General features: G+C 46.0%; 9 protein-coding genes across 9 annotated transcripts; 8 read left to right on the forward strand and 1 right to left on the reverse strand.

Annotated features, from left to right (window-relative positions):
- Positions 1-5,115: 5,115 nt before the first annotated feature.
- Positions 5,116-5,765, reverse strand: LOC126877169 (uncharacterized). The gene is made up of 2 exons (XM_050639990.1): positions 5,708-5,765; positions 5,116-5,464 (listed from the first exon to the last, which is right to left on the reverse strand). The coding sequence occupies exons 1-2, from the start codon at positions 5,749-5,751 to the stop codon at positions 5,116-5,118; spliced, it is 393 nt and encodes a 130-aa protein (XP_050495947.1). The 5' UTR covers positions 5,752-5,765.
- Positions 5,766-7,462: 1,697 nt separating this feature from the next.
- On the forward strand, positions 7,463-9,296 carry LOC126877161 (uncharacterized). Its single transcript, XM_050639981.1, has 4 exons — positions 7,463-7,528; positions 8,297-8,642; positions 8,727-8,788; positions 9,225-9,296. Exons 1-4 carry the CDS (start codon positions 7,463-7,465, stop codon positions 9,294-9,296), a joined length of 546 nt encoding a protein of 181 aa, XP_050495938.1.
- A 19,680-nt stretch (positions 9,297-28,976) lies between these two features.
- LOC126877162 (uncharacterized) lies at positions 28,977-31,658 on the forward strand. Its single transcript, XM_050639982.1, has one exon. It carries the CDS (start codon positions 28,977-28,979, stop codon positions 31,656-31,658), a length of 2,682 nt encoding a protein of 893 aa, XP_050495939.1.
- Positions 31,659-31,745: 87 nt separating this feature from the next.
- LOC126877163 (uncharacterized) lies at positions 31,746-32,780 on the forward strand. The gene has a single exon (XM_050639983.1). The coding sequence runs from the start codon at positions 31,746-31,748 to the stop codon at positions 32,778-32,780; it is 1,035 nt and encodes a 344-aa protein (XP_050495940.1).
- A 12,981-nt stretch (positions 32,781-45,761) lies between these two features.
- LOC126877164 (uncharacterized) lies at positions 45,762-46,865 on the forward strand. Its single transcript, XM_050639984.1, has one exon. It carries the CDS (start codon positions 45,762-45,764, stop codon positions 46,863-46,865), a length of 1,104 nt encoding a protein of 367 aa, XP_050495941.1.
- A 297-nt stretch (positions 46,866-47,162) lies between these two features.
- On the forward strand, positions 47,163-49,844 carry LOC126877165 (uncharacterized). Its single transcript, XM_050639985.1, has one exon. It carries the CDS (start codon positions 47,163-47,165, stop codon positions 49,842-49,844), a length of 2,682 nt encoding a protein of 893 aa, XP_050495942.1.
- An 87-nt stretch (positions 49,845-49,931) lies between these two features.
- Positions 49,932-50,966, forward strand: LOC126877166 (uncharacterized). The gene has a single exon (XM_050639986.1). The coding sequence runs from the start codon at positions 49,932-49,934 to the stop codon at positions 50,964-50,966; it is 1,035 nt and encodes a 344-aa protein (XP_050495943.1).
- A 12,966-nt stretch (positions 50,967-63,932) lies between these two features.
- LOC126877167 (uncharacterized) lies at positions 63,933-68,345 on the forward strand. The gene is made up of 2 exons (XM_050639988.1): positions 63,933-65,055; positions 65,593-68,345. Exons 1-2 carry the CDS (start codon positions 63,933-63,935, stop codon positions 68,343-68,345), a joined length of 3,876 nt encoding a protein of 1,291 aa, XP_050495945.1.
- Positions 68,346-68,432: 87 nt separating this feature from the next.
- Positions 68,433-69,467, forward strand: LOC126877168 (uncharacterized). The gene has a single exon (XM_050639989.1). The coding sequence runs from the start codon at positions 68,433-68,435 to the stop codon at positions 69,465-69,467; it is 1,035 nt and encodes a 344-aa protein (XP_050495946.1).
- Positions 69,468-71,214: the final 1,747 nt, after the last annotated feature.

A 71,214-nucleotide genomic window follows, 5' to 3' on the forward strand; every position in this document is an offset into this window, starting at 1 on the left:
TTAAAGATGTCGATATAATGGGACACACGTATTAGGAATCAATCTCCAAACAGAAACTGCCTAGTAACGGCGTTTGGATCTTTCTCGATGTTTCGAAAGAGTATACAACAAACTTTTGACAGAAATTGCCTAGCAACAACGATTGGAACCTTCTCGATGTCTCCAGCGAGCATATAACAAACAAATGCATTCGTATAGCGAAAAAGATTTTCATCAGATATACATTCGTGTGATCGCCTTGGAAAGTGATACATCGAGCAATTTACCGAGTGTCTCAGCAATCGTATTTTTGTGTTTAAAAATTATTCTACGCATAGAAAAGAGTTGTCCCGTTGACCGTGGATTCGTTTGAACCCAGGAACATTGTTAATAGTGTTAATTAAATTCATTATTCGTAAAACCTATAAATTGTTAATCTCAATATTCGTTAAATTTATTATTAGTAAAACATATTATTCGTTACTCTTATTATTCGTTAAACTTATTATTCTTTAATCTAATCGTTAGTTAAACTTATCGTTTGTTAATCTTATCATTCATTAAACTCAATATTCATAATATTTTGTAAAATCTTGTATATTCGCGTAAATATAATCTCTGTTGTGTAAAACGATGACCAATTCAATCGAAGAATCGTTGTTACGCCGGGCGACTCTCTGCCTGGCCCAGGTCACACACCGCGGGTCAGACGGACACCAGATGTCCGCTCTACCGTACGGCGTACCCTCAATAGCCTTAAGCACCCGTCATACACTCGAGTCACTTGCCTGCTAAGGTCCTTCGGACCCAACAAATGTCTTTTCTAAATCAGTTTCCAAAGACTATTGTTTACTACGGCTTGACACGGGAAAGTTAGCTTTTCTCACGTACGATGCTTCCTACCAGCAACTTTCTATCGAGGGCGGTTAAGGCCCTTCCTAGTCCTCCAACCTTCGTTTGTCCAATCCGAGGCAATGTATACTGGCCTCACCTCCTGACCTAAAATGTCATGAACAAATCCGATGATCCCGTGCGCTAGACACACCCATCACTAGCTTTCCTCCGACACAGCATCGTCACTCAACTTCGCTTCTTCTACATCGTTGGAAAAGTCAACTACTAAGTAGTAACGCTAATGCCTATCGGGGCAGTCTAAGCATAACACGAGAGTCGGTCTCGGTATTGTCGAGCATACATTTCCTCTGCTAAATATCTTATAGTGCTACGTCCACTAATACATTAAATCCAATTATAAGAGCCCTGCTCTAACGTACATATCTATCTTATCTTCGTGCGATAAGTGATTATCTCTCTATCTATGCTCATCAGTGTAATCTAAGTGTTGGAAATATATAATTAATTATTCTGTGAATCATAGTGTTATACAAACTCAATCACCCCTATTATCTCAACGGAAATCAGGGGATCGATCAAGTCGTGGTGTCGATTGTTATAATCGTAACGGGAATTTACGACTCCCGTTGACGTCTCTCCTAGCGACTACGTCTCCCCGCGATTGGTCGAACAAACAATCGTTACGCTCCTTAAATTCTAATTTTAACCCGATTAAATTTCGGGTTTACATTAGAATTACAGTTAGGAGCGTGACACGAATCTTCATTTGGATTACACATTGTCGTTATGCAATAGAGAAGACATTGACTGGTGCAAATGTGATTACCATAGAACCGGACATGTAACCGTGGTAATTAGATACTCGAGAGACTAATGACAATGATCCTAGGTTCAATAACGAATCCGCGGACAACGGGACGGTAGTCGTACGCACTCGCAAAAATCTAAGTCGGATTCTGCGTTAATATTCGCTGACCGTAAGGAGTTAATCCTTTTTGTCGATGAGACCGCAAGAGAGAATGACTTCCCGCCCCGGTGATACCCCATAGGAAAACAAAGACGGGGTGTGTCTAAGGACACGAGATCATCGGATTCGTCGGGGACATCCTACGTTCGGAATGTAAGAGAAATTGACATTGCTGCTAATTGGCCAATCTCCATATCGGTAGTTAGAAAAGGATGCTAGCTGCCCTTGAGGGAGGGTTGCTAGTGGGAGACGTCGTTCGTGGAAAAATAGGTCTCTCCTGTCTTCCCGTAACTGGGACAAAGACTGTGTATCTGTTGAAGAATTTTAGGTAACTAGATATTAGTGTTTATGACGGTCCTCGGGCTAGCCGATCACGTACTGTGGAGACGCGTCGACATCTGGTAAACATCCTGCCCGGAGAATAGGATCTGCGTGTGGCAAGCTACGGGACAGAAACCGTTGGAATGTTTACTGCCAAGTGCCGCTACGAATCTTTCTTTTAAGGAGAGCTATAGGATTACTCAATGCCTTTGTTAAATGGAGAGTTCGTCCCGTTGACCGCGGCCACGTTCGCCGACTAATTGTCGAATTGAGCCCAAGCTCATTGTCACAAGACTTAAACAAATACAATTGGTTAGAATGACGGCAAATCGTTTAGTTACAACTGTAGATTTTAATTACAATGTTTCTATGGATTTTCCCGAGGTTTCAGAGGGAAGGCACCGGTGTCATCTTATCTCCGACAAGTATAATTTTATAACGTATTACGTTAGATAGAATAACGTAATAACGTATTACGTTATATAGTATAACGTTATAACGATTTACATTATATAGAGTAACGTTATAACACATGACGTTCAGCAGAATAACGTTACGACGTATTACGATATATAGAATAACGTAATAACGTATTACGTTATATGGTATAACGTTATAACGTATTACGTTATATGGTATAACATTATACCGTATTACGTTATATACTGTAACGTTATAACGTATGACGTTACATAGAATAACGTTATAACGTATTACGTTACATGGTATAACGTTATAACGTATTACGTTATATAGTAAAACGTTATACCGTATTACGTTATATAGTGTAACGTTATAACGGATGACGTTACATAGAATAACGTTCTAACGTTTTACATTGTATAGTATAACGTTATAACGTATTACGTAATATACTATAACGTTATATGCTTTAACTTTATGACGTATTACGTTTTATAGTATAAAGTTATAACGTATTACGTTATATAGTAAAACTTTATAACGTATTACGTTTTATAGTATAAAGTTATAACGTATTACGTTATATGGTATAACGTTATACCGTATTACGTTATATAGTGTAACGTTATAACGGATGACGTTACATAGAATAACGTTATAAGGTATTACGTTACATGGTATAACGTTATAACGTATTAAGTTATATAGTATAACGTTATAACGTATTACGTTATATGGTATAACGTTATACCGTATTACGTTATATAGTGTAACGTTATAACGGATGACGTTACATAGAATAACGTTATAACGTATTACGTTATATGGTATAACGTTATAACGTATTGCGTTTTATAGTATAACGTTATAACATATTACGTTATATGGTATAACGTTATACCGTATTACGTTATATAGTGTAACGTTATAACGGATGACGTTACATAGAATAACGTTCTAACTTTTTACATTGTATAGTATAACGTTATAACGTATTACGTAATATACTACAACGTTATATGCTTTAACTTTATGACGTATTACGTTTTATAGTATAAAGTTATAACGTATTACGTTATATAGTAAAACTTTATAACGTATTACGTTTTATAGTATAAAGTTATAACGTATTACGTTATATGATATAACGTTATAACGTATTACATTATATAGTGTAACGTTATAACGTATGGCGTTACATAGTATAACGTTATAACGTATTACGTTATATAGTATAACGTACTAGCGTATTACATTATATAGCGTGACGTTATAACGTATGACGTTACATAGAATAACGCTATAACGTACTACGTTATATGGCATAACGTTATAACGTATTACGTTATATAGTATAACGTTATATGGTATAACGTTATAACATATTACGTTTTATAGTGTAAAGTTATAACCCATTACGTTATATACTATAACGTTATAACGTATTACGTTATATGGTATAACGTTATAACGTATTACGTTTTAAAGTTTAAAGGTATAACGTATTACATTATATAGTATAACGTTATATGGAATAACGTTATAACATATTACGTTTTATAGTGTAAAGTTGTAACGTATTACGTTATACAGTATAACGTTATACCGTACTACGTTATATAGCATAACGTTATAATGTATTACTTTATATAGTATAACTTTATAACGTATGACGTTACTTAGAATAACGTTATAACGTATTACGTCATATGGTATAACGTTATAACGTATTGTATTTTATAGAATAACGTTATAACGTATTACATTATATGGTATAACGTTATAACGTATTACGTTATATAGTATAACGTTATGACGTATTAATTTATATGGTATAACGTTGTAACGTATTGCGTTATATGGTATAACGTTGTAACGTATTACGTGTTATAGAATAACGTTATAACGGTTTAACGTTATATAGTATAACGTTATACCGTATTACATTATATAGTGTAACGTTATATCGTATGACGTTCCACAGAATAACGTTATAACGTATTACGACATATGGTATAACTTTATAACTCATTACGTCTAAGAGAATACCGGATTACATTATATAGTGTAACGTTATAACGTATGACGTTCCACAGAATAACGTTATAACGTATTACGATATATGGTATAACGTTATAACGTATTACGTTATATAGTATAACGTGATAACGTATTCCGTTATATAGTATAACGTTATAACGTGTTACGTTAGGTAGTATAACGTTATAACGTATTACGGTATATAGAATAACGTAATGACGTATTACGTTATATAGTATAACGTTATAACGTATTCCGTTATATAGTATAACGTTATAACGAATTACGTTAGGTAGTGTAGCATTATAACGTATTACGTTATATAGTATAACTTTATAACGTATTACGTTTTATAGTATAAAGCTATAACGTATTACGTTATATAGTATAACGTAATAACGTATTACGTTATATAGCATAACTTTATGACGTATTACGTTAGATAGAATAACGTAATAACGTATTATGTTTTATGGTATGACGTTATAACGTATTACGTTATATGGTATAACGTTATAACGTATTACGTTTTATAGAATAACGTTATAACGTATTACGTTGGGTAGTTTGGACGAAAAACTTACATCCGGCGGAAGCGGTGCCGCACCGGAAACGATCTCTCTCACGCTGCTGAAATCGTAATTTGGCACCATTGGATGCTTCGCAAGACCAACTAAAACTGGAGGGACCAATGGTATATGCGTAATTCTGTATTTTTCTACGGAACTGAGTAACGTTTCTAACTCGAAATTTCCCATTATGTACACAGCTGCACCGCAACTTATTGCCGTATTCATCATTCCGAACGCATAACCGTGAAATAATGGCAAGAAAACTAGTATTCGGTCTCCACGTCGAATATCCATTGATCCTGGGGCACTTCGATTATGAACAAAATGCAATTGAATCGAATATTTATAATTTCAACTAGAATGATAAGAGTTAAGATGCACAACAATAGAGAAAATATTATATAGTTGACTTGAATAAGGAATGGTTTGTTAATCATATAAAACGAATAATATATATTTAAATTTGGCATAAATAAAAAATAAATTTCGAAATATATGTGTGGTCTGAGATCAACCGGATACATTGTGTATATTAATTTAATATATTTACCTTAGAGTTTGGATGAAAAGTAACAAATTTCGATGAGACAACATTACTCTAAGACTATTGAGGGAGGATATGCAGACATCTGGGTGCCATCCTATCCGTGGTGTGTGGCCTGGTCTCTGATGTGAATTGACGTTACACTCCCGAGGGAGCAGGAGGGTGGGGAGTGGAGAGTGGTAGAGGCGAGGAAGAAGAGACGGAAGAACAAAAATCAGAGGAAGACAGCCGTCGCCGTTGGAGGAGAGACAGCGAGGAAAGGGGCGAACGTGGCACCGCCGACGAGGATACGCCAGCAGCAATCCCAGCCCAGGACGACAGGCGCGGCGAAAGCGAGCGCCGCCGCAACAAGCAGAGGACCGTCGCAGGCACCCAAGGCGGTCACGCTCCCTCGCGCACCGCGAACATCCGCGGTGACTCTGACGCTGAACGAGGGAGCATGGATGTCGTACGCCGACGTCCTCGAGGCAGCCGGAGGTCCCGCTCTCGGAGCTCGGCGTGGAGCAGGTGGGGATGAAGAAGGCGATGACGGGCGCCATCATCATCAGATTCCCTGGAGACAGGAACAGGGAAAAGGCGACGCTGCTGGCGACGCTGCTGGCGACGCGTCTGGCCGAGGCGCTAGACGCAACTGCGGTGAGAGTCGCCACGCCTACCTGGATGGCGGAGCTTCGAGATACCGGGATAGACATCTCGGTCAAGAAGGAGGAGCTGCGGAAAGCACTGGCCTCGGCGGCAGGATGCGGCTGCGCGGAGGTTCAGGTCGGCGAGAACGGCGGCAGAGGTGGCCTAGGGTCTGCCTGGATCAAGTGCCCGGTGGCAGGAGCCCGGAAAGTATCCCAGGCAGGGAAAATAGCCCTGGGCTGGTCAACCGCGAGGATTCGAGCCATCCCGAAGCGGCCCCTGCAGTGCTTCAGGTGCTGGAGGTGGGGCACGTACGCGCAACATGCGTGTCCAGCAAGGATCGAGGGCACCTGTGTTACAGGTGCGGCGGAAGCGGACACCGCGCCAGAGGCTGTCCCGCCTCTGCTCCCAAGTGCTCCCTGTGCGAGTCGCTCGGGACGCCCGCCAATCACAGGATGGGCGGTGCGGAATGTCCCCCCCCCCCCGAAAGTCAAGAGGAGGAGATCAATCCGCGAGCCAGCAGCTGCGGAAAGGACACCAGGGAGAACCGCCAAAGCAGCAGCGGCAGATGGTCGGGAGGAGGCCATAGAGGTGACCGAGTAGTTCAAGCGCCTCCTCCAATGCAATCTCTGTAGGTCGAGAAGGGCGCAAGATCTGCTCTTCCAGACCATACGGGAGTGGAGTAATGGTGGTAGCGGTATACGACTCCCCCAACATCGACCTGGCTGCGTACAGGGGCTTCCTGGAACGGGTCGGCGAGTGCGTCGGGAGATGCCTCCCCCGCAAGGTACTCGTCCTCTGGGACTTCAATGCCCACTCTATGCAATGGGAAAATCCCAGGACCAACTCTCGGGGACGGACGCTTACCGATTGGGCAGCGGGTCTCGGGCTCCTGCTGGCAAACAGGGGCTCGGCGAGCACCTGCGTGGCGTGGAGAGGATTGTATTCGCCGTAGAGTTTATACTAGCGGGTAAGAATTGTTATTGAGTATTACTGGATGTGATGTAGCACTCGCATTGCGCGACAACGTGAGATACAAGAAATACGCGATTTTCTTTAATATCGAGACGCGCACGTGGATAGATTTGACGCCATTATTGTAATGGTAGTGGCAGGACGTACGCGTGGTGCCGAACGATGCGCAGGCGAGGTGGTTTGTCGCGTCGATGTGTGGCGTCGCCACCTTACGGGCAGCACACTAGGGTATGTACGGCCGGCTCGACTTAAGTTCCTATTACGAAGAAATAAAGTCGGGTCGACCAGAGTTCTAGTTATATATCGTTTATTTTATTTATTTTATTTATTTCGCCACTCGAGTCAAACTTCCTTGGTGAATAAATAAGAATAAATAAGTATGACGGGTGCTGCGTACGTGGAGGCTTTATTTGAGTTACGCGGCGTCGTGTGGGTTGGGGAATGCCGGTATATGCGTTTCTTATTTATATTATTTATTTACTTTACTCGTTTATTTATTTATTTATTTATTTAACTATTGGTTGATTATTTATGTATTATTTGTTTTGATATTATTTATTTATTTACTTATTTATTATTAATATTTATTATTAGTTATGTTGGTTTATTTATTATTTAGTTATTTAGTTATTATTCATTTATTTATTTATTTAGTTAGCTGGTTGTTTATTTATTTATTACTATATTATCTATTTATACATGCGGTGATCTGCGTATGTATCATCAGGCCTCTTATTGAAGCGCAGGCGTTAGCTTGATATATTTAGTTTATTTTAGCGTTATATAAATTTAGCTTGATAGATTTAGTTTATTGTAGCTGTGTAGAAATTTCTAAGATAATATTTAATTATGAGGATATAACTATGTTTTGCTCTTAGATACTTATTTATTTATTTATTCGTTATATATTTTTTATTTCTATTATACTGGCTTTTTGTTGACGACTTGGCGAGTTCTTTCGGTTATGATTGGATACATTCGAACGGTTTTGGCTAGGAGGTGGAACCCCAGGCACCCCCTTGTACAGTAACAGCGACTGGCGCAAAGGCGAATAGCAAGAGGTTGGCGGTTAGTATTGAAAACCCAAGGATAGTGTCGGACATCAGAATAAGTGACAACGTCACCATATCGGTTGCACCGAAGACTAGGGGAGACGAGGAAGGTGATCCCTTTAAGCCTAGTAGGAAAATTCAGAGGAGTCCCACGATTGGTGGTAGGCCCGATATTGAAGTAGCAGAAGAATCGGTGGTGTACCGAAACTGGATTGAAATTAGCTCAAGACAAGACGGAGGTGATTCTACTTACCGGAAATCGTATCACAAGGTCAAGGACGTCAATATGGGCAAGTACCTGTTGATGACTAAATAGAAGGTTAGGTATCTTGGGGTGCAATAGGACAATAATAGAAAATTCTCATTACATCTAGGAAAGGTGTGTGTCATGGTTGATACCCTAATAGGAGCGATTAGGATGTCGTGTAAAATTAAGGTAAAAATAAGGAACTTGTTAATTTCCGAAAAGGAGATTGTTCTTTTTATTTTTTACTCAATTTATACAATTTTTTCGGTTCGCGATGATACACTTTCGATACTTGGATTAGTTAAGAATTTTTTTATTAGACTGACTGAATGATTTTGAAGGGAGCATTTATATTCTTCCAATCGTTGGAGTGGGAGAAGGTTTTGTTTATACTTAGTGTAAAATTCGGAGAACGGCTGAAGTGATCGAATGCCACTCAGGCGGCTGAGAACGGGTGCTGACCGGACGGTCACACGCGATAAAGCGTTCGGAATTTCGGTTTGTTATATACAGTTGCTCGAATTTCGTCTGTGACATTCCCCCCTTCTTAGATTGAACTTGATCCCTCAAGTTTTCTTCAGAAGACTTTTGTGGAATCGGACTTGACGTGGCTTGAAAATTACAGCTGATTCCTCCTCTTCATCTGAGTGGTATGTGTTGGTTGGAATATAGATGTTGGGTGTTGAGCCCAGGGTGAGTGGTACTGGTGGGGCTGTCGCATTGTGGCTGTTGATTACAGTTTCATTTCGGCAGCAAAATAAATTGATACATTATTTGTTCGGTATACATTTCCTGATGCATTTGAATACCCCTATTTTGTTTAATCCATATATACCTAGTATGCCTAATGCTATGTACCCTAATATCTGGAGCGTGGTTAGTCCCCAATACTGTATATTTTTAATTCTGTGTTCGAAATTAAGAGTTTCTATCTCGTCGCCTATTTTATCGATCGTTGTTTTATAGCCTTGTAAATTATCTATTATTTTCGGTGCTCGCTGGAGTTTATCTAATAGATGAGTGAAACTATCGTTTGTTTTGAGCGCTAGGGTTTTTGTTTTGATTTCGTATATGACTTCGTTTTTTGTTTCGCCTATACGCATGTGTTCGTCTTTGTACAATAAATCGCAAGAAGTGTTAGCTCTTATGATGGAAGGCTTGTCAAGTTTTTGTAAGGTATGTTTCGTTTGGCAAATTGTGTCTATTTCTATCGGATTTGCTGGTATCGCAATGTAACAGTTGCTAGTTTTGAGCGGTATAAAGCTAATGTCTTCAATCTTAAGTACAGTTATTTGACAATGTTCAATGTGTGGTTTGAAATTTATTATTTCGCTGCGACAATCGGTTCTTGAATTTCTCTCATGGATTGGTAGTGTTTGTTTGCATATAGTGGTTCCGGCTCGATTCTTACAAAGTTTGTTGAAATACTCGATATCAGCGTTTATAAATGAAAGACCTGAAGTTAAATACATCTGATGTTCGACTACTGGAGCCAAAAATACTCCATTTCTTTTACTCGGCATAGGATATACTTGTAATATGTTCCATTCTGTGTTAGAGACTAAAGGTACTATGATTTTGAAAAATATTTTGTCATCTATTGTGAAGATTTTAAGATCACCGATGTCGAGTATGAATTGAAAATGTTCGGTTTTGGCAGAAATCGCGGTGTTGTACATCTGGCTACCTATTGCCTTGGCGTAATTTTCTATGAATTCATTGGGGTCAAGTATTTGTGGACTAATTATTCCTTGTTTGCCTAATATCATGACGTTAACTATTTCATCTAATTGGAAGTGTAAAGTTTGCATCGCGGTGCCGACTTTCATGATTATCTTAAGCATAGATCTATCGATATTTGCCTGCTGTTGTAATTTTAATATATCACTATATGATCTCTCTAAGTGGTTTAGGTTTTCTGAGTTTACAATTTTTCTAATAAGTGCTGTTTAATTAGCTATTATGGTCTTGATTTTATTATTATCATCGAATAGTTTGTCCATATTTTTGTTTATGAGCGTAAGATCATCATCGTCGAGAGTCCCGAACAGACTTTTCGATACGGAACCTATGATGTTAAGCAGACCTCGTGTGCTCCGGGTATGTGTTAACGCTTTCAAGTGTTTTGCGAGTTGTTTTAGGTTATTGATGCGATTTTGTAATCCGCCTAACTCTTCGACGTATTGTTTGCTGATTGCACGTGAGTCTATTGTTAATTTATATGATTCTATTGCGCTTATCTGTTCGTATATGTCGCTAGTGTCTAATCCTACTATTACATTGGCAGTGTCGCTGTATAAATATCCTTTTCCTATGTTTTCTACGAATACAGAGTTTCCTTCTAATGGTGTAATATTTATTTGCGCGGATACTATTCCGGCAAAGAGGAGCGTCGACCTGGAAAGTAAGGTTTTAAACGATTACCGTGTATCTTTTTGTCTTGAATCAGATAGTATGGAGTACATACCTTATCAATCGTGTACGGTCCTAACCATTCCACATCAAGTTTATGCCTTTTATGATCGTTATGTATTAAAACGGAGTCTCCTTCTTTGAAAACTGATTGAGGTTTTATAATTTTACGTTTTTGATCGCGCTGATATCGCTGTTTACTTTTGATCAATGTTTCGCGAGCGTGTCGGAGTCTAGAGTCCCATTCCTTTTTGCGGAACGTGACTTCGTCTGCGTATGTGCGTTGGGGATTCTTGGATATTGTGGAGGGAAGATTGGCTTGGTGTCCGAATGTGAGTTCGAATGGCGTGTAACCAGTAGAGTCGTGTATCATTGTGTTATATGCAAGGCATACAAAGTTAAGTTGATCGTCCCATTCTTCATCCGAATTTCGCTGCATCGATTTTAACATGTCTGTTATTACTGCGTGTGTCCGTTCTAACGATCCGTTATTTTGTGGGTGGAAGGATGTCGTTTTGATATGTTTGATTTTGAACGCGTCTTCGTACTGTTGCATTAAACTAGATATAAAATTCTGTCCGCGGTCAGTTAATATCTTTTTTGGAGCGGAAAAGATGTAAATGTAATGATTCAAGAGTGCGTTCCAAATTGTTTCCGTTTGCTGAGTTTTTAGTGGTACGAGTATTAAGTATTTTGTCAATTCGTCATGTATGGATAGAATGTACTGATTGCCTTTTTTCGTCTTTTTCAGTGGGCCTAATAAGTCCATAGCAATTTTATCGTTTGGTTCGAGGGGTGTGTCGGTGATACAAGGTTCTTCGCGCGGTCTGATACGTGTAGTTTTAGATGTTTGGCAGGTGTCGCATGATTCTATATGTTGTTGTATGCGTTTCATCAAATCTGGTACTCTGTGCCGTTCACGAATGCGGTCGTATGTCTTTTGTATATCGGGGTGTCCTACTAAATCGTGATTTTCTTTCAATAATTCGTCTATTTCTTCGTCGCTATATGTTTGAATTGGTTCCCATGCAAAATTTAATTCTTTTACAGTGTCGTTCAGGAATAATAAAATTTGTTTGATCGCGTTCTTTTCGGTCTCTGTGAAACTGTCGTCGCCTATACCTATCTTTTCGTTTATATGAATAATTTCGTTTAATTTAGTTAACCATTCGATTCTGTCGTAATTTCCTAGCTCTGTTTTGGATAATTGATAGAAAGATTTACGGTTCGGAGTCATTTTGAGAATTTTGGGTAACGCGTCGGTAGATTTTTCCCAATCGTGATATTTTTTATCGAGTTCTATGTTCAAATTTTCGAGTCGTCTGGTCAGAACATGTATTCTAGATAGTGCGTCGGCTGCAGTATTATCTTTTCCTTTCGTGTATTCTATGTCGTATTCGTATTCTTCTAGTTTTAGTCGCCATCTCGTCAAGCGTGATGAGGGGTCTTTGCAATTCTGTAACCATTTTAGTGCTTGGTGATCGGTTCGGATGAGGAATTTCTGTCCTAACAGATATTGTCGGAGGCGTTTCACGGCCCATACTATTACTAAAAGTTCTTTTTCTGTAGTGGAATAATTTCGTTCCGGTGGGTTTAGAGTTCGCGAGATATAACAACATGTATGTCCGTCCTGTGATAAGATTGCACCTATACCTTCGTTACTGGCGTCAGTCGTTAATGTGAATGGTTTCGCAAAGTCTGGGAATTTTAGTACGGGTGATGAACAGAGTTTGTCTTTTAATGTCTGGAATGCTTCCTGGGTTTTATCTGTCCAATGAAATGATGTCTCCTTTCTTGTAAGTTCGGTCAATGGTTTCGCGATCTTAGAAAAGTTTCTTATGAACTTACGGTAATAACCTGCTAGTCCTAAGAACGATTTGATGTCTGTGGGATTACGTGGCTGTTTGAAATTGCTAACGGCTTCTAATTTTTTGGGATTTGGCTTTACACCTTCGGCGGTTACTATATGTCCAAGATATTCTAATTCTGGTTTGAGAAATTCGCATTTGTCCGGCTGTATTTTGAGTCCGAGTTCGCGTAGGCGTTGCAATACTATCGCGAGGTTGCTATTGTGCTCTTCAATCGACTGTCCGAATATTATAATGTCGTTTAAATATACGAAGCAATGTTTATTTATGAGTCCTCTTAGCGCGGTATCCATCATGCGTTGAAATGTTGCAGGTGTATTCTTTAAACCGAATGGCATCCTATTGTAATGATAGTGTCCTTGTGGTGTGGAGAATGCTGCGTACTTTTTAGAGTCTATGTCCATTGGGATTTGGTGGAATCCGGAGGATAAATCGAGGGCTGAGAAGAATTTTGCGTTGCCTAGTTGGGATAGTATGTCGTCTATGTCAGGTAATGGATATGCGTCCTGGTCAGTTAGTTCGTTTATTTTTCTGAAGTCTATTGCAATTCGCCATTTCTGTTTCCCTGAGGCGTCTGCCTTTTTTGGTACTACCCAGACTGGTAAATTGTAAGGAGAATCAGATGGTTCTATAATGTTCTTTTGTAGCATTTCGTCCATTTGTCGTTTGATTTCTTCTTTATGGCATTCAGGCGGTCGGTAAGATTTTGTGTTAATGATTTTATTTTCTTTTAACGTTATTGTGTGTTTAGCAAGGTTAGTGCATGGTAATAAGTCGGTCTCTAGATTGAATACGTCGAGGTAGAACAGCAATATCTTTTCGATTGGTTCACGGAGGGTTTTCTCTATATGCGAAAGTCTAACTATATCTTTAAACGTGGAGACTTGATCGTACGTATTTGAATTTTCGATAAAATTAGTCATTTTGGCTGGGCACTCACCACAATTGATAAAGCATATCGTTGTCGGTTTTCCTTCCAGGTAGACTGTTTTTGACACTGCTTGTTTTGGAGGTACGTCGTTTTCCTGTTGCAATAATGATTCGAGAGTTCAAATTTGAATTTAGATAGGGCTGGCAAACCGAATATGCCGTCTTCTATAATTGGAAAGTTGTCTTCTACCACAAAAAATTCTAGAGTTTTGCCAAATAGTTTTATCAAAGCGTGTTCGTTGGTTTCAAATTTAGAGTGTCCCATCGAGAATTTCCGTTCTTTTGTTATTCTTGGTCGTAATACGCATCTTCGCTTGAGTATATTAATTCCTGCTCCGCTGTCAATGAGGAATTTATGTCGCTGTCCGTCGGATCGTAAAAGTACTGTGGGTAGTCTTCCCGTTGTGGCGTTAATTCGTAGGTCTGGTCTGTTGGTTTCTCTATTTCTTCCTTGTGTGTCTCGAGATTGTGGACTGCTGGTGGTCTCGGAAATTGGCTGGGTGTTCGAAAATTTTTACATTGACTGGAGACATGTCCGATCTGGTTGCATTTGAAGCATTTTAATTGTGTCCTTTGGGCAAGTGGTATTTGTTCGGTTTGTCGGAAGCTTCTTGGCATTGGATTGGGTGTTGGAGTTGGTTTTTTAGTGATCGGATTAGGATTATTGGTTGTTAGTCGTTGCTGCTCAGGGAGTCGTAATCGTTCTATTGGTTTTGGTCGTCGATTTCGATCTTCCCCGAAGAATCGCTCGATGTCGGTGGCTTTCTTTTCGGCTTCAAGGATATTGTATGGTGGATTGGCGAGTAGTAATTGTCCTATTTCGCCTTTCAGGCCTCGGATAAAATCGATCACGGAGTCTTTTAAAATCCTGTCGTTCATAGCTCGTCTAGTAATTTCGTCACGGTATTCGTTCGTTATACTGTATTGTAACTTATTGAGTGCTCTGCGGAACCTGATGATATAACTTTGCACACTTTCGTCGTGACGCTGTCTCGTTTCGCGTAGCTGGTCTTGATGTTCTCTAACAGAGTCTTGGGTGGCTACGTTTCGTCTTAGGGCATCGTACAGGTGTCCGTATTCGTATATCGGTATATTGCAGATGGCCATTGCGGCTTTACCCGCGATTTTCCCGATTTTGATCGTTTTTAATAATAGCGTGGGTTCGCTACACATGGCTCGTAATTCGCGTACTTCGCGTATGAATTCTTCGACTCCGATATTGTCTTCACCGTTTAATTGCGGAATACATACTATCGCGTCTTTGGTCCGTAAGCTCGGAGAGGCGAATTGCGGTGGACGGTCTTCGTAAGAGGGATGGTTGCCTTCTTCTGTTCGAATTGGAACGCATGGTGGGGAAGTTCTATCTCTCGCGGCAACAGATTCGTCCATAGTAATAAGGGAGCCTAGTTCTGTAGTAGCGTCGCGTCCTATTTTTATTTTAGAGATATTTTTGCCTAATAGTTCTATTTCCGCTGCACGCTTCTTATTTTCACTGTCGGCCGTCCGTTGTGTCTCTTCTACACGTTGCGCAAGAATTTCAATTTGTTTTTGTATCACGTCGAGTATGGCACGAATCGAATTGTCCGTACCTCCGTTTGTAGAAACGGTTTCAATAGTTTCGACTTTGTCTTTTCGTGATGTGGGCATGATTCTAATGAGCTTATTGAGTCTGAACTACTGTTGCTATTTGGACTCGAAGCGCTTGAGAAACTGGGTTTTCTCACACGGTATCGTGAAAATGAATCCAGATTTTCAGCTTACCGTAGTAGCTATGACCGTTGAGGAGTCTCAGGGATGTTTCCTCTCTGGTTGGTTCTAGATTCCGAATCTTATTCGTAGGGTTGCTCTGCGCTGACCGTAGTCCTCTCGTCTAGTTTCATCGTAGTGGAACGTTGAAAGTTGCTGCAGGCCTTCGTAGTAGCAAAGATTCGCACTGGGTCCGTTGATCCTTCGATCTTCAATGATGCGCGTACGCCGAAATCGTAATTTCGTTTGCACTGAAGTGAATAGATCCTGGCACGGATCGCCAAAAATGTCGTGTAAAATTAAGGTAAAAATAAGGAACTTGTTAATTTCCGAAAAGGAGATTAAGTTCTTTTTATTTTTTACTCAATTTATACAATTTTTTCGGTTCGCGATGATACACTTTCGATACTTGGATTAGTTAAGAATTTTTTTATTAGACTGACTGAATGATTTTGAAGGGAGCATTTATATTCTTCCAATCGTTGGAGTGGGAGAAGGTTTTGTTTATACTTAGTGTAAAATTCGGAGAACGGCTGAAGTGATCGAATGCCACTCAGGCGGCTGAGAACGGGTGCTGACCGGACGGTCACACGCGATAAAGCGTTCGGAATTTCGGTTTGTTATATACAGTTGCTCGAATTTCGTCTGTGACAAGGACATCGTTGCCGAACGTCAATGGGCCCACCGACTCAGTTAGGAAACTATTACGGAGTGCGGGAGTCGGTGGTGCTTTATGCCACACCGATATGTGTCAAAGCCCTAGCAATACGGAAAAACAATAACATTCCGAAGATGTCGATAGTGATCGAATAAAAGATGAAGGGAAGAGTAGCTCTATTGCAGAGAAGATAATTGGACCAGAAAGCTGATTGACGACGCCTGCATTTTTAATAGAGAACGATTAGGAAAGAGACACACCCAAGATGCTGGGATTGTGATGTCGAAGGTGAAGATGCAGAGCATGCGTTGTTCAATTGCCCCAGATGGGACAATGGAAGTACATTGTTGGATAATTACGTAGGCGAAATACTGGCAACCAATAACGTAATCGACGTGGTCGTCAATAGCGAGGAGAACTGGGCTAGATTCCAAGGGCTTTGCCGAAAGAAAATGATAGCTCAATCAGATAGACAAGATAAGGAGAGGAACATGGAGAGAAGAAGGAGAGGATTAACTAGAAGAAGATCATAATAAGATGAGAGGTACACTCAGTAAGAAGACCAACCCTGAAGTAATGCCGAGAGGTGGTTCCAGGGTTGGTTCTTGTACCGACAGAGGAGAGAGACAGAGGAGGGGTTTTTTGGTGGGTAGAGGTGCTATCATCTTGCCAAGTCCCGCATAATCCAGGCGCGCGCTAACGTACCTAGTTATGCGTAACTGCATTCTCCTCTCCTCTCAAAACAAAAAAATGTGCAAAATAGGAAGGAGTATGGATATGAATTTTTAAATTACCATCTGTCAATAAATATCCACAATTAGTAAATTTAGGTTTAAGATTATATTATATTTGGGTTAATATATAAATGCGAATGATCTTTTACTATGAAATGCATAAAATAAAAGTAGATATCAATTGGTGCCACCAGATGACTTGTTATTTTGCGTGTTAAGTAAATATACCACAAAATTTCAGTTGATATAATAACCGTCACTTGTTGATAAAATATCGTTGATGTTTGGATAAGGTATGTATTTCTGTTTGTTTTAAAATAAAAACAACAGGTTGTAATAGACGTACGATTATAAATTGTAACGTATCGCTATTAAAAATCATTTTTGTTCTTCTGGAAGATTAGGGAAGAATACTATTCTGTGTTTGTATTCAAGTAATGACAACGAGAGAGTGAGTGAAGCGTAAAGCATTAGAAAGCGTAGGCGAGAATTTATCTTCAGGTAACATTAGTGATGTATGCCTGAAAAAGGCAAACGCGTGTAGAATCTGTGGTTTCAGTTTAATGTTTATACCGATGCAGTTATCTCTTCCTGGCAGACGAATAGTGTTTTTCTAACGCCATATTACGTTTCACCTTCTCTGAGTAGAAATTCGTGATACTCGCAAGTTTAATATTTCAAGTCCTGGCATAATCATTCATTGATTCGGTGTAATTAATACTTGGTTAGGTACATGTCGAAATTTGTTTGATTCATTAAGAATTAAAGTAGCGAAAAAATGATTTTGACGGGAACTGTGTTCTTCTATACGAAAAAATGTCAATAAAGAGATATTTTAGTTTCCACTGAAATGAACAAATTATTGAAGGTTTTGAGGATTTCGAATTTTGCAGGAAAACAAGTAGTGCGCAGTTTTTCATGACAAGCGATTTACTCAGTAATTGGAAATAACCAATAGCATTTTTTGTTTAAAAAGAATGGAATTGAAACTAATCAATTATATTATCAAATATATTAGGTGCTATTTTAGTACACAGTACTGACTTAGAAGTTGTTGCTAGAAATGCGAAAAAAGGTTTACATTTCATGACATCGACATTGGAAAAGGTGGAAAATGTCTCAATTCGACATGTATATTTATCTTTTTGTTATGTTTACCGATTTTTCGGAAACGGCTTGATCAATCGGAATGACACTTTTTGCTCCTTGTAAGACATAATTTTCCGTTGGTTCAGATATAAAATATTTTTCCATTTCTTTTTTGTAAACTATTTTTTTTTTTTTACAAAAAGCCAATTTTTATGTATACAAATTCATCAGTTATTCTGGATTGGATCGAGCTATCGAGATGAAACCTTTTGCATCTTTTAAGAGTAGTCCATTGACTGGACCCATTTGCAAAATGTCTCCATTTTGTTCATTAAGTATTATTATTGCAAAGAATTCGTTATTTATCAATTTCATTTACGTCTACTCAGTGATTGTTCTGCAATTGTTGGACTGATAACGAGATGATTCTAAAACAACAGCCTGGGCAAGTAGTTTGAAATCGTGTTTTTCAATTTAGGCTTCAATTCGTGTTTCCATTGCAGGAAACAATGGTTGGTTGTTATTGTTGCTGTCGTATAAACGAAATTTCTTGACATAGCTGCGTACATCGTAGTTTGTCCCTGATATTTCGGAGATGTACAGCTAGAATAAAATTCTTTTACTTGTTTATATTAATTTCTACTGTCCATAAATAGCCATACATTATGTCCAATATTTGTTGTAGATGGCTTTTGGATTTTAAAGCTTTATTGTCTCTCGCGCATATTAGTAGGTCATCTGCGAATGTTATTGCTTCATTATTTTTATCGCTATTTGCGCTACAATTTACATCGCGATAAATTAGGCAGACCTTAAACAGTAGACAGGCGACGTTGGCTTCGGGGTTTTCAGTTATAGGGTAACACTGCTAGCGTGCGGATTTGGACCAGTTCAAATTGTATTCTTACTTATAATTACACTTCTGTATGAAAATATATTATCTACCTTACAATTTATCCACGACTTTCTCTGTTTATACATCAAATAACCTCAACAAAAAAAAAAAAATAGTTGTAGTGGCACTCGACAGTAAACATTCCAACAGTTGCTGTTCGTGGATCACGACATGCAGACCCTCTTCATCTCCACAGTACATGTTCAGCTAGCCTGAGGACCCGTTATAAATCTCAAGATTTAGTTAACTAAGGTCCTTCAAACAGACAAACAGTCTTTGTCCCAACTACGAAAAGATAGGGGAAATCTATGTTTCTCACGAACGACGTTTCCTGCTAGCAACTTTCTCTCAACGTCACTTTCCCTCACTTTCCGGACGAAGGCATCTCTCCGCGAATCCGATGATCTCATGTTCTGCGACACACCCCATCATAGATTTCCTCTGCAGCATCATCACGACGGAAAGTTATTCTCTCGTGAGGTCACATCAGCGAGTTACATAGCGTCTTTACGCTCGGTGAATATTCTACTTTTTAACAAATAGTTAGTTTAGTAATACTTGTACCGTAGACAAGCAAGTTGAGTAGAACTTGGACTTTGAAAAAAAAGGGCATTTTGTTATCCCGCTGACCGCGGATTCGTTATTGAACCTAGGATCATTGTCATTGGCTTCTCGAGTATCTAATTACCACGGTTACTTGTCAAATGCTGTAATAATCCTATTTGCAGTAGTAAATATTGCATAACAAAAATGTCTAATCCAAATGAAGATTCGTTTCACGCCCCTAACCCTAGTCATAATGTGAACCCGACATATATATAACATTTATTGCCCGAGAAAATACATATTACACGTATATATTCTTAATAAAGAAAGAATTTCAGTTGGAATGTGGTTTTGGCAAAAGTACCGTTACGCGACGGTATGACGTAGCCATACAATATTTTGTGTCGGATTTACATTTTTAACATTTCAGTTAATGATTGAATTTAAGTCGCTACAAAAGTGGTACTTTTCTACAATATTGTTTTTCCTTTCTTCAGGAGAAGAATGCGAGAACGAGTGTACTCAATGTGGTATGAGCGTTTGCTGAAGTAACTAGTTTTGTTATTCGATATTACTGTACAAAAAATATCTAAAACCTATAAATGGTATATAATGGTTAAATATGTATTGAGTATGATCTCAGACACTTACATTTGAACCAATTTGGCTTTTCTGTTTAAATCAAATCGGGCAACCGTACATCAGGATCAGCTTTATTAGAAGTTTGCAGCAGAATATTTTTACTTTATTATTTAGTTGTTTGCAGTAGATTCGTGTGTTTGTTCGATTTGAAATCCGAATGTATATCTAAATAGCAAACGACTTTTTTGTGAGGAATGGATATGTTGCTATTGTATCGTAGATATCGTGTAGGCGGAATTGCTTTTTGCATCTGATATTTTGGAAATGTACGGCCCGAATAGAATTGTTTTGAATTCGCTTATATTAATTTGTGATTTCCAAATTATTTTTATTACGTGGTGTGGAAGCTCTCTTTTTCGAGCTTAAGGAAAGAAATTCAGCCAGAATGTGTTGAATGCCCTCTCTAAATCTATGAACACCGCTTCGACGCAATCACTCTCGTCTCTTGCCCAAGAGATATATGATGAATTTTGTAATTGCATGTATCGTTGAATGTTTAAATTTGAAGCCAAATTGGGTGCCCGGAATTAGGTTATTTTCAATGTATATAGTGTTATTTATCATAGATTCGGATACTTTATAAATGTTGAGTAAGAGTCTAATTCATCGGTATAGCTGACAGAATCACTGTTGCTTTTCCTTCTTTTTTTAATGCTACTGCCTTTCTTGTTTTCCAGAATGGAGAAATAATTGGCATTTAGGCAATTGTTAAATATTATGCTGCAGGAGTAGATGTGTGAAAGGTGCGTAAATATAGTTAGGTAGGTTCTTTTAAATCAATGTTACCAAATTCGATAATTTTTTTTATTGTTCATTTTTGAAGGTTAGATCTAACTTATTTTAATTTGTGGAAATGTCAGATAGAATTAAATCTGGATTGTCAATGTTACGACCGTTCGCGGAGAGACGCGGTCGCGAGGAAAACGCGTCAGCGAGAGGCGTAAATTCTCGCTACGATTCGGTGAATCGACGCCGCGAAGTAGTCGTTCCCCTGTTTCGGTTAGGATAACAGAGGTGGTTGAATGAATATGACACAGTAGTAAGTTATATTTCACCGTTTATTCCACAACTTATAACGAGGATAGTTACGCTGATGCGTATGTACGAGATGAGTGACTGATCTACGGGTGTGTATACCGGGTGGAAGGATGTTGACCGTTCGAAGGATGTAAAATCAGTACTCTTGGTAGACGATGCTGTCTCGGAGGAAAGCTAAGGATCGGGTGTGTCTAGCGCACGGGACCATCGGATTTGTTCGTGACGATTTGTGTTAGGAGAGTGAGGGAATAGGCTTCGTTTTTAATTGGTTAGACGCAGGGTCTTAACCGCCCTCGAGAGAAAGTGGTTAGTGGGAGGAAAGTTGCAGCGTACGTGACAAATACTACCTTTCCCTTTTTCGCCGTGGTAGACAATAGTCTCTAGAAATTCCTCCGAACCAGATGTTTGTTTCGTTTGAAGGACCTTTTCTAGGAAATCTGTGAAATTTATGGAAGGTCCTTGAAACTATGGAGGATACGCTGCGAGTATCCGAAGACATCTGGTTGCCATATTGCCTTCGGTGTGTGGCCTCGGCTAGGTAGAGTGTTACGCGACGTAACAGTCAACTTAGTTATGCTGATATATTCTTATGTGGCTATTTTGTGTGTGGACTGTTTCAATGCGTGCTCTTAGTATAGACGATTAATTTATGACTTCCCAAATTAGCCTTTTTAGGCCCTTTATTTGGAGATACTCAAGGTTTCGTCTATGTAACGCGGAGCGTGCCCATGCGGCCCAGCAGTCACGTACCCCCAAGTAGACTCTGACCGTTTTTCCCATTCGGTATATGCTGAATGTTTCAGTTGGAATTCAGTCGTCTTTGCCAATATCCTAAGCTTTCTCCTTATACTTTATAACCATCCAGACAATAAATGTTATTTCTCTATGTTAGTATGTTTAGTATCTCATGGTTATCGATAATGATTATATTATTGTCTTCGTCGAATTGTGTGACGGTACATGTCGGCTTTCATGAATTCCTATTTGTATCCGTTCTGGTTGTGTCAGAGTATATCACTTATGTTGTGGTTTTTTGGGCGGAAGACGCAGTTAATCGATGGTGAAAGTTCTTTGGGTTTTTATTTGGATATGTTTTCCATTCTACATTTCCAGTAGTTTCTTATGAAGTTGTGGAAAGCTTTTCTAATTTCGTATTCACTCTCTTTGTTCCTCTGTTATTCTGCTCTTCTTTTTCTTCTCCAGCAACGCTAGTAATTTTTCACCGTTGCGTTTGATCTTTTATTTTAATGTACTAATTCTTTGTAGGATGATTGGTTCCCCGTGTTACTATCCTTTTTCTTGTTTTTATCTTTTGTGCTTTAGATGATTTCTATAGACATGATTTCTATAGGTAATCCGGGTACGGAATTCGATCTTTTCATGTTTTCGCTTGATTTCAATAGTACTTTTATGCACTGTACTAGTTCCACTTCGTTTAATTCTTCTGTTATCCGTTTATTCATTGGTGTTAATTCTATGCGAAAAAACATTTGCGTAATAAAAACTAGGACTTTGTTTGAATATAACAGAATTCTTTTGTCAAAATCCAGGAAAAGATACTTACTTTTGCTACGTTTATGACTCCTTTCATATACTTGCACGGTGTGGTATTTTTCGAAGCAATTGCGTGTATGCAGGGCCGGTTTAACCAAACGAGTGGCATAATAGTACATCGATTCTCTTCTTCTACCTTTGATTTTCCGATTACAACATACCACACGATCTTTACTTCCTTCTGTGTCATCTCGCCGAATGACATGTAAAAGGCCGTTTAGTCTTTCTGCTGTTCCAGAAGTTGATGAAGTATTCTTGAGGTCGGCGTCACGAAAATGCCCAATTAATTGACCCATCAAGCGACGTACGAATTGCAAATGCGTTATTTTGTTTTTATTCTTTTTCTTCTGGTTTGCGTTATATAATAAGTAAGAATTTATTGTTGATATTTCCAATCCGCAAAAAAGTAATTTTCGCCACCATTTTTGGGACTTTCGTATAAAACGGTATGTAGCTGTTTACTGGTCTGCTTTACACCGCCCATATATTCGTGGCGGGACTCGACGACGGAACTCTTTTCGATGGCTTCGCGATACAAAGCGCCATATCATAAAAGTGTAAGGCCGACATGCTTCCTACATCCTTCCGTCGAATATTTGGAAGAAGACATACGTGGCAACGGTCGCGAACGCGTAACGAACGCGTGCGTAGTGCGGATATCGAGGGGCAAGAAAAGAAATAGTCGTTCGTATTCGAGTTCCTTTCCCGACGTTCCGCGCAGCGAAATTGAAAGGGACGATCTGAAAAAAGCAGAGTAAACTGGAGTAGCTTTGACCTGTATACCAGGTCCAAAAGGTAATTTAAACGTTTCGGTATAGTTACATGTTTAATTAAGGAACGGTTAACCGGAAAATCTTTGTAATTGAAAAGCATTGAATTCCGAGTAAAGTTGGCGAGCAGATTTCAGCTCGTTGATGGGTCTTAAACGAGGTCGAAAATTCCACTAACGGCTATCTTGGAACACTCGATGAAAAGGATCCGTGGAGTAATGATTTTCCACAAACTTTATTCGGCGTGTCCCTCGTACACGATGACGTAAAGCGACCAACCATCGTGATTAACTCAAATACGGCGGAAGAAGAGAAAGAAAAAGAAAAGTATCGTGGAGAAAAGGTAATACCATCGTAACCGTCGTAAATCGTTGGCAGTTGTCGCGTGTCGATGGTACGTTGATCGGGTCGGTTGTACGCGGAAGCTCTTTATCGACGGACTCGAAAAAACTTTCACATCCGGCGATCGCTAAGCAATTTAAGTTTAGCGGAAAATCCATTTCTCTGGCGAAGAAAAGAGTGCGAGCTAGCGGCGCGTGGATAATATTAACTGATTTATATCCCGGGATTTAATAACCTGGCGACGTTGGGCCGGAGTACAGAGGCTCTCAATTACAGTCGGAACAGCGTCGTTAATACAAAAGGAGGCTGTTACGGTCGATAGATGGCGGCCCTTATCGTTGTCTCTCTGCCACCAGCAGGTTTCAGCGACGCTGCCTCGATATATCGATACAACCCCCCATTGGGTGAAACGACAGCGGGCTGGCTGCTGTTTTTTCGCTACGGTCGGACCCGCGCTCCCTGTCGCGAAATGCTTTTGCGTCACGATGGTTTCGCGTCGGTTGTTTGCGCGCCGTTTCGTTACATTCCTGTGACTATAACGCTTGGTTACGAGTCGAAAAACGTTTCGTTTCCCGCTGATCTTTGCACGAGTACGAATTTTTCTATTTTTCGACAGTGGATTTTTTTTACAAGTTTCTATACGCGAACATTCGTTGATTTATGCATCGTCGTATACGTATTGTCGTTGCGTGGACGCTGGTTTGCTGAACAGCGCGACGTTTTTTCCATCGCGGGAATCGCACAGACGCGTAAAGCGAAGGCCACCTTGGTATTAGGTATTCTCTTTGAGAAACGTGCAAGCAGAATAGGAGAAAAACAGCACGAGACGCGTTGCAAGGCGCGCGTTGATATACTTGTACGTATAGCCAGAAGCGGAAGGAGTTTTCGCGGAGACTCGAGTTTCCAAGACTGACCGTGGCACTCGTCGCGTCTATTTCGCAGGATCGTTTTATTTTAGAAAAACCGGTCTCGCCGTTCTCTCCAGTCGGCGCCCGTAACTTTTCGTAAACTATGTTGCCAAATTGCTGGCGAAGAGATGGAAACACGGGCGGCTGGATAGCGCGGTCCACGGGTAAATTTTGTAAGAAAGAAATTTATTAACAGGAGTCGGCCAGATTTCTTCCGCGCACCGATTCTGCGTCGCCAGTGCGAATTTCCGCGAAATTTTTCACGCGTGTGTATAAAAGGACGACACAGGATGAAACCGGGCCGCGTATTTCGCGTAACGTTATTTGCTCGCCGTAGGGTACTTGCAAACAAACGCGTATTTGCCCGTTCATTACATTCGTTTGGCAACAACGTTGCCGTTGCCGTTCTTTCCACCCCCCCCCCCCACCCCATCATCAGCGCATGGTTTTTCACGTGTTTATCACTGGCGATTTACGTTCCGCGTTGATTAATTTTTCAGCAGAAATTCAGCGACCGTTCCGAGGCAGGCCGCTCGAATATTCGCTGGTTTAGCTCGGGCGGACGCCGAAGATTCGTTTCTGCCGAGCTGCAACGGCAAACAGGTCGTTAAGCCTTTAAGTTCAGGCCTCGAGTGTACAGAGCAAACTCACGGCTGTTCGCTCGCCGCGCGTTCCAATGGCAACGACGATCGGCAACGCAGCGATTAGGCATCGCGACAACGCGCGCCGAAACTTGGATCGGCCAGACCAACCACTGCGAAAGAAATTCTCTTTCCGTAGGATTCTCGAGAGGGGTCGGATTTCGATCGCAATCGCTATCCCAAATTGCGCGTCACTGGTTTACAAACGGTTCGAACGTAACAGCAGCTAGCTGTAAAATCGACGACTTGAAATCCGCTGGGGCGTCGAGGGGCATGCCTCGACGTCCCCAAAGGCTAATTAGTTTATTTTCGCACGACGGTGGGGCGATGCCCCGGTTAGCGAAACTCCCTTTCCGAATCGTTGATCAGTGTACGTAATATTATACGACGGGTTATTTACCGAGGTTACGACGCTCGCTCGATCGCAGTAGCTTCGGCGCACGCGAGCATCGCGACGCTCGGGGCTCGGGGCTCGTGGCTCGCGTGCCGCTCAAATTAATCAACAGTCAACCTTTTGATCTTTCTTCTCGCGTCCCGATGCATTCGCCGATATTAAAATCGGAAAATTTCCATTTCCATCCGCTTTCCGCGGCTCCACCAACTTTATTAATGTCTCGTGTTACAAACCGTTCGTCCGATTTGCTCTACCATCGAATCCCTCTTTCATCTATCTCTTCGAATTCGACGCTGAATTTGTATTTTCATGCGGATTACGCGGTCCAGGGAATTTTGGTCGTTCCGGTTTTTACTTATTAATTGGAATTTAGGAATGTTACGACGCCTAAAGCATCTGCTCGCCAGCCCGCGCGACCGGACAACAACCGACCTGCGTAACGGCACTTCGACCCTCAATAAACCTAAGGACCCACCATAACTTTCATTTCCCTGCATTGTTTCGCCATATGTCTTCAATCCGATTGTCTTGAAGAATTGCAAGCCAAAATATGCTCGAAACACAGTCGGTTTTAGAGGTGTCCTTGGGTTTATTAGTCGCCTTTAAAACACGGAGAAAGCGGGTATGCACCCATTAGGAAAACCCGAATAGCCCTGTAATAAAACAGGCTTGGTTTTCTCATACACACAGTCATTTACGCACCACGATGGTAGAAGACTCCCTACTCATCCCTTCGAGCAGTAGTGCAGCATGACCAATCGACACCGCGGTTCGTTACCCTCACTTTTCCTAACGAAAGTGGGACCAACGAATCCGCGTTCTTTATGCACAGGGGCACACCCACACCGAACTTTCTTCCGTATTAAACAAAAGAGCGACAAACGGTCTACCAGCTAACGCCTAACGCGACAGTCTCCCAACTAACGCCTAACGCGACGGTCTCCCAACTAACGCCTAACGCGACGGTCTACCAACTAACGCCTAACGCGGCAGTCTGCACATAGCGCGAGAGTCGCATTCTTCACGCAAATCTTTTGTAACTAAGTGCTTGGAAATATATACTTTATAATACTGTGAATCCCAGTGTTATACCAACTCAATCACCCCTCATTATCTCAAAGGAAATCAGGGGATCGATCAATTCGTGGTGTCGATTGTTATAATCGTAACGGGGATTTACGACCCCCGTTGACGACTCTCCTCGCGAGTACGTCTCCCCGCGATTGGTCGAATTTACATGGTCCTTCGAGCCGGATCTCGTGCCACCAAAAAGTGCACTGACCAGTGACTATACAGTGTCGCGTGAGATCCAAGTTCCAACCACTTAGTCAACTGAGCAAGGGAACCGCCATCGGAGAGAAGCACCTCCGTCGCGCAGCATCTGCACGAGCCCACGCCGCATCGTAACGATTAGCAACAGAATCCCAGATCAACGTCCATTTGATCAAGGTAAGGGCGTTCATTATCAAAATCAAACATGGCCCAAGCTGAATCAATCAGCACGTTACGGCGGAGACGAGGCGTCCTAGCCCGTCGACTTGCAACCATAAGGCGCGAACTCGATGAGTACGAAGCGTCTGGGAAGGCAAACAGAATCTTCCTAGCATCTTGCCGCAGCTCGTTCGATGAGCTTTGGAGGAGGATACTCGAGGTTCAAGAAGAGTTAGGTGTGGTAGATGAGGGGGAAGATGCGCGGGTAGATTCGTTATCGCAAGAGCATCGGGAGCTTGACATGCGGTTCCGAGAGCTCTTTGAGCAAATATCAGCAACAACCCCGTCGACTACAACAAGAGGTGAGACGTGCCGGAAACCAGAGCCGACCACCGTTCCAGAGGTCCGCGTGCCCCAATTCGACGGTGCCCTCGAGAATTGGACCTATTTCTACGACACGTTCACATCCATAGTGGACCTTAACGAAGGTTTGACGAATGTCCAAAAGTTCCAGCATCTACGCTCATCTATAACTGGACGGGCCGCACAGAGTATCCAGTCATTAGAACTCACAGAGGCCAACTATTCCATCGCGCTTGATACACTGAAGGACAAGTTCAATTGCCCCCTCCAAATCTGCATGCGCCATTGGAATCTGATGCGTAATTATCCGGAAATCAAAAGGGAAACTCCAGAGGCCCTAGAGGATTTGTTGGAAACCATCAGCGTAAATCTAAAGGCGCTCGAACATCTAAAGGAGCCCGTCACTTCAAACATAGCGATGATCGAATTGATCGCGTCGAAGTTGCCCGCGTCCAGCCTGCGTAAATGGCAACGCACACATTCCCCCGCCAAAAGGTGCCATCCTATCAGCATCTGATAGACTTTCTCAAAACACGGGCGAACGGGACTCAATTCCTCTCTAAAGAGAAGGAATCAAAAGGGTCAACACACAAACACCGCAGTCAGCGAACAACCATACCGCATGGGCGAACCCTTGCTACAACCAGCAGAACGGTGGTGTGTCCGACCTGCAACGGACATCACGAGATCAGACACTGCAAAATATTCAAGGCCAAATCAGCGACCAAACGTTTTCAAATCGTGAAGAAGGCATCGTTGTGCATAAATTGCCTAGGCACAGGACATTCGCCGACACAGTGTACATCGGGTTCGTGTCGTATCTGCGGTCACCGACACCATACGTATCTACACCGCGAAAAAACCCAGGTAGATTCATGGTCGTCGAGCGGTCGATCTTCGAGCGGTCGATCGTCGAGCGGTCGATCGTCGAGCGGTCGGTCGGCAAGCGGTTGGTCGCCGAGCAGTCGGTCGTCGGACAGTCGCGCATCGAGCGGTCGGTCGTCGGGCAGTCGCGCACCGAGCGGTCGATCGTCGGGCAGTCGTTCATCACACAAGCGAGCCTCCACCGAACAATCCCCATCGGGATCATCGAAGTCGCGGTCGTCCCACAAATCGAGGCGAACATCCGATACTTCACGGAAGCATACATCTTCGGTTCCAAGAGGTACGAAAGAGCATTCCTCGTACGAGTCACGCTCAGCCCGGATCCGGAACACCACCCCAACCTCTTCATCCAAGTCCCAACCGGGGCAAAACTGACTGTCCGAGACTACGACAGCAAGGGGGATCGGACTAACAAACACATCTCCCCACACCCCTCTGCATCATGATCTGTTGGCCACAGCACAGATCAAGGTTTTGAACAAACAGGCACAACCAATCCGAGCCCGAGCCTTACTCGACACTGGGTCGAGCATGAACTTCATGACCGACAGGCTCGCGAACTCCCTCGGTATAAGGCAAAGGAGATGTGCGATCCAGATCGGAGCCCTCGACAATTTGAGCACCACGGCAAAACGTTACACCACGGCCACCATCACGTCGACGGACGGCGAGTACAAGAAGACATTGAGATTTCTTGTTATCCCGGCCATATCGATCCTCGTACCAAGCGAGCCCATCGATCCCTCGAGTCTGGGATTACCCAGAAATATTCATCTAGCCGATCCACAATTCCATTGCCCAGCCCCGATCGATGTTTTACTTAGTACCGGATCAACATTCGCGTCGCTGTGCATCGGGCAGGTCAATCTGGCACAACCAGGCGAACCTGAACTACGTCTACAAAAAACACGCTTCGGCTGGGTAATCGGGGGGAGTCCCACGTCCCAAACCGCGATAAATACGTTCCACGCAACCACAACGGCTCTGCAAGAGGACCTCGCACGGTTTTGGGAGATCGACGAGGGACAGGCCACTACTCATCTTTCGGAATCGGAACGACTATGTGAAGAACATTTCCGAAACCATGTCCGACGAACCAAGGAAGGCAGATACATCGTTGCATTACCGTTCAACGAAAAGCTTTCCTCACTAGGGTCATCGAAGGCCACTGCAATGAGCAGGCTCGCCTCTCTTCATCGCCGATTCCAACGCGACAAACAATATGAAACCGCGTATAGTGCTGTGATTCAAGAATATTTAGACTTGGGTCACATGACAAAGATCAACACGGATCACGCCACCGACCACGGATATTATTTACCACATCACGGCGTGACCAAGGAATCGAGCGACACCACCAAGCTACGGGTTGTGTTCGACGGCTCAGCTTCAAGTACCACGGGAGTGTCTCTAAACGACGCCCTTCATACGGGACCGAAATTACAAGAAGACCTGAGGAACATCCTATTGAGATTCCGGTCATTTCAATATGTCCTTACCGGCGACATCGAGAAGATGTACCGCCAATTCCTCCTACGTCCAGAAGATCGTCCCCACCAAAAGATTCTGTGGCGTGCCGACAACGGAGAGATCGAAACTTACCGACTCAACACCGTAACGTTCGGTCTATCCGCAGCCCCGTATCTGGCCATCCGATGTCTCAAACAGTTGGCAGAGGACGAGGGACCTCGATTTCCGAGAGCAGCGCAGATCCTACGGCGAGACTTCTATGTCGACGATGCGTTGACCGGAGCCGATACGAAGGACGAAGCCCTATCAATCAGGAATGATCTCACGAGATTACTTAAGCTAGCCGGTCTAAATATCCGCAAATGGGCCTCAAACGATCGGGATCTGCTGAGAGGGCTACCTGAGGAAGACACCAAGCAGAAATTACATCTCGGTGAGTCATCCACGTTAAAAACACTCGGCGTCTTTTGGGATTCAGCCGACGATACCATACTATATTCGGTCAAGACGAACAGTGACACTTCCCGAATCACAAAGCGATCAATCAGCTCAGTCATCGCACAAATATATGATCCACTAGGATTGCTCGCGCCGGTAATCGTTCGAGCAAAAATGATTTTGCAACAAGTCTGGACATTGAAGGTAGATTGGGACGAATCCCTTCCGTCAGACGTACACACAGCATGGATCAAATACCACACCCAATTGCCGTTGTTAAATGCGGTAAGGTTCCCTCGGAAGACCATCCTAGAATCCGCAACGAAAATTGAGCTCCACGGATTCTGTGACGCTAGCGAAAGGGCATATGGGGCGTGCGTCTACGTGCGGACGACTGACCGAAAGAACAATATTTGGACTCGACTCCTCACGGCGCGGTCGAAGGTAGCGCCGCTCAAATCGCTCTCCATACCACGTCTCGAATTAAGTGGGGCACTTATTTTGACGTCCTTGATTTCGTCAATACAACAGGCCCTGACGACCAAGATATCGCGGATAGTCTACTGGACTGACTCCACCATCGTACTCCATTGGATCAGGTCTTCGCCGCACACCTTGAAAACATTTGTGGCGAATCGAGTCGCTGAGATACAGACCAAGACCAATATCTCCGACTGGCGTCATGTGCCTACCGACGATAATCCAGCGGATCTCATCTCCCGAGGCCATACGCCCAAGGAATTCCTATGTCCGTCCATTTGGAAAAACGGGCCAAGGTGGCTCCTGCAAAGCGAAAGCTATTGGCCGGTTTGGAGCCCGATACCGGTAGTCGACCTCCCGGAGCAAAAGAAGACGATCTGTCTGAGGACGAGTGTTAACGACAACACTCTCCTCCATCGCTACTCGTCTTGGCCAAGACTAATAAGAATCGTCGCCCGGTGTCTTCGATGGAGACATAAGCAACACCGAACTGCCCATCTCACCACAGACGAACTGACCGCAGCGCACAACAGGCTAATAAAAATCTTACAATCCCAGCATTTCGCGCCTGAAATTCGGATCCTCCAAAAAAATCGATGCGAGGACGTTGGAGGGAAACTACAGCCATTAAACCCCTTCCTCGACGAAGATGGGCTACTCCGGGTAGGAGGGCGACTAACCAACTCCGCCATACCCTTCAGCCAAAAACACCCGATCATCCTACCGAAATCCCCGGTGACAGAGCTAATTATAGAACAAGAGCACCGGAACAATCATCACACAGGGACCCAAGCTACCCTATACGCGATGAGACTGCGCTATTGACCGATCGACGGCCGTAGCCAGGTATGGCGCACTCTCAGAAGGTGCGTCCGCTGCTGCAGAGCCAACCCTCCACCAGTGGAATACTTGATGGGTGATTTGCCAGAGGCGCGTATTACCGAATCGCGGCCGTTCAGGAACGTCGGAATCGACTACTGCGGCCCATTCTACATCAAGGAGAGGAGGGACCGCAACCGACGTAAAATCAAGACGTACGCCGCCATATTCGTTTGTCTGGCGACAAAGGCGGTCCACATAGAGTTAGTCAGCGACCTAACCACCGACGCCTTCTTGGCCGCGCTACGCCGTTTCATCTCGCGGCGAGGATACTGCGCAACGATCCTCACCGACAACGGCACCAATTTCGTCGGGGCTAATCGGGAGCTGCAAGAACTCCGGACCCTATTGCAGTCCGACGACCACCAGGATAGGGTACAGAATTTTCTCGCCGACCGACAAATACAATGGCGTTTTAATCCTCCGAACTCACCACATTTTGGCGGCTTATGGGAAGCCGCAGTTAAATCGTTCAAACGCCATCTCATCCGCGTGGTCGGCACGGAGCTCCTGACCTTTGAACACCTCAACACCCTTGTGATCGAAATTGAGGCCATTCTCAATTCACGCCCACTGACTCCCACCTCATCCGATCCGAAAGATCCCCCTGTCCTCACTCCCGGTCATTTTCTAATCGGTGATACCCTAACCAGTTTACGGGAGCGTGATTTCAGGACAGTTCCATCAGGACGGCTATCCAGTTGGCAGCGCATTCACCAGATTAAGCAGCACTTCTGGAGCCGATGGTATCGAGAATACCTAAACGAGTTAACCCGCCGCAGCAAATGGGACAAGGGCAAACACAACATTCATGAAGGCACCGTAGTAATCCTCAGGGAGGACAACGTGCCCTCTATGCAGTGGCCTTTGGGCCGCGTAATCAAGGTCCATCCAGGAGCCGACGGAATCATCCGGACCGCTACCGTGCAGACGGCAACAAGCATCCTGGACCGCGGCGTCAAAAGACTGGTCCCCTTACCCATCCACCCAGATCCAGACGAGGCCGAACGCCCACACGGAGCGAAGGAGGTCACCAACGACACACCAGACTCCACAGCCAGAATTTGATCGGTGCCCTCTCAACGGGGGGAGGATGTTACGACGCCTAAAACATCTGCTCGCCAGCCCGCGCGACCGGACAACAACCGACCTGCGTAACGGCACTTCGACCCTCAATAAACCTAAGGACCCACCATAACTTTCATTTCCCTGCATTGTTTCGCCATATGTCTTCAATCCGATTGTCTTGAAGAATTGCAAGCCAAAATATGCTCGAAACACAGTCGGTTTTAGAGGTGTCCTTGGGTTTATTAGTCGCCTTTAAAACGCGGAGAAAGCGGGTATGCACCCATTAGGAAAACCCGAATAGCCCTGTAATAAAACAGGCTAGGTTTTCTCATACACACAGTCATTTACGCACCACGATGGTAGAAGACTCCCTACTCATCCCTTCGAGCAGTAGTGCAGCATGACCAATCGACACCGCGGTTCGTTACCCTCACTTTTCCTAACGAAAGTGGGACCAACGAATCCGCGTTCTTTATGCACAGGGGCACACCCACACCGAACTTTCTTCCGTATTAAACAAAAGAGCGACAAACGGTCTACCAGCTAACGCCTAACGCGACAGTCTCCCAACTAACGCCTAACGCGACGGTCTCCCAACTAACGCCTAACGCGACGGTCTACCAACTAACGCCTAACGCGGCAGTCTGCACATAGCGCGAGAGTCGCATTCTTCACGCAAATCTTTTGTAACTAAGTGCTTGGAAATATATACTTTATAATACTGTGAATCCCAGTGTTATACCAACTCAATCACCCCTCATTATCTCAAAGGAAATCAGGGGATCGATCAATTCGTGGTGTCGATTGTTATAATCGTAACGGGGATTTACGACCCCCGTTGACGACTCTCCTCGCGAGTACGTCTCCCCGCGATTGGTCGAATTTACAAGGAATTTCAAAGTTATCGTAGACATCTAGAGACGGGTTGTTCGGAGGTCTCAAAGTTTCCAAAGAGAACGAAATTCGGCCAATCTAACTGCTCGGGTTACGTCGTTTGAATTAAAAAAAAAAATCTGCACGTTCGATTTCCAGATAAATAAAATTTTTTGAATGCGATTCGCAGCGCGAAATTCGAGCAGCGGCTATTCGATACGACAATTGCACGATATAGAAGGGGTTTCTATCGCGCGCAATGCTTGCGTAGAATCTCGACGATAGGTACGCGGTATTTGTCGACTAACTATAAATATCGAACAGTTCGACTGGCTGCGCGAAGTAGCGAGTTTCCACGCGCGAGCAATAACGTTTACAATATATTTCACGTAACGGCAAATAGCGCTAATTGTACGCCAGCGTTTTGCCACAGCGATCGTGCGATAGTCAGTGGTACGTACGGCTCGTTCGTATTCACATTCGTGAAACTTAAATTCGGATCGCGCGAATGGCGAATCGAAACAGATTGAATGCCAGATTTCGGGGGGGAAAACGATCGATCGGAGGGTATTCTGACTAATTCTCGGACTAATTCTCCGACTGATTCTCGAACGATGCCGCTCGAACGTGGACGAACCGCGTTAATGGACGATCTAATTTGCAGTTATCTGTTAATCGGTTTAAAACGCTCTATATTTAACCGGGCATTCCATTATACTTGGCTGTTTCATTCGCTAATTTATCATTTCATCTCGGCTCAGCCGGCTCATCGTCGTTCCATCAGTCGCGTCGATCGAGCGAGCGGAATTTAAATTACCCGTATAATCCTCGAGCGGTATCGCGGCTCGTTAAAATTACACCGACAGATTTATTTGCCGCGCGTTTGGCGGATGGCATGCCGATCGACCCAGCGCGCTCGCATAATTCCAAATTCGAACATCTTGTCGCGTTTTCCACGTTACGTTGAGTCGTCGAGTACGTTACGTCGTGAAATTTGAAATGCGTGGAACGCGCGTATCGCGCGTCCACGTAAGATTTGTGTTTGCCAATCGTAGCCGAACTCGACAGCAAACGCGGCGCTTCGGCGAGAGAAGAAGGGAAAAGAGGATAAAAGGAGAAGAGCGGAAAGAAGAAAATGAAAAAGAAGGGGAGCAAAACGGTGGACGGTTGGGAAATAACAGGCGGCAGAAGCGTGGTCGGCGTCGATCGTCGAGGGTAAAGCGCGAACGGGCTGTCATATTCGCAACAAAGGGCGAAAGTCAAAGTGGATCTCGGTGCGGGGCGGCGCAGCTAAGCGTTCGGGTCTGAAAGCACGTTCCAGCCTTTTGATCGCCAGGCTATTTTCTTCCGTGCGGCCTCTTTCATCGTTCCACGCTACGGATTTTCAGCTGAATTTACGCCTGACATCAGCGGTTTCCTCGTTGGTTACTAGTTGGAGTCGCCTGATAGACGAGTAGGTGCGAGGGAGCGACCGGCAATTAACTTAGCAGTCGATTCTAGCCAGTTTCGAAGTTTCGTAACCCGGCACGTTGGATCCGGTCAATCTGTTAGATCCGTGGCAGCCGAGCCGTGGGGCAGACAGGAACGAAAGGCACGTCGACGGGGCTCTCCAGTAATTTCACCGATACGTTCGACCGTCGCGCGATTAAAATCCTCTCGGAGCCCGCCATACAGTTTCTGCTAGTGGCACGAGTGGCCAACTTTACGAGGGGATAACGCTACGTGATACGAAATCGCACGGCCGAAGCTTGCCGTATCCATTCCTTTTCTATTCCGCCCGTTCTGCCTTCTGCTCCCGATCTCCCGCTAATTCGCCTTGTTTCATCGGCCGTCTCCAGCGTGGATCGAGGGACATCGGTCCTTAAACTTTTCCCCACGCTGGACAAGGTTTTCTCCTTGATAAGTACCGATTCGTTTCTACTTCGTTCCGATGTTAGCGAAACGGCTCGTTCGTTCCAATAGCAATATTATTGAGCAGTAAAATTCTTCTGCGTGTAAAAGCGGATAAAACAATTTCCCCTAGTATTTGTTTGCAACTAACAGTTTTTAGCATTTCGTTAATAAATATTTCTTGGCAACAGCATCGTATGAAATATATTAGGTTGTCCGAAAAATGTCTTTTTTCGCAAACGTCGTTTTTACAATAAAGCACCTCCGTACAAACGTGAAACCAAGTCTGTGAAATGTCTCGGTGTTTATCTCAATAGAACAAAATGGATCGTACGTAATGCGACAAAACGATATAAAGCAAATAACATTGTGCGTCTATTATTTCCTCATAAACAGAAAGAAACTTTTCGGATATCAATCAAACAACTCGTATAGCGTATCTCTTTGAAGAAAACTTGCAAAGGATCGGTTTAACGTCTTAGGTACGATTGAATTTTGTGCGGGGACGTTCCTTCGTAGGGCAGGGTTTGACGCGAACTACGCGTAAACGATACTGCACCGCAATATGTGGCGGATAATGCTGTTCTCTACGCAAGCACATTGGATAATTAAATGTTAATTTTTCTTAAAGGTACGATACATATACGTGAACTTTAATAATTTACTTTAATTATTAATAATACAATTGAGTGTGATATATTTTAAAGCAGGGCAAAGCACATACACCCACGTCACAATTTTCACATTCAAGCGAGCTAGTGCTTTTCAAATTGTTTTTCGTTTTCTATTTTCTAGCGACATTTTTAGGTTAAAAATTGTAAAATATTGTAAGGATGCGGATCGGAATATTAAAAAGAGCATCTAATAATGATATATTTATTTTAACGGAAAGCAATAATTGATATCTGACACTTGTGTATCAAAAATAGACTATATATTTTGCCTGTATGTATTGATAACACTGTTATAAAATATTGCGAGGACAAGAAAAGTGTGAAAAAAGACAAACGAAAACGTGCGTTTAGCTTAAACGGTGACCGAGTACCTCTCCAAGGTCGGTGCTGCTGATATTTAAAGGGGTCCTCTCTAAGGTCGGTGCAGCTGATATATAAAGGGGGTTCTCTCCAAGGTCGGTGCTGCTGATATTTAAAGGGGTCCTCTCTAAGGTCGGTGCAGCTGATATATAAAGGGGGTCCTCTCCAAGGTCGGTGCTGCTGGTATATAAAGGGGGGTCCGATTCCCGGCGGAGCCAGCACCATCCGACATAGACACGTAAACTAGGCAGATCAGTATAGTCGAACATTAACATTCGAAATTTTTTCCAAATCTAGTATACCATGGAGATTTTACAAAAGACAAACGATCGGTTCCGAGAAGGAGTTCCCGTCCGGGTGGTTCGAGTCGAGTCACTTACCACCATGTGGGTTCGTTTGGCTGGATGGCCGAAGATAACCCAAACACTCAATTTGAAGATGATGGAACATCCCGTGGAGTACTTGCCGAAGGCGAAAAGTTTAAGAACAGGCATGCTAGTCGCCGTGCTAGTAGATTTTAAGGAATCTAGCGCTTGGGAAAGAGCCATCCTTTTACAAAGGACCATGACTGGCTACATCGTCTTTCTAATCGATTGGGGGTTAGAGAGCGAGCAATGTCTCGATTCAATACGGCTGCTGCCCCGTAATTTGGCAAAAATGGCACCGTGGGCTAGAAAAATCGTTCTGCCAGGTGTACGAGAACAACCGATCCAAGGGAAGAGACATCGAGTGGCCCAATTCACCATGTTGAGACGGACAGGGAGCCTAGTCAACATCGATCCTTCTCCAGGAGAAGCAATAACTGCAAGGTTGCTGCTGGACCGAGAGCCGGGAGAATCCGCAAGAGATATGGCAGCATACTGGCTGGAGTTGGGATACCTCGATCCCGAATAATCGCTACTATTGCCAGACACTTTTTTTCTAAGTATAATAATTCTTGTATGTATGGTTTTGTATGTATGGTTGTATGTACAGTTTTATGTGGATATTTGTATTTTTTTTTATATATATTACTACTGAATTGTATATTCTTAGTCAAGTTTGGTTTTGTATGTCTGGTTTTGTATGTATGGTTTCGTATGTATGATTGTATGTACAGTTTTATGTGGATATTTGTATTTTTCTATATATATTAGTACTGAATTGTATATTCTTAGTCAAGACTGTAGGTGAATAAAAACTAATGAAAGCATAAAAACTTGTTAACTCTCTCTTATCCTTCCTCCTCATTCACACAAGTCCTACAATACTAAATTTAATGTTCAGCTGTACGAATTGCAAGGTACATAATAAAAAAAATAGAATAAAAAGTAAAATAAAATAAAAAAAGGAATAAAAGAAATAAAATAAAATAAAATAAAAAAAAGTTAAATTTAAGATATCTTTTAAACTAATCATTTTGCAAATCAAGTACTTGTATACTCCTCTGTAGAGAATCAAAAACTACGGACCGGATCGTCCATCCAGAAAACGAGAAACCCGAGGAAAAGGAATTGCCCGTGTTGGTGTTAGGTCGCGTCCTCGTCGCTTCGCTTATCGTTGGACACACGCTGATCGAACAACGACGCCTTTTCACGGATCCCTCGTGTTTTTCCTCCCTTTTGGTTTCGTGACCCACGGAGAAAGACGCCGAGCAACGCGAATCTCGACGCGTGGCATAACGTTGTTTCGTCGGCCCGGCCTTTGACGCTGGTCGCGGAAGCGAATCGATACCTCGTCGATCGACGCGTGGTGGCGATACGCGTTGCTCTCGTCCCCCTGAGACGCGCAATTAAGAACGACGATCGAAGAACGACGGAGTATCGACGGACGAGGGGGCGGATGAATTCGTTGGATATCGTGGAGCCGGCGATTATCGCTGCCCGATTAATAACTGCGACCCTCTTCTCCGGATTTCGTAGGTTACGACGTTTAGTCGCGATATTAACGTACCTCCAAAGATTACAGGCGTAAGCCTGCTTCGATCGCTTTATCGCGAATCTTCTTACGATCTCCATCGACCGCACCCCTGCGATATTTAATCGCACGGGGGACGAGGATCGTACGAGTGCTCCTCTTTCCCTTACTTCATGACCGATCTCCCTTGAGCGATACTCGACGTCGTTGGAGTCAAGTACCTTCGGCTTTGTATCAAAGTCGGCCTTCGCGTCGGTCCGTGTCGCGGCATTTTCCATTCTGAAGGGATTCTTCGTTTCACATCGTCACGTCCTACGAAGCGTTATATGGTCGTAAGAACGACGAAACCAAGATCCAACCTTTTTATACTTATTCGTATCTAGATCTCGAGTCGGTTATTAATCGTCCGGCGGCACACAGCGCTGTTATCTCCGAATCGAGAGAGCAACGTCGAAAGAAACGGCGCAGCCGGCCGTTCTCACTTTACTCGCTCGCTCCAAGAATCCCGTGGCTCTCTTTTTCGTCCGCGGTCACCCTTTGTCCGTGAATTGGCATTAAGCCGCACCCCGATCTGTGCGCAGATCGTTTTCCACTGCGAACACTGTAAAGGGCAATTGTACGTCGAGTCGTACGCGGAAGCCTTTATCCCGCGGGTTACATTATCGCAGCCCGTGGTTTCCGTATACTCGCCCTATAGCGAGCCGCGTTAATTCCAATTTATTCGCCCTTTCGAAACGTTGCTCGAAACTTGATCCGTCTTACGTTCGCCAGTCCGTATCCTCGATACGAGAGATCGATCGACGTATTCCACGTATTCGTCTCTTTTAAGCCGCCAAAGTAGCCCCGCCAAAGTAGCGCCAAAGCCCCGATCCCTTATCATTTAATGTATATCCTATGTTTTATCGTTCTTGCATTGTTTTGTTCCTCGACGTTGCACTAATCGGAGCAGGTGCAAAGTGTTGGATAATCGATTCGAGACAATGGGATCTCGAGCGACAGGCGTCGTAAACCCAAGGACAACCATGCCCGGACAGTGTTACGGTTACGAGCGCGAAGTCTTTTAATCGTCTTTCGCTCGTAATATGGGATCGTACGCGCGTATTACGCCGATCCCGACACCGATCTCGATCGATCGCGAGATCGCCAAATTAACGCTTAAAGCGACCTTCCAATCGCTACGTTCGGATCGCGTCGTCGGCGCAGATACCGCAGTCGAGGTTGACTCCTCCTCCTTCGCTCGGCTCGTCGTTTCTTGCTGGATCGCGAGAGAAAAGGGCTGATATCCTCTGAAACGCGCGACGCGAAATCGAGTTGGACCTCGTCGCGTTCTACGTATATCGACGATCCGTCAGAGAAGAACATCGGGAATCCTCGATCGCACTCTCTCGAGCCGTCAAGCCACTCACACCCGCTTTTCGCTCGACGCGCTACCCAGAGAAAAAAACGAAAATAGAGGTAACCGATCGAGCGCGTTTGCGCTTACGCCAACGAGGAGAACGAACGAATAAATTAACGTTTCGAAGACAACTGGACGAAGACAATGGAACGAAGAGAGTCATCGGGATGTTTGAAACGCTGCGAGGATCTCTGAACTATTTCGCTTCTAACGAGTGAAAGGAAAGGAGAAGAAGCTTGCGCGCTAACTAGACGAGAGAAACAATTGGAACTTTCACGCTAAATAGGAAACGATTTTGCCTAGAATCGCAAACGAACATCGTTTCGATCCTTTAACGGGGGTTGTATCGATCGCGCGACCTGACACCTGCGATTTCAATGGCGAGAAACGAGAAGAGTTGGCGCAACTGCTCCACGAAATTTTCATAATTCTCGTTTCCAGCGTCTAGATACGCGCGACGGTGCACAACGAAGCGTGCAGGAAGAGAGCCGACAGACGGAATCGCGCCCCCCTTCCGTTTCGAAATACAGCGGGGGCGGTAGAAACGTAACAGCGAGGCAGAAACTGTCGACGAACTCGCGAAAGATCGCATCTGAGTTTTTCGACGAGCGACGCCTCTCTCTCTCTCTTTCTTTCTCTTCGCTTGGATTTTACGATGCGCCCGCGCCCTCTTCTCTCTGTCTGTCGAGAGAAGCGAGGGCAGAGAGACCGCGCTAAGTCACCTGTAATTTCCGGCCGAGGAGTAGCGGGTGGCGCCGTCCATCTTCCGCGAACGGCTTCTTAAGTCTTCTTGACCGTGGCGAGATTTTTCGGACCGCTGGTTGCTTATTTACGATGACGATCGAACTCGTTAACGCTCCGAGCACACCGTACACGCCACTCGAATTCCAAATGGCCGCTCTCCGCGGAGCAAGTTAAGCTTCATCGAGCCCGATTGAACTTTGTAGTCGCTCGTGCTCGTCTTTCGTAGCCTGTCTCTCGCATTGGGTAAATACCGCCCTTGCGATCTCTTTCCTTCTCCCGTGTACGCGGCTACGCGATAAATTTGATATTTCGTAGTAGAGCAGCGCCGATCGCGAACAGTAGCGAAGCTTTATCGCTTGCGAATGAACATCGTCTAATATTTCGGCGTAATACGGTGGCAAGATTTTTCGGCTTATGCGTTCGTAGCGGCGCTAATATTCGACGGAAGAAGGAGATGAGACGGATCTAGCACTTGCCGACAAAGGAGATGACCATCGCAATCGACTCCCCGAAAGATACGCAGATGGGAGAAGGCCGAACCCAGTTCTTTACGTTCTTTCGTCTTTAAACGAAAGTTGTCTGAAAGTGATTAGGTTTCTCGTCGTTTAAAGATTCGAGACCCCTCGCTAGAAAAACGAATTGAACGCGAATGACACCGTTCGAAAGATTCGTCTTTACGAGGCAAGAAACGCCTGGCGTCGGTTTACAAAGATATCGAACTGGGTCAATTATCGTCGGTGTGTCCAGAGGAGCGAAGGTATTTACCGGGCGAGCTGGGTCGATCGCTCGGTTCAATAAAATTGTCGTTAAGGGAGAGATAGCAAGGTGTAGGCGAGTCGGTGACGTGGCACATAGCCAGTCGGTGTGTTACTACGAAATTACGAAGCAATTTCGCAGGAAATATATTGGGAAATGATTTCGACGCCGACATCGAAAGTATCTATTACACGACTAACGTTACCGTTACACGAGACCAAGCTTGTACGGATTATAACGAAGAGGTTGATGTCGCGTTGAGCCTGTATCGTCGGACACCTGCCACGAGCAGATTGACGTAAGCAGGCCAACGTCGATTATAGGAGATTTTATTATCGGCGGTCACACAGATTTTCCTACGAATCGTCGGTCTCGTATTTGCGATTTCGTAGGTATCCTGCCGAGGAGGACAGCCAATTTAAGGACAAGCATATTGGCTTCGAATCGAGGCGAGAATTCGTTCGGCCCGAATTTGCTTCGAATTTGCTTCGAATTTGCTTCGAATTCGCTTCGACGATGATTTTCTATCAAATTATTCGTGTCGTTCGTATTCGAGTTCCTTTCCCGACGTTCCGCGCAGCGAAATTGAAAGGGACGATCTGAAAAAAGCAGAGTAAACTGGAGTAGCTTTGACCTGTATACCAGGTCCAAAAAGTAATTTAAACGTTTCGGTATAGTTACATGTTTAATTAAGGAACGGTTAACCGGAAAATCTTTGTAATTGAAAAGCATTGAATTCCGAGTAAAGTTGGCGAGCAGATTTCAGCTCGTTGATGGGTCTTAAACGAGGTCGAAAATTCCACTAACGGCTATCTTGGAACACTCGATGAAAAGGATCCGTGGAGTAATGATTTTCCACAAACTTTATTCGGCGTGTCCCTCGTACACGATGACGTAAAGCGACCAACCATAGTGATCAACTCAAATACGGCGGAAGAAGAGAAAGAAAAAGAAAAGTATCGTGAAGAAAAGGTAATACCATCGTAACCGTCGTAAATCGTTGGCAGTTGTCGCGTGTCGATGGTACGTTGATCGGGTCGGTTGTACGCGAAAGCTCTTTATCGACGAACTCGATAAAACTTTCACATCCGGCGATCGCTAAGCAATTTAAGTTTAGCGGAAAATCCATTTCTCTGGCGAAGAAAAGAGTGCGAGCTAGCGGCGCGTGGATAATATTAACTAATTTATATCCCGGGATTTAATAACCTGGCGACGTTGGGCCGGAGTACAGAGGCTCTCAATTACAGTCGGAACAGCGTCGTTAATACAAAAGGAGGCTCTTACGGTCGATAGATGGCGGCCCTTATCGTTGGCTCTCTGCCATCAGCAGGTTTCAGCGACGCTGCCTCGACATATCGATACAATCCCCCATTGGGTGAAACGACAGCGGGCTGGCTGCTGGTTTTTCGCTACGGTCGGACCCGCGCTCCCTGTCGCGAAATGCTTTTGCGTCACGATGGTTTCGCGTCGGTTGTTTGCGCGCCGTTTCGTTACATTCCTATGACTATAATGCTTGGTTACGAGTCGAAAATCGTTTCGTTTCCCGCTGATCTTTGCACGAGTACGAATTTTTCTATTTTTCGACAGTGGATTTTTTTTACAAGTTTCTATACGCGAACATTCGTTGATTTATGCAACGTCGTATACGTATTGTCGTTGCTTGCACGCTGGTTTGCTGAACAGCGTGACGTTTTTTCCATCGCTGGAATCGCACAGACGCGTAAAGCGAAGGCCACCTTGGTATTAGGTATTCTCTTTGAGAAACGTGCAAGCAGAATAGGAGAAAAACGGCACGAGACGCGTTGCAAGGCGCGCGTTGATATACTTGTACGTATAGCCAGAAGCGGAAGGAGTTTTCGCGGAGACTCGAGTTTCCAAGACTGACCGTGGCACTCGTCGCGTCTATTTCGCAGGATCGTTTTATTTTAGAAAAACCGGTCTCGCCGTTCTCTCCAGTCGGCGCTCGTAACTTTTCGCAAACTCTGTTGCCAAATTCCTGGCGAAGAGATGGAAACACGGGCGGCAGGATAGCGCGGTCCACGGGTAAATTTTGTAAGAAATAAATTTATTAACAGGAGTCGGCCAGATTTCTTCCGCGCACCGATTCTGCGTCGCCAGTGCGAATTTCCGCGAAATTTTTCACGCGTGTGTATAAAAGGACGACACAGGATGAAACCGGGACGCGTGTTTCGCGTAACGTTATTTGCTCGCCGTAGGGTACTTGCAAACAAACGCGTATTTGCCCGTTCATTACATTCGTTTGGCAACAACGTTGCCGTTGCCGTTCTTCCCCCCCCCCCCCCCCCCCCCCATCATCAGCGCATGGTTTTTCACGTGTTTATCACTGGCGATCTACGTTCCGCGTTGATTAATTTTTCAGCAGAAATTCAGCGACCGTTCCGAGGCAGGCCGCTCGAATATTCGCTGGTTTAGCTCGGGCGAACGCCGAAGATTCGTTTCTGCCGAGCTGCAACGGCAAACAGGTCGTTAAGCCTTTAAGTTCAGGCCTTGAGTGTACAGAGCAAACTCACGGCTGTTCGCTCGCCGCGCGTTCCAATGGCAACGACGATCGGCAACGCAGCGATTGGGCATCGCGACAACGCGCGCCGAAACTTGGATCGGCCAGACCAACCACTGCGAAAGAAATTCTCTTTCCGTAGGATTCTCGAGAGGGGTCGGATTTCGATCGCAATCGCTATCCCAAATTGCGCGTCACTGGTTTACAAACGGTTCGAACGTAACAGCAGCTAGCTGTAAAATCGACGACTTGAAATCCGCTGGGGCGTCGAGGGGCATGCCTCGACGTCCCCAAAGGCTAATTAGTTTATTTTCGCACGACGGCGGGGCGATGCCCCGGTTAGCGAAACTCCCTTTCCGAATCGTTGATCAGTGTACGTAATATTATACGACGGGTTATTTACCGAGGTTACGACGCTCGCTCGATCGCAGTAGCTTCGGCGCACGCGAGCATCGCGACGCTCGGGGCTCGGGGCTCGTGGCTCGCGTGCCGCTCAAATTAATCAACAGTCAACCTTTTGATCTTTCTTCTCGCGTCCCGATGCATTCGCCGATATTAAAATCGGAAAATTTCCATTTCCATCCGCTTTCCGCGGCTCCACCAACTTTATTAACGTCTCGTGTTACAAACCGTTCGTCCGATTTGCTCTACCATCGAATCCCTCTTTCATCTATCTCTTCGAATTCGACGCTGAATTTGTATTTTCATGCGGATTACGCGGTCCAGGGAATTTTGGTCGTTCCGGTTTTTACTTATTAATTGGAATTTAGGAATGTTACGACGCCTAAAGCATCTGCTCGCCAGCCCGCGCGACCGGACAACAACCGACCTGCGTAACGGCACTTCGACCCTCAATAAACCTAAGGACCCACCATAACTTTCATTTCCCTGCATTGTTTCGCCATATGTCTTCAATCCGATTGTCTTGAAGAATTGCAAGCCAAAATATGCTCGAAACACAGTCGGTTTTAGAGGTGTCCTTGGGTTCATTAGTCGCCTTTAAAACACGGAGAAAGCGGGTATGCACCCATTAGGAAAACCCGAATAGCCCTGTAATAAAACAGGCTAGGTTTTCTCATACACACAGTCATTTACGCACCACGATGGTAGAAGACTCCCTACTCATCCCTTCGAGCAGTAGTGCAGCATGACCAATCGACACCGCGGTTCGTTACCCTCACTTTTCCTAACGAAAGTGGGACCAACGAATCCGCGTTCTTTATGCACAGGGGCACACCCACACCGAACTTTCTTCCGTATTAAACAAAAGAGCGACAAACGGTCTACCAGCTAACGCCTAACGCGACAGTCTCCCAACTAACGCCTAACGCGACGGTCTCCCAACTAACGCCTAACGCGACGGTCTACCAACTAACGCCTAACGCGGCAGTCTGCACATAGCGCGAGAGTCGCATTCTTCACGCAAATCTTTTGTAACTAAGTGCTTGGAAATATATACTTTATAATACTGTGAATCCCAGTGTTATACCAACTCAATCACCCCTCATTATCTCAAAGGAAATCAGGGGGTCGATCAATTCGTGGTGTCGATTGTTATAATCGTAACGGGGATTTACGACCCCCGTTGACGTCTCTCCTCGCGAGTACGTCTCCCCGCGATTGGTCGAATTTACATGGTCCTTCGAGCCGGATCTCGTGCCACCAAAAAGTGCACTGACCAGTGACTATACAGTGTCGCGTGAGATCCAAGTTCCAACCACTTAGTCAACTGAGCAAGGGAACCGCCATCGGAGAGAAGCACCTCCGTCGCGCAGCATCTACACGAGCCCACGCCGCATCGTAACGATTAGCAACAGAATCCCAGATCAACGTCCATTTGATCAAGGTAAGGGCGTTCATTATCAAAATCAAACATGGCCCAAGCTGAATCAATCAGCACGTTACGGCGGAGACGAGGCGTCCTAGCCCGTCGACTTGCAACCATAAGGCGCGAACTCGATGAGTACGAAGCGTCTGGGAAGGCAAACAGAATCTTCCTAGCATCTTGCCGCAGCTCGTTCGATGAGCTTTGGAGGAGGATACTCGAGGTTCAAGAAGAGTTAGGTGTGGTAGATGAGGGGGAAGATGCGCGGGTAGATTCGTTATCGCAAGAGCATCGGGAGCTTGACATGCGGTTCCGAGAGCTCTTTGAGCAAATATCAGCAACAACCCCGTCGACTACAACAAGAGGTGAGACGTGCCGGAAACCAGAGCCGACCACCGTTCCAGAGGTCCGCGTGCCCCAATTCGACGGTGCCCTCGAGAATTGGACCTATTTCTACGACACGTTCACATCCATAGTGGACCTTAACGAAGGTTTGACGAATGTCCAAAAGTTCCAGCATCTACGCTCATCTATAACTGGACGGGCCGCACAGAGTATCCAGTCATTAGAACTCACAGAGGCCAACTATTCCATCGCGCTTGATACACTGAAGGACAAGTTCAATTGCCCCCTCCAAATCTGCATGCGCCATTGGAATCTGATGCGTAATTATCCGGAAATCAAAAGGGAAACTCCAGAGGCCCTAGAGGATTTGTTGGAAACCATCAGCGTAAATCTAAAGGCGCTCGAACATCTAAAGGAGCCCGTCACTTCAAACATAGCGATGATCGAATTGATCGCGTCGAAGTTGCCCGCGTCCAGCCTGCGTAAATGGCAACGCACACTGCCCCGCCAAAAGGTGCCATCCTATCAGCATCTGATAGACTTTCTCAAAACACGGGCGAACGGGACTCAATTCCTCTCTAAAGAGAAGGAATCAAAAGGGTCAACACACAAACACCGCAGTCAGCGAACAACCATACCGCATGGGCGAACCCTTGCTACAACCAGCAGAACGGTGGTGTGTCCGACCTGCAACGGACATCACGAGATCAGACACTGCAAAATATTCAAGGCCAAATCAGCGACCAAACGTTTTCAAATCGTGAAGAAGGCATCGTTGTGCATAAATTGCCTACTTACTAATTACTAATACCTAATTGATACTTCACGGAAGCATACATCTTCGGTTCCAAGAGGTACGAAAGAGCATTCCTCGTACGAGTCACGCTCAGCCCGGATCCGGAACACCACCCCAACCTCTTCATCCAAGTCCCAACCGGGGCAAAACTGACTGTCCGAGACTACGACAGCAAGGGGGATCGGACTAACAAACACATCTCCCCACACCCCTCTGCATCATGATCTGTTGGCCACAGCACAGATCAAGGTTTTGAACAAACAGGCACAACCAATCCGAGCCCGAGCCTTACTCGACACTGGGTCGAGCATGAACTTCATGACCGACAGGCTCGCGAACTCCCTCGGTATAAGGCAAAGGAGATGTGCGATCCAGATCGGAGCCCTCGACAATTTGAGCACCACGGCAAAACGTTACACCACGGCCACCATCACGTCGACGGACGGCGAGTACAAGAAGACATTGAGATTTCTTGTTATCCCGGCCATATCGATCCTCGTACCAAGCGAGCCCATCGATCCCTCGAGTCTGGGATTACCCAGAAATATTCATCTAGCCGATCCACAATTCCATTGCCCAGCCCCGATCGATGTTTTACTTAGTACCGGATCAACATTCGCGTCGCTGTGCATCGGGCAGGTCAATCTGGCACAACCAGGCGAACCTGAACTACGTCTACAAAAAACACGCTTCGGCTGGGTAATCGGGGGGAGTCCCACGTCCCAAACCGCGATAAATACGTTCCACGCAACCACAACGGCTCTGCAAGAGGACCTCGCACGGTTTTGGGAGATCGACGAGGGACAGGCCACTACTCATCTTTCGGAATCGGAACGACTATGTGAAGAACATTTCCGAAACCATGTCCGACGAACCAAGGAAGGCAGATACATCGTTGCATTACCGTTCAACGAAAAGCTTTCCTCACTAGGGTCATCGAAGGCCACTGCAATGAGCAGGCTCGCCTCTCTTCATCGCCGATTCCAACGCGACAAACAATATGAAACCGCGTATAGTGCTGTGATTCAAGAATATTTAGACTTGGGTCACATGACAAAGATCAACACGGATCACGCCACCGACCACGGATATTATTTACCACATCACGGCGTGACCAAGGAATCGAGCGACACCACCAAGCTACGGGTTGTGTTCGACGGCTCAGCTTCAAGTACCACGGGAGTGTCTCTAAACGACGCCCTTCATACGGGTCCGAAATTACAAGAAGACCTGAGGAACATCCTATTGAGATTCCGGTCATTTCAATATGTCCTTACCGGCGACATCGAGAAGATGTACCGCCAATTCCTCCTACGTCCAGAAGATCGTCCCCACCAAAAGATTCTGTGGCGTGCCGACAACGGAGAGATCGAAACTTACCGACTCAACACCGTAACGTTCGGTCTATCCGCAGCCCCGTATCTGGCCATCCGATGTCTCAAACAGTTGGCAGAGGACGAGGGACCTCGATTTCCGAGAGCAGCGCAGATCCTACGGCGAGACTTCTATGTCGACGATGCGTTGACCGGAGCCGATACGAAGGACGAAGCCCTATCAATCAGGAATGATCTCACGAGATTACTTAAGCTAGCCGGTCTAAATATCCGCAAATGGGCCTCAAACGATCGGGATCTGCTGAGAGGGCTACCTGAGGAAGACACCAAGCAGAAATTACATCTCGGTGAGTCATCCACGTTAAAAACACTCGGCGTCTTTTGGGATTCAGCCGACGATACCATACTATATTCGGTCAAGACGAACAGTGACACTTCCCGAATCACAAAGCGATCAATCAGCTCAGTCATCGCACAAATATATGATCCACTAGGATTGCTCGCGCCGGTAATCGTTCGAGCAAAAATGATTTTGCAACAAGTCTGGACATTGAAGGTAGATTGGGACGAATCCCTTCCGTCAGACGTACACACAGCATGGATCAAATACCACACCCAATTGCCGTTGTTAAATGCGGTAAGGTTCCCTCGGAAGACCATCCTAGAATCCGCAACGAAAATTGAGCTCCACGGATTCTGTGACGCTAGCGAAAGGGCATATGGGGCGTGCGTCTACGTGCGGACGACTGACCGAAAGAACAATATTTGGACTCGACTCCTCACGGCGCGGTCGAAGGTAGCGCCGCTCAAATCGCTCTCCATACCACGTCTCGAATTAAGTGGGGCACTTATTTTGACGTCCTTGATTTCGTCAATACAACAGGCCCTGACGACCACGATATCGCGGATAGTCTACTGGACTGACTCCACCATCGTACTCCATTGGATCAGGTCTTCGCCGCACACCTTGAAAACATTTGTGGCGAATCGAGTCGCTGAGATACAGACCAAGACCAATATCTCCGACTGGCGTCATGTGCCTACCGACGATAATCCAGCGGATCTCATCTCCCGAGGCCATACGCCCAAGGAATTCCTATGTCCGTCCATTTGGAAAAACGGGCCAAGGTGGCTCCTGCAAAGCGAAAGCTATTGGCCGGTTTGGAGCCCGATACCGGTAGTCGACCTCCCGGAGCAAAAGAAGACGATCTGTCTGAGGACGAGTGTTAACGACAACACTCTCCTCCATCGCTACTCGTCTTGGCCAAGACTAATAAGAATCGTCGCCCGGTGTCTTCGATGGAGACATAAGCAACACCGAACTGCCCATCTCACCACAGACGAACTGACCGCAGCGCACAACAGGCTAATAAAAATCTTACAATCCCAGCATTTCGCGCCTGAAATTCGGATCCTCCAAAAAAATCGAAGCGAGGACGTTGGAGGGAAACTACAGCCATTAAACCCCTTCCTCGACGAAGATGGGCTACTCCGGGTAGGAGGGCGACTAACCAACTCCGCCATACCCTTCAGCCAAAAACACCCGATCATCCTACCGAAATCCCCGGTGACAGAGCTAATTATAGAACAAGAGCACCGGAACAATCATCACACAGGGACCCAAGCTACCCTATACGCGATGAGACTGCGCTCTTGACCGATCGACGGCCGTAGCCAGGTATGGCGCACTCTCAGAAGGTGCGTCCGCTGCTGCAGAGCCAACCCTCCACCAGTGGAATACTTGATGGGTGATTTGCCAGAGGCGCGTATTACCGAATCGCGGCCGTTCAGGAACGTCGGAATCGACTACTGCGGCCCATTCTACATCAAGGAGAGGAGGGACCGCAACCGACGTAAAATCAAGACGTACGCCGCCATATTCGTTTGTCTGGCGACAAAGGCGGTCCACATAGAGTTAGTCAGCGACCTAACCACCGACGCCTTCTTGGCCGCGCTACGCCGTTTCATCTCGCGGCGAGGATACTGCGCAACGATCCTCACCGACAACGGCACCAATTTCGTCGGGGCTAATCGGGAGCTGCAAGAACTCCGGACCCTATTGCAGTCCGACGACCACCAGGATAGGGTACAGAATTTTCTCGCCGACCGACAAATACAATGGCGTTTTAATCCTCCGAACTCACCACATTTTGGCGGCTTATGGGAAGCCGCAGTTAAATCGTTCAAACGCCATCTCATCCGCGTGGTCGGCACGGAGCTCCTGACCTTTGAACACCTCAACACCCTTGTGATCGAAATTGAGGCCATTCTCAATTCACGCCCACTGACTCCCACCTCATCCGATCCGAAAGATCCCCCTGTCCTCACTCCCGGTCATTTTCTAATCGGTGATACCCTAACCAGTTTACGGGAGCGTGATTTCAGGACAGTTCCATCAGGACGGCTATCCAGTTGGCAGCGCATTCACCAGATTAAGCAGCACTTCTGGAGCCGATGGTATCGAGAATACCTAAACGAGTTAACCCGCCGCAGCAAATGGGACAAGGGCAAACACAACATTCATGAAGGCACCGTAGTAATCCTCAGGGAGGACAACGTGCCCTCTATGCAGTGGCCTTTGGGCCGCGTAATCAAGGTCCATCCAGGAGCCGACGGAATCATCCGGACCGCTACCGTGCAGACGGCAACAAGCATCCTGGACCGCGGCGTCAAAAGACTGGTCCCCTTACCCATCCACCCAGATCCAGACGAGGCCGAACGCCCACACGGAGCGAAGGAGGTCACCAACGACACACCAGACTCCACAGCCAGAATTTGATCGGTGCCCTCTCAACGGGGGGAGGATGTTACGACGCCTAAAACATCTGCTCGCCAGCCCGCGCGACCGGACAACAACCGACCTGCGTAACGGCACTTCGACCCTCAATAAACCTAAGGACCCACCATAACTTTCATTTCCCTGCATTGTTTCGCCATATGTCTTCAATCCGATTGTCTTGAAGAATTGCAAGCCAAAATATGCTCGAAACACAGTCGGTTTTAGAGGTGTCCTTGGGTTTATTAGTCGCCTTTAAAACGCGGAGAAAGCGGGTATGCACCCATTAGGAAAACCCGAATAGCCCTGTAATAAAACAGGCTAGGTTTTCTCATACACACAGTCATTTACGCACCACGATGGTAGAAGACTCCCTACTCATCCCTTCGAGCAGTAGTGCAGCATGACCAATCGACACCGCGGTTCGTTACCCTCACTTTTCCTAACGAAAGTGGGACCAACGAATCCGCGTTCTTTATGCACAGGGGCACACCCACACCGAACTTTCTTCCGTATTAAACAAAAGAGCGACAAACGGTCTACCAGCTAACGCCTAACGCGACAGTCTCCCAACTAACGCCTAACGCGACGGTCTCCCAACTAACGCCTAACGCGACGGTCTACCAACTAACGCCTAACGCGGCAGTCTGCACATAGCGCGAGAGTCGCATTCTTCACGCAAATCTTTTGTAACTAAGTGCTTGGAAATATATACTTTATAATACTGTGAATCCCAGTGTTATACCAACTCAATCACCCCTCATTTTCTCAAAGGAAATCAGGGGATCGATCAATTCGTGGTGTCGATTGTTATAATCGTAACGGGGATTTACGACCCCCGTTGACGACTCTCCTCGCGAGTACGTCTCCCCGCGATTGGTCGAATTTACAAGGAATTTCAAAGTTATCGTAGACATCTAGAGACGGGTTGTTCGGAGGTCTCAAAGTTTCCAAAGAGAACGAAATTCGGCCAATCTAACTGCTCGGGTTACGTCGTTTGAATTAAAAAAAAAAATCTGCACGTTCGATTTCCAGATAAATAAAATTTTTTGAATGCGATTCGCAGCGCGAAATTCGAGCAGCGGCTATTCGATACGACAATTGCACGATATAGAAGGGGTTTCTATCGCGCGCAATGCTTGCGTAGAATCTCGACGATAGGTACGCGGTATTTGTCGACTAACTATAAATATCGAACAGTTCGACTGGCTGCGCGAAGTAGCGAGTTTCCACGCGCGAGCAATAACGTTTACAATATATTTCACGTAACGGCAAATAGCGCTAATTGTACGCCAGCGTTTTGCCACAGCGATCGTGCGATAGTCAGTGGTACGCACGGCTCGTTCGTATTCACAATCGTGAAACTTAAATTCGGATCGCGCGAATGGCGAATCGAAACAGATTGAATGCCAGATTTCGGGGGGGAAAACGATCGATCGGAGGGTATTCTGACTAATTCTCGGACTAATTCTCCGACTGATTCTCGAACGATGCCGCTCGAACGTGGACGAACCGCGTTAATGGACGATCTAATTTGCAGTTATCTGTTAATCGGTTTAAAACGCTCTATATTTAACCGGGCATTCCATTATACTTGGCTGTTTCATTCGCTAATTTATCATTTCATCTCGGCTCAGCCGGCTCATCGTCGTTCCATCAGTCGCGTCGATCGAGCGAGCGGAATTTAAATTACCCGTATAATCCTCGAGCGGTATCGCGGCTCGTTAAAATTACACCGACAGATTTATTTGCCGCGCGTTTGGCGGATGGCATGCCGATCGACCCAGCGCGCTCGCATAATTCCAAATTCGAACATCTTGTCGCGTTTTCCACGTTACGTTGAGTCGTCGAGTACGTTACGTCGTGAAATTTGAAATGCGTGGAACGCGCGTATCGCGCGTCCACGTAAGATTTGTGTTTGCCAATCGTAGCCGAACTCGACAGCAAACGCGGCGCTTCGGCGAGAGAAGAAGGGAAAAGAGGATAAAAGGAGAAGAGCGGAAAGAAGAAAATGAAAAAGAAGGGGAGCAAAACGGTGGACGGTTGGGAAATAACAGGCGGCAGAAGCGTGGTCGGCGTCGATCGTCGAGGGTAAAGCGCGAACGGGCTGTCATATTCGCAACAAAGGGCGAAAGTCAAAGTGGATCTCGGTGCGGGGCGGCGCAGCTAAGCGTTCGGGTCTGAAAGCACGTTCCAGCCTTTTGATCGCCAGGCTATTTTCTTCCGTGCGGCCTCTTTCATCGTTCCACGCTACGGATTTTCAGCTGAATTTACGCCTGACATCAGCGGTTTCCTCGTTGGTTACTAGTTGGAGTCGCCTGATAGACGAGTAGGTGCGAGGGAGCGACCGGCAATTAACTTAGCAGTCGATTCTAGCCAGTTTCGAAGTTTCGTAACCCGGCACGTTGGATCCGGTCAATCTGTTAGATCCGTGGCAGCCGAGCCGTGGGGCAGACAGGAACGAAAGGCACGTCGACGGGGCTCTCCAGTAATTTCACCGATACGTTCGACCGTCGCGCGATTAAAATCCTCTCGGAGCCCGCCATACAGTTTCTGCTAGTGGCACGAGTGGCCAACTTTACGAGGGGATAACGCTACGTGATACGAAATCGCACGGCCGAAGCTTGCCGTATCCATTCCTTTTCTATTCCGCCCGTTCTGCCTTCTGCTCCCGATCTCCCGCTAATTCGCCTTGTTTCATCGGCCGTCTCCAGCGTGGATCGAGGGACATCGGTCCTTAAACTTTTCCCCACGCTGGACAAGGTTTTCTCCTTGATAAGTACCGATTCGTTTCTACTTCGTTCCGATGTTAGCGAAACGGCTCGTTCGTTCCAATAGCAATATTATTGAGCAGTAAAATTCTTCTGCGTGTAAAAGCGGATAAAACAATTTCCCCTAGTATTTGTTTGCAAATAACAGTTTTTAGCATTTCGTTAATAAATATTTCTTGGCAACAGCATCGTATGAAATATATTAGGTTGTCCGAAAAATGTCTTTTTTCGCAAACGTCGTTTTTACAATAAAGCACCTCTGTACAAACGTGAAACCAAGTCTGTGAAATGTCTCGGTGTTTATCTCAATAGAACAAAATGGATCGTACGTAATGCGACAAAACGATATAAAGCAAATAACATTGTGCGTCTATTATTTCCTCATAAACAGAAAGAAACTTTTCGGATATCAATCAAACAACTCGTATAGCGTATCTCTTTGAAGAAAACTTGCAAAGGATCGGTTTAACGTCTTAGGTACGATTGAATTTTGTGCGGGGACGTTCCTTCGTAGGGCAGGGTTTGACGCGAACTACGCGTAAACGATACTGCACCGCAATATGTGGCGGATAATGCTGTTCTCTACGCAAGCACATTGGATAATTAAATGTTAATTTTTCTTAAAGGTACGATACATATACGTGAACTTTAATAATTTACTTTAATTATTAATAATACAATTGAGTGTGATATATTTTAAAGCAGGGCAAAGCACATACACCCACGTCACAATTTTCACATTCAAGCGAGCTAGTGCTTTTCAAATTGTTTTTCGTTTTCTATTTTCTAGCGACATTTTTAGGTTAAAAATTGTAAAATATTGTAAGGATGCGGATCGGAATATTAAAAAGAGCATCTAATAATGATATATTTATTTTAACGGAAAGCAATAATTGATATCTGACACTTGTGTATCAAAAATAGACTATATATTTTGCCTGTATGTATTGATAACACTGTTATAAAATATTGCGAGGACAAGAAAAGTGTGAAAAAAGACAAACGAAAACGTGCGTTTAGCTTAAACGGTGACCGAGTACCTCTCCAAGGTCGGTGCTGCTGATATTTAAAGGGGTCCTCTCTAAGGTCGGTGCAGCTGATATATAAAGGGGGTTCTCTCCAAGGTCGGTGCTGCTGATATTTAAAGGGGTCCTCTCTAAGGTCGGTGCAGCTGATATATAAAGGGGGTCCTCTCCAAGGTCGGTGCTGCTGGTATATAAAGGGGGGTCCGATTCCCGGCGGAGCCAGCACCATCCGACATAGACACGTAAACTAGGCAGATCAGTATAGTCGAACATTAACATTCGAAATTTTTTCCAAATCTAGTATACCATGGAGATTTTACAAAAGACAAACGATCGGTTCCGAGAAGGAGTTCCCGTCCGGGTGGTTCGAGTCGAGTCACTTACCACCATGTGGGTTCGTTTGGCTGGATGGCCGAAGATAACCCAAACACTCAATTTGAAGATGATGGAACATCCCGTGGAGTACTTGCCGAAGGCGAAAAGTTTAAGAACAGGCATGCTAGTCGCCGTGCTAGTAGATTTTAAGGAATCTAGCGCTTGGGAAAGAGCCATCCTTTTACAAAGGACCATGACTGGCTACATCGTCTTTCTAATCGATTGGGGGTTAGAGAGCGAGCAATGTCTCGATTCAATACGGCTGCTGCCCCGTAATTTGGCAAAAATGGCACCGTGGGCTAGAAAAATCGTTCTGCCAGGTGTACGAGAACAACCGATCCAAGGGAAGAGACATCGAGTGGCCCAATTCACCATGTTGAGACGGACAGGGAGCCTAGTCAACATCGATCCTTCTCCAGGAGAAGCAATAACTGCAAGGTTGCTGCTGGACCGAGAGCCGGGAGAATCCGCAAGAGATATGGCAGCATACTGGCTGGAGTTGGGATACCTCGATCCCGAATAATCGCTACTATTGCCAGACACTTTTTTTCTAAGTATAATAATTCTTGTATGTATGGTTTTGTATGTATGGTTGTATGTACAGTTTTATGTGGATATTTGTATTTTTTTATATATATATTACTACTGAATTGTATATTCTTAGTCAAGTTTGGTTTTGTATGTCTGGTTTTGTATGTATGGTTTCGTATGTATGATTGTATGTACAGTTTTATGTGGATATTTGTATTTTTCTATATATATTAGTACTGAATTGTATATTCTTAGTCAAGACTGTAGGTGAATAAAAACTAATGAAAGCATAAAAACTTGTTAACTCTCTCTTATCCTTCCTCCTCATTCACACAAGTCCTACAATACTAAATTTAATGTTCAGCTGTACGAATTGCAAGGTACATAATAAAAAAAATAGAATAAAAAGTAAAATAAAATAAAAAAAGGAATAAAAGAAATAAAATAAAATAAAATAAAAAAAAGTTAAATTTAAGATATCTTTTAAACTAATCATTTTGCAAATCAAGTACTTGTATACTCCTCTGTAGAGAATCAAAAACTACGGACCGGATCGTCCATCCAGAAAACGAGAAACCCGAGGAAAAGGAATTGCCCGTGTTGGTGTTAGGTCGCGTCCTCGTCGCTTCGCTTATCGTTGGACACACGCTGATCGAACAACGACGCCTTTTCACGGATCCCTCGTGTTTTTCCTCCCTTTTGGTTTCGTGACCCACGGAGAAAGACGCCGAGCAACGCGAATCTCGACGCGTGGCATAACGTTGTTTCGTCGGCCCGGCCTTTGACGCTGGTCGCGGAAGCGAATCGATACCTCGTCGATCGACGCGTGGTGGCGATACGCGTTGCTCTCGTCCCCCTGAGACGCGCAATTAAGAACGACGATCGAAGAACGACGGAGTATCGACGGACGAGGGGGCGGATGAATTCGTTGGATATCGTGGAGCCGGCGATTATCGCTGCCCGATTAATAACTGCGACCCTCTTCTCCGGATTTCGTAGGTTACGACGTTTAGTCGCGATATTAACGTACCTCCAAAGATTACAGGCGTAAGCCTGCTTCGATCGCTTTATCGCGAATCTTCTTACGATCTCCATCGACCGCACCCCTGCGATATTTAATCGCACGGGGGACGAGGATCGTACGAGTGCTCCTCTTTCCCTTACTTCATGACCGATCTCCCTTGAGCGATACTCGACGTCGTTGGAGTCAAGTACCTTCGGCTTTGTATCAAAGTCGGCCTTCGCGTCGGTCCGTGTCGCGGCATTTTCCATTCTGAAGGGATTCTTCGTTTCACATCGTCACGTCCTACGAAGCGTTATATGGTCGTAAGAACGACGAAACCAAGATCCAACCTTTTTATACTTATTCGTATCTAGATCTCGAGTCGGTTATTAATCGTCCGGCGGCACACAGCGCTGTTATCTCCGAATCGAGAGAGCAACGTCGAAAGAAACGGCGCAGCCGGCCGTTCTCACTTTACTCGCTCGCTCCAAGAATCCCGTGGCTCTCTTTTTCGTCCGCGGTCACCCTTTGTCCGTGAATTGGCATTAAGCCGCACCCCGATCTGTGCGCAGATCGTTTTCCACTGCGAACACTGTAAAGGGCAATTGTACGTCGAGTCGTACGCGGAAGCCTTTATCCCGCGGGTTACATTATCGCAGCCCGTGGTTTCCGTATACTCGCCCTATAGCGAGCCGCGTTAATTCCAATTTATTCGCCCTTTCGAAACGTTGCTCGAAACTTGATCCGTCTTACGTTCGCCAGTCCGTATCCTCGATACGAGAGATCGATCGACGTATTCCACGTATTCGTCTCTTTTAAGCCGCCAAAGTAGCCCCGCCAAAGTAGCGCCAAAGCCCCGATCCCTTATCATTTAATGTATATCCTATGTTTCATCGTTCTTGCATTGTTTTGTTCCTCGACGTTGCACTAATCGGAGCAGGTGCAAAGTGTTGGATAATCGATTCGAGACAATGGGATCTCGAGCGACAGGCGTCGTAAACCCAAGGACAACCATGCCCGGACAGTGTTACGGTTACGAGCGCGAAGTCTTTTAATCGTCTTTCGCTCGTAATATGGGATCGTACGCGCGTATTACGCCGATCCCGACACCGATCTCGATCGATCGCGAGATCGCCAAATTAACGCTTAAAGCGACCTTCCAATCGCTACGTTCGGATCGCGTCGTCGGCGCAGATACCGCAGTCGAGGTTGACTCCTCCTCCTTCGCTCGGCTCGTCGTTTCTTGCTGGATCGCGAGAGAAAAGGGCTGATATCCTCTGAAACGCGCGACGCGAAATCGAGTTGGACCTCGTCGCGTTCTACGTATATCGACGATCCGTCAGAGAAGAACATCGGGAATCCTCGATCGCACTCTCTCGAGCCGTCAAGCCACTCACACCCGCTTTTCGCTCGACGCGCTACCCAGAGAAAAAAACGAAAATAGAGGTAACCGATCGAGCGCGTTTGCGCTTACGCCAACGAGGAGAACGAACGAATAAATTAACGTTTCGAAGACAACTGGACGAAGACAATGGAACGAAGAGAGTCATCGGGATGTTTGAAACGCTGCGAGGATCTCTGAACTATTTCGCTTCTAACGAGTGAAAGGAAAGGAGAAGAAGCTTGCGCGCTAACTAGACGAGAGAAACAATTGGAACTTTCACGCTAAATAGGAAACGATTTTGCCTAGAATCGCAAACGAACATCGTTTCGATCCTTTAACGGGGGTTGTATCGATCGCGCGACCTGACACCTGCGATTTCAATGGCGAGAAACGAGAAGAGTTGGCGCAACTGCTCCACGAAATTTTCATAATTCTCGTTTCCAGCGTCTAGATACGCGCGACGGTGCACAACGAAGCGTGCAGGAAGAGAGCCGACAGACGGAATCGCGCCCCCCTTCCGTTTCGAAATACAGCGGGGGCGGTAGAAACGTAACAGCGAGGCAGAAACTGTCGACGAACTCGCGAAAGATCGCATCTGAGTTTTTCGACGAGCGACGCCTCTCTCTCTCTCTTTCTTTCTCTTCGCTTGGATTTTACGATGCGCCCGCGCCCTCTTCTCTCTGTCTGTCGAGAGAAGCGAGGGCAGAGAGACCGCGCTAAGTCACCTGTAATTTCCGGCCGAGAAGTAGCGGGTGGCGCCGTCCATCTTCCGCGAACGGCTTCTTAAGCCTTCTTGACCGTGGCGAGATTTTTCGGACCGCTGGTTGCTTATTTACGATGACGATCGAACTCGTTAACGCTCCGAGCACACCGTACACGCCACTCGAATTCCAAGTGGCCGCTCTCCGCGGAGCAAGTTAAGCTTCATCGAGCCCGATTGAACTTTGTAGTCGCTCGTGCTCGTCTTTCGTAGCCTGTCTCTCGCATTGGGTAAATACCGCCCTTGCGATCTCTTTCCTTCTCCCGTGTACGCGGCTACGCGATAAATTTGATATTTCGTAGTAGAGCAGCGCCGATCGCGAACAGTAGCGAAGCTTTATCGCTTGCGAATGAACATCGTCTAATATTTCGGCGTAATACGGTGGCAAGATTTTTCGGCTTATGCGTTCGTAGCGGCGCTAATATTCGACGGAAGAAGGAGATGAGACGGATCTAGCACTTGCCGACAAAGGAGATGACCATCGCAATCGACTCCCCGAAAGATACGCAGATGGGAGAAGGCCGAACCCAGTTCTTTACGTTCTTTCGTCTTTAAACGAAAGTTGTGTGAAAGTGATTAGGTTTCTCGTCGTTTAAAGATTCGAGACCCTTCGCTAGAAAAACGAATTGAACGCGAGTGACACCGTTCGAAAGATTCGTCTTTACGAGGCAAGAAACGCCTGGCGTCGGTTTACAAGGATATCGAACTGGGTCAATTATCGTCGGTGTGTCCAGAGGAGCGAAGGTATTTACCGGGCGAGCCGGATCGATCGCTCGGTTCAATAAAATTGTCGTTAAGGGAGAGATAGCGAGGTGTAGGCGAGTCGGTGACGTGGCACATAGCCAGTCGGTGTGTTACTACGAAATTACGAAGCAATTTCGCAGGAAATATATTGGGAAATGATTTCGACGCCGATATCTATTACACGACTAACGTTACCGTTACACGAGACCAAGCTTGTACGGATTATAACGAAGAGGTTGATGTCGCGTTGAGCCTGTATCGTCGGACACCTGCCACGAGCAGATTGACGTAAGCAGGCCAACGTCGATTATAGGAGATTTTATTACCGGCGGTCACACAGATTTTCCTACGAATCGTCGGTCTCGTATTTGCAATTTCGTAGGTATCCTGCCGAGGAGGACAGCCAATTTAAGGACAAGCATATTGGCTTCGAATCGAGGCGAGAATTCGTTCGGCCCGAATTTGCTTCGAATTTGCTTCGAATTTGCTTCGAATTCGCTTCGACGATGATTTTCTATCAAATTATTCGTGTCGTTCGTATTCGAGTTCCTATCCCGACGTTCCGCGCAGCGAAATTGAAAGGGACGTTCTGAAAAAAGCAGAGTAAACTGGAGTAGCTTTGACCTGTATACCAGGTTCAAAAGGTAATTTAAACGTTTCGGTATAGTTACATGTTTAATTAAGGAACGGTTAACCGGAAAATCTTTGTAATTGAAAAGCATTGAATTCCGAGTAAAGTTGGCGAGCAGATTTCAGCTCGTTGAAGGGTCTTAAACGAGGTCGAAAATTCCACTAACGGCTATCTTGGAACACTCGATGAAAAGGATCCGTGGAGTAATGATTTTCCACAAACTTTATTCGGCGTGTCCCTCGTACACGATGACGTAAAGCGACCAACCATAGTGATCAACTCAAATACGGCGGAAGAAGAGAAAGAAAAAGAAAAGTATCGTGAAGAAAAGGTAATACCATCGTAACCGTCGTAAATCGTTGGCAGTTGTCGCGTGTCGATGGTACGTTGATCGGGTCGGTTGTACGCGAAAGCTCTTTATCGACGAACTCGATAAAACTTTCACATCCGGCGATCGCTAAGCAATTTAAGTTTAGCGGAAAATCCATTTCTCTGGCGAAGAAAAGAGTGCGAGCTAGCGGCGCGTGGATAATATTAACTAATTTATATCCCGGGATTTAATAACCTGGCGACGTTGGGCCGGAGTACAGAGGCTCTCAATTACAGTCGGAACAGCGTCGTTAATACAAAAGGAGGCTCTTACGGTCGATAGATGGCGGCCCTTATCGTTGGCTCTCTGCCACCAGCAGGTTTCAGCGACGCTGCCTCGACATATCGATACAACACCCCCATTGGGTGAAACGACAGCGGGCTGGCTGCTGGTTTTTCGCTACGGTCGGACCCGCGCTCCCTGTCGCGAAATGCTTTTGCGTCACGATGGTTTCGCGTCGGTTGTTTGCGCGCCGTTTCGTTACATTCCTATGACTATAATGCTTGGTTACGAGTCGAAAATCGTTTCGTTTCCCGCTGATCTTTGCACGAGTACGAATTTTTCTATTTTTCGACAGTGGATTTTTTTTACAAGTTTCTATACGCGAACATTCGTTGATTTATGCAACGTCGTATACGTATTGTCGTTGCTTGCACGCTGGTTTGCTGAACAGCGTGACGTTTTTTCCATCGCTGGAATCGCACAGACGCGTAAAGCGAAGGCCACCTTGGTATTAGGTATTCTCTTTGAGAAACGTGCAAGCAGAATAGGAGAAAAACGGCACGAGACGCGTTGCAAGGCGCGCGTTGATATACTTGTACGTATAGCCAGAAGCGGAAGGAGTTTTCGCGGAGACTCGAGTTTCCAAGACTGACCGTGGCACTCGCCGCGTCTATTTCGCAGGATCGTTTTATTTTAGAAAAACCGGTCTCGCCGTTCTCTCCAGTCGGCGCCCGTAACTTTTCGTAAACTATGTTGCCAAATTGCTGGCGAAGAGATGGAAACACGGGCGGCTGGATAGCGCCGTCCACGGGTAAATTTTGTAAGAAATAAATTTATTAACAGGAGTCGGCCAGATTTCTTCCGCGCACCGATTCTGCGTCGCCAGTGCGAATTTCCGCGAAATTTTTCACGCGTGTGTATAAAAGGACGACACAGGATGAAACCGGGCCGCGTGTTTCGCGTAACGTTATTTGCTCGCCGTAGGGTACTTGCAAACAAACGCGTATTTGCCCGTTCATTACATTCGTTTGGCAACAACGTTGCCGTTGCCGTTCTTCCCCCCCCCCCCCCCATCATCAGCGCATGGTTTTTCACGTGTTTATCACTGGCGATCTACGTTCCGCGTTGATTAATTTTTCAGCAGAAATTCAGCGACCGTTCCGAGGCAGGCCGCTCGAATATTCGCTGGTTTAGCTCGGGCGAACGCCGAAGATTCGTTTCTGCCGAGCTGCAACGGCAAACAGGTCGTTAAGCCTTTAAGTTCAGGCCTCGAGTGTACAGAGCAAACTCACGGCTGTTCGCTCGCCGCGCGTTCCAATGGCAACGACGATCGGCAACGCAGCGATTAGGCATCGCGACAACGCGCGCCGAAACTTGGATCGGCCAGACCAACCACTGCGAAAGAAATTCTCTTTCCGTAGGATTCTCGAGAGGGGTCGGATTTCGATCGCAATCGCTATCCCAAATTGCGCGTCACTGGTTTACAAACGGTTCGAACGTAACAGCAGCTAGCTGTAAAATCGACGACTTGAAATCCGCTGGGGCGTCGAGGGGCATGCCTCGACGTCCCCAAAGGCTAATTAGTTTATTTTCGCACGACGGTGGGGCGATGCCCCGGTTAGCGAAACTCCCTTTCCGAATCGTTGATCAGTGTACGTAATATTATACGACGGGTTATTTACCGAGGTTACGACGCTCGCTCGATCGCAGTAGCTTCGGCGCACGCGAGCATCGCGACGCTCGGGGCTCGGGGCTCGTGGCTCGCGTGCCGCTCAAATTAATCAACAGTCAACCTTTTGATCTTTCTTCTCGCGTCCCGATGCATTCGCCGATATTAAAATCGGAAAATTTCCATTTCCATCCGCTTTCCGCGGCTCCACCAACTTTATTAATGTCTCGTGTTACAAACCGTTCGTCCGATTTGCTCTACCATCGAATCCCTCTTTCATCTATCTCTCCGAATTCGACGCTGAATTTGTATTTTCATGCGGATTACGCGGTCCAGGGAATTTTGGTCGTTCCGGTTTTTACTTATTAATTGGAATTTAGGAATGTTACGACGCCTAAAGCATCTGCTCGCCAGCCCGCGCGACCGGACAACAACCGACCTGCGTAACGGCACTTCGACCCTCAATAAACCTAAGGACCCACCATAACTTTCATTTCCCTGCATTGTTTCGCCATATGTCTTCAATCCGATTGTCTTGAAGAATTGCAAGCCAAAATATGCTCGAAACACAGTCGGTTTTAGAGGTGTCCTTGGGTTTATTAGTCGCCTTTAAAACGCGGAGAAAGCGGGTATGCACCCATTAGGAAAACCCGAATAGCCCTGTAATAAAACAGGCTAGGTTTTCTCATACACACAGTCATTTACGCACCACGATGGTAGAAGACTCCCTACTCATCCCTTCGAGCAGTAGTGCAGCATGACCAATCGACACCGCGGTTCGTTACCCTCACTTTTCCTAACGAAAGTGGGACCAACGAATCCGCGTTCTTTATGCACAGGGGCACACCCACACCGAACTTTCTTCCGTATTAAACAAAAGAGCGACAAACGGTCTACCAGCTAACGCCTAACGCGACAGTCTCCCAACTAACGCCTAACGCGACGGTCTCCCAACTAACGCCTAACGCGACGGTCTACCAACTAACGCCTAACGCGGCAGTCTGCACATAGCGCGAGAGTCGCATTCTTCACGCAAATCTTTTGTAACTAAGTGCTTGGAAATATATACTTTATAATACTGTGAATCCCAGTGTTATACCAACTCAATCACCCCTCATTATCTCAAAGGAAATCAGGCGGTCGATCAATTCGTGGTGTCGATTGTTATAATCGTAACGGGGATTTACGACCCCCGTTGACGACTCTCCTCGCGAGTACGTCTCCCCGCGATTGGTCGAATTTACATGGTCCTTCGAGCCGGATCTCGTGCCACCAAAAAGTGCACTGACCAGTGACTATACAGTGTCGCGTGAGATCCAAGTTCCAACCACTTAGTCAACTGAGCAAGGGAACCGCCATCGGAGAGAAGCACCTCCGTCGCGCAGCATCTACACGAGCCCACGCCGCATCGTAACGATTAGCAACAGAATCCCAGATCAACGTCCATTTGATCAAGGTAAGGGCGTTCATTATCAAAATCAAACATGGCCCAAGCTGAATCAATCAGCACGTTACGGCGGAGACGAGGCGTCCTAGCCCGTCGACTTGCAACCATAAGGCGCGAACTCGATGAGTACGAAGCGTCTGGGAAGGCAAACAGAATCTTCCTAGCATCTTGCCGCAGCTCGTTCGATGAGCTTTGGAGGAGGATACTCGAGGTTCAAGAAGAGTTAGGTGTGGTAGATGAGGGGGAAGATGCGCGGGTAGATTCGTTATCGCAAGAGCATCGGGAGCTTGACATGCGGTTCCGAGAGCTCTTTGAGCAAATATCAGCAACAACCCCGTCGACTACAACAAGAGGTGAGACGTGCCGGAAACCAGAGCCGACCACCGTTCCAGAGGTCCGCGTGCCCCAATTCGACGGTGCCCTCGAGAATTGGACCTATTTCTACGACACGTTCACATCCATAGTGGACCTTAACGAAGGTTTGACGAATGTCCAAAAGTTCCAGCATCTACGCTCATCTATAACTGGACGGGCCGCACAGAGTATCCAGTCATTAGAACTCACAGAGGCCAACTATTCCATCGCGCTTGATACACTGAAGGACAAGTTCAATTGCCCCCTCCAAATCTGCATGCGCCATTGGAATCTGATGCGTAATTATCCGGAAATCAAAAGGGAAACTCCAGAGGCCCTAGAGGATTTGTTGGAAACCATCAGCGTAAATCTAAAGGCGCTCGAACATCTAAAGGAGCCCGTCACTTCAAACATAGCGATGATCGAATTGATCGCGTCGAAGTTGCCCGCGTCCAGCCTGCGTAAATGGCAACGCACACTGCCCCGCCAAAAGGTGCCATCCTATCAGCATCTGATAGACTTTCTCAAAACACGGGCGAACGGGACTCAATTCCTCTCTAAAGAGAAGGAATCAAAAGGGTCAACACACAAACACCGCAGTCAGCGAACAACCATACCGCATGGGCGAACCCTTGCTACAACCAGCAGAACGGTGGTGTGTCCGACCTGCAACGGACATCACGAGATCAGACACTGCAAAATATTCAAGGCCAAATCAGCGACCAAACGTTTTCAAATCGTGAAGAAGGCATCGTTGTGCATAAATTGCCTAGGCACAGGACATTCGCCGACACAGTGTACATCGGGTTCGTGTCGTATCTGCGGTCACCGACACCATACGTATCTACACCGCGAAAAAACCCAGGTAGATTCATGGTCGTCGAGCGGTCGATCTTCGAGCGGTCGATCGTCGAGCGGTCGATCGTCGAGCGGTCGGTCGGCAAGCGGTTGGTCGCCGAGCAGTCGGTCGTCGGACAGTCGCGCATCGAGCGGTCGGTCGTCGGGCAGTCGCGCACCGAGCGGTCGATCGTCGGGCAGTCGTTCATCACACAAGCGAGCCTCCACCGAACAATCCCCATCGGGATCATCGAAGTCGCGGTCGTCCCACAAATCGAGGCGAACATCCGATACTTCACGGAAGCATACATCTTCGGTTCCAAGAGGTACGAAAGAGCATTCCTCGTACGAGTCACGCTCAGCCCGGATCCGGAACACCACCCCAACCTCTTCATCCAAGTCCCAACCGGGGCAAAACTGACTGTCCGAGACTACGACAGCAAGGGGGATCGGACTAACAAACACATCTCCCCACACCCCTCTGCATCATGATCTGTTGGCCACAGCACAGATCAAGGTTTTGAACAAACAGGCACAACCAATCCGAGCCCGAGCCTTACTCGACACTGGGTCGAGCATGAACTTCATGACCGACAGGCTCGCGAACTCCCTCGGTATAAGGCAAAGGAGATGTGCGATCCAGATCGGAGCCCTCGACAATTTGAGCACCACGGCAAAACGTTACACCACGGCCACCATCACGTCGACGGACGGCGAGTACAAGAAGACATTGAGATTTCTTGTTATCCCGGCCATATCGATCCTCGTACCAAGCGAGCCCATCGATCCCTCGAGTCTGGGATTACCCAGAAATATTCATCTAGCCGATCCACAATTCCATTGCCCAGCCCCGATCGATGTTTTACTTAGTACCGGATCAACATTCGCGTCGCTGTGCATCGGGCAGGTCAATCTGGCACAACCAGGCGAACCTGAACTACGTCTACAAAAAACACGCTTCGGCTGGGTAATCGGGGGGAGTCCCACGTCCCAAACCGCGATAAATACGTTCCACGCAACCACAACGGCTCTGCAAGAGGACCTCGCACGGTTTTGGGAGATCGACGAGGGACAGGCCACTACTCATCTTTCGGAATCGGAACGACTATGTGAAGAACATTTCCGAAACCATGTCCGACGAACCAAGGAAGGCAGATACATCGTTGCATTACCGTTCAACGAAAAGCTTTCCTCACTAGGGTCATCGAAGGCCACTGCAATGAGCAGGCTCGCCTCTCTTCATCGCCGATTCCAACGCGACAAACAATATGAAACCGCGTATAGTGCTGTGATTCAAGAATATTTAGACTTGGGTCACATGACAAAGATCAACACGGATCACGCCACCGACCACGGATATTATTTACCACATCACGGCGTGACCAAGGAATCGAGCGACACCACCAAGCTACGGGTTGTGTTCGACGGCTCAGCTTCAAGTACCACGGGAGTGTCTCTAAACGACGCCCTTCATACGGGTCCGAAATTACAAGAAGACCTGAGGAACATCCTATTGAGATTCCGGTCATTTCAATATGTCCTTACCGGCGACATCGAGAAGATGTACCGCCAATTCCTCCTACGTCCAGAAGATCGTCCCCACCAAAAGATTCTGTGGCGTGCCGACAACGGAGAGATCGAAACTTACCGACTCAACACCGTAACGTTCGGTCTATCCGCAGCCCCGTATCTGGCCATCCGATGTCTCAAACAGTTGGCAGAGGACGAGGGACCTCGATTTCCGAGAGCAGCGCAGATCCTACGGCGAGACTTCTATGTCGACGATGCGTTGACCGGAGCCGATACGAAGGACGAAGCCCTATCAATCAGGAATGATCTCACGAGATTACTTAAGCTAGCCGGTCTAAATATCCGCAAATGGGCCTCAAACGATCGGGATCTGCTGAGAGGGCTACCTGAGGAAGACACCAAGCAGAAATTACATCTCGGTGAGTCATCCACGTTAAAAACACTCGGCGTCTTTTGGGATTCAGCCGACGATACCATACTATATTCGGTCAAGACGAACAGTGACACTTCCCGAATCACAAAGCGATCAATCAGCTCAGTCATCGCACAAATATATGATCCACTAGGATTGCTCGCGCCGGTAATCGTTCGAGCAAAAATGATTTTGCAACAAGTCTGGACATTGAAGGTAGATTGGGACGAATCCCTTCCGTCAGACGTACACACAGCATGGATCAAATACCACACCCAATTGCCGTTGTTAAATGCGGTAAGGTTCCCTCGGAAGACCATCCTAGAATCCGCAACGAAAATTGAGCTCCACGGATTCTGTGACGCTAGCGAAAGGGCATATGGGGCGTGCGTCTACGTGCGGACGACTGACCGAAAGAACAATATTTGGACTCGACTCCTCACGGCGCGGTCGAAGGTAGCGCCGCTCAAATCGCTCTCCATACCACGTCTCGAATTAAGTGGGGCACTTATTTTGACGTCCTTGATTTCGTCAATACAACAGGCCCTGACGACCAAGATATCGCGGATAGTCTACTGGACTGACTCCACCATCGTACTCCATTGGATCAGGTCTTCGCCGCACACCTTGAAAACATTTGTGGCGAATCGAGTCGCTGAGATACAGACCAAGACCAATATCTCCGACTGGCGTCATGTGCCTACCGACGATAATCCAGCGGATCTCATCTCCCGAGGCCAGACGCCCAAGGAATTCCTATGTCCGTCCATTTGGAAAAACGGGCCAAGGTGGCTCCTGCAAAGCGAAAGCTATTGGCCGGTTTGGAGCCCGATACCGGTAGTCGACCTCCCGGAGCAAAAGAAGACGATCTGTCTGAGGACGAGTGTTAACGACAACACTCTCCTCCATCGCTACTCGTCTTGGCCAAGACTAATAAGAATCGTCGCCCGGTGTCTTCGATGGAGACATAAGCAACACCGAACTGCCCATCTCACCACAGACGAACTGACCGCAGCGCACAACAGGCTAATAAAAATCTTACAATCCCAGCATTTCGCGCCTGAAATTCGGATCCTCCAAAAAAATCGAAGCGAGGACGTTGGAGGGAAACTACAGCCATTAAACCCCTTCCTCGACGAAGATGGGCTACTCCGGGTAGGAGGGCGACTAACCAACTCCGCCATACCCTTCAGCCAAAAACACCCGATCATCCTACCGAAATCCCCGGTGACAGAGCTAATTATAGAACAAGAGCACCGGAACAATCATCACACAGGGACCCAAGTTACCCTATACGCGATGAGACTGCGCTATTGACCGATCGACGGCCGTAGCCAGGTATGGCGCACTCTCAGAAGGTGCGTCCGCTGCTGCAGAGCCAACCCTCCACCAGTGGAATACTTGATGGGTGATTTGCCAGAGGCGCGTATTACCGAATCGCGGCCGTTCAGGAACGTCGGAATCGACTACTGCGGCCCATTCTACATCAAGGAGAGGAGGGACCGCAACCGACGTAAAATCAAGACGTACGCCGCCATATTCGTTTGTCTGGCGACAAAGGCGGTCCACATAGAGTTAGTCAGCGACCTAACCACCGACGCCTTCTTGGCCGCGCTACGCCGTTTCATCTCGCGGCGAGGATACTGCGCAACGATCCTCACCGACAACGGCACCAATTTCGTCGGGGCTAATCGGGAGCTGCAAGAACTCCGGACCCTATTGCAGTCCGACGACCACCAGGATAGGGTACAGAATTTTCTCGCCGACCGACAAATACAATGGCGTTTTAATCCTCCGAACTCACCACATTTTGGCGGCTTATGGGAAGCCACAGTTAAATCGTTCAAACGCCATCTCATCCGCGTGGTCGGCACGGAGCTCCTGACCTTTGAACACCTCAACACCCTTGTGATCGAAATTGAGGCCATTCTCAATTCACGCCCACTGACTCCCATCTCATCCGATCCGAAAGATCCCCCTGTCCTCACTCCCGGTCATTTTCTAATCGGTGATACCCTAACCAGTTTACGGGAGCGTGATTTCAGGACAGTTCCATCAGGACGGCTATCCAGTTGGCAGCGCATTCACCAGATTAAGCAGCACTTCTGGAGCCGATGGTATCGAGAATACCTAAACGAGTTAACCCGCCGCAGCAAATGGGACAAGGGCAAACACAACATTCATGAAGGCACCGTAGTAATCCTCAGGGAGGACAACGTGCCCTCTATGCAGTGGCCTTTGGGCCGCGTAATCAAGGTCCATCCAGGAGCCGACGGAATCATCCGGACCGCTACCGTGCAGACGGCAACAAGCATCCTGGACCGCGGCGTCAAAAGACTGGTCCCCTTACCCATCCACCCAGATCCAGACGAGGCCGAACGCCCACACGGAGCGAAGGAGGTCACCAACGACACACCAGACTCCACAGCCAGAATTTGATCGGTGCCCTCTCAACGGGGGGAGGATGTTACGACGCCTAAAACATCTGCTCGCCAGCCCGCGCGACCGGACAACAACCGACCTGCGTAACGGCACTTCGACCCTCAATAAACCTAAGGACCCACCATAACTTTCATTTCCCTGCATTGTTTCGCCATATGTCTTCAATCCGATTGTCTTGAAGAATTGCAAGCCAAAATATGCTCGAAACACAGTCGGTTTTAGAGGTGTCCTTGGGTTTATTAGTCGCCTTTAAAACGCGGAGAAAGCGGGTATGCACCCATTAGGAAAACCCGAATAGCCCTGTAATAAAACAGGCTAGGTTTTCTCATACACACAGTCATTTACGCACCACGATGGTAGAAGACTCCCTACTCATCCCTTCGAGCAGTAGTGCAGCATGACCAATCGACACCGCGGTTCGTTACCCTCACTTTTCCTAACGAAAGTGGGACCAACGAATCCGCGTTCTTTATGCACAGGGGCACACCCACACCGAACTTTCTTCCGTATTAAACAAAAGAGCGACAAACGGTCTACCAGCTAACGCCTAACGCGACAGTCTCCCAGCTAACGCCTAACGCGACGGTCTCCCAACTAACGCCTAACGCGACGGTCTACCAACTAACGCCTAACGCGGCAGTCTGCACATAGCGCGAGAGTCGCATTCTTCACGCAAATCTTTTGTAACTAAGTGCTTGGAAATATATACTTTATAATACTGTGAATCCCAGTGTTATACCAACTCAATCACCCCTCATTTTCTCAAAGGAAATCAGGGGATCGATCAATTCGTGGTGTCGATTGTTATAATCGTAACGGGGATTTACGACCCCCGTTGACGACTCTCCTCGCGAGTACGTCTCCCCGCGATTGGTCGAATTTACAAGGAATTTCAAAGTTATCGTAGACATCTAGAGACGGGTTGTTCGGAGGTCTCAAAGTTTCCAAAGAGAACGAAATTCGGCCAATCTAACTGCTCGGGTTACGTCGTTTGAATTAAAAAAAAAAATCTGCACGTTCGATTTCCAGATAAATAAAATTTTTTGAATGCGATTCGCAGCGCGAAATTCGAGCAGCGGCTATTCGATACGACAATTGCACGATATAGAAGGGGTTTCTATCGCGCGCAATGCTTGCGTAGAATCTCGACGATAGGTACGCGGTATTTGTCGACTAACTATAAATATCGAACAGTTCGACTGGCTGCGCGAAGTAGCGAGTTTCCACGCGCGAGCAATAACGTTTACAATATATTTCACGTAACGGCAAATAGCGCTAATTGTACGCCAGCGTTTTGCCACAGCGATCGTGCGATAGTCAGTGGTACGCACGGCTCGTTCGTATTCACAATCGTGAAACTTAAATTCGGATCGCGCGAATGGCGAATCGAAACAGATTGAATGCCAGATTTCGGGGGGGAAAACGATCGATCGGAGGGTATTCTGACTAATTCTCGGACTAATTCTCCGACTGATTCTCGAACGATGCCGCTCGAACGTGGACGAACCGCGTTAATGGACGATCTAATTTGCAGTTATCTGTTAATCGGTTTAAAACGCTCTATATTTAACCGGGCATTCCATTATACTTGGCTGTTTCATTCGCTAATTTATCATTTCATCTCGGCTCAGCCGGCTCATCGTCGTTCCATCAGTCGCGTCGATCGAGCGAGCGGAATTTAAATTACCCGTATAATCCTCGAGCGGTATCGCGGCTCGTTAAAATTACACCGACAGATTTATTT

The sequence above is a fragment of the Bombus huntii genome, unplaced genomic scaffold, assembly GCF_024542735.1.
Source record: "Bombus huntii isolate Logan2020A unplaced genomic scaffold, iyBomHunt1.1 ctg00000129.1, whole genome shotgun sequence".
NCBI lineage: Eukaryota > Metazoa > Arthropoda > Insecta > Hymenoptera > Apidae > Bombus > Bombus huntii.

What these genes read in the sequence shown, in the direction of transcription:
- LOC126877165 (XM_050639985.1), top strand. Translation starts at nt 47,163, where the DNA reads ATGAACTTCATGACCGACAGGCTCGCGAACTCCCTCGGTATAAGGCAA.
- LOC126877169 (XM_050639990.1), bottom strand. Translation starts at nt 5,751, where the DNA reads ATGTTGTCTCATCGAAATTTGTTACTTTTCATCCAAACTCTAAG. An exon ending in CTTTTCATCCAAACTCTAAG is followed by an intron (nt 5,465 to 5,707) that starts GTAAATATATTA and finishes TCATAATCGAAG; the next exon opens with TGCCCCAGGATCAATGGATA.
- LOC126877164 (XM_050639984.1), top strand. Translation starts at nt 45,762, where the DNA reads ATGGCCCAAGCTGAATCAATCAGCACGTTACGGCGGAGACGAGGCGTC.
- LOC126877163 (XM_050639983.1), top strand. Translation starts at nt 31,746, where the DNA reads ATGGGTGATTTGCCAGAGGCGCGTATTACCGAATCGCGGCCGTTCAGG.
- LOC126877167 (XM_050639988.1), top strand. Translation starts at nt 63,933, where the DNA reads ATGGCCCAAGCTGAATCAATCAGCACGTTACGGCGGAGACGAGGCGTC. An exon ending in GCCGACACAGTGTACATCGG is followed by an intron (nt 65,056 to 65,592) that starts GTTCGTGTCGTA and finishes TGTTGGCCACAG; the next exon opens with CACAGATCAAGGTTTTGAAC.
- LOC126877162 (XM_050639982.1), top strand. Translation starts at nt 28,977, where the DNA reads ATGAACTTCATGACCGACAGGCTCGCGAACTCCCTCGGTATAAGGCAA.
- LOC126877166 (XM_050639986.1), top strand. Translation starts at nt 49,932, where the DNA reads ATGGGTGATTTGCCAGAGGCGCGTATTACCGAATCGCGGCCGTTCAGG.
- LOC126877161 (XM_050639981.1), top strand. Translation starts at nt 7,463, where the DNA reads ATGCGCAGGCGAGGTGGTTTGTCGCGTCGATGTGTGGCGTCGCCACCT. An exon ending in CTTACGGGCAGCACACTAGG is followed by an intron (nt 7,529 to 8,296) that starts GTATGTACGGCC and finishes GGTTTTGGCTAG; the next exon opens with GAGGTGGAACCCCAGGCACC. An exon ending in GGTCAAGGACGTCAATATGG is followed by an intron (nt 8,643 to 8,726) that starts GCAAGTACCTGT and finishes CATTACATCTAG; the next exon opens with GAAAGGTGTGTGTCATGGTT.
- LOC126877168 (XM_050639989.1), top strand. Translation starts at nt 68,433, where the DNA reads ATGGGTGATTTGCCAGAGGCGCGTATTACCGAATCGCGGCCGTTCAGG.